The sequence below is a fragment of the Phyllostomus discolor genome, chromosome 6 (genome assembly GCF_004126475.2).
Source record: "Phyllostomus discolor isolate MPI-MPIP mPhyDis1 chromosome 6, mPhyDis1.pri.v3, whole genome shotgun sequence".
Taxonomy (NCBI): Eukaryota; Metazoa; Chordata; class Mammalia; order Chiroptera; family Phyllostomidae; genus Phyllostomus; species Phyllostomus discolor.
The window spans coordinates 27537324-27607766 of NC_040908.2; the positions used below are offsets into that span (position 1 = coordinate 27537324).

Sequence of the window (70443 nt, forward strand, 5' to 3'; positions counted from 1 at the left end):
ATGTGGCTGCTCTCCATTCTTTCTCATTAGATGGGTTTTCTCATTGACAGAGCCACTGAAGCTCACAGTCAATTTAGGAGGGGACAGCAAAAGGGCCATTCAGCCCACAGTGGCTGATGGCCTTGCAGCCAGTAGCTGGAGTTAAAACAACCTTCTGAGGGGTCCCACCGGGGTGTTCCCCAGGGACCCCTGCAGTGCTTGGGCCCCTGCACCGTGCTGGGTACTCTTGGAGCTTCAGTTTCTCCTCTGTAAAGTAAGAGCGGTGATACCCACCTTGTGGGTTGTTATGGGGATTATATAACAAAGCAAAACACTGAGCAAGTTCATGACACTTAGTAGGTGATCCATAAGTAATAATTATTATGGTTTTATAGCTATTCCTTTGTCTTGTCTATGATTATCCTCCGGCACTTTCCCCCTGGGGAGCACCTTGGGGGCTCTGGGCCTCAGCTCTAATTTTCTGTTTCTAACACCTGGCATGTCTGCATCCATGTGGGTTTTTCCCTCATCCTTTGTAGCAAGCCGGCTTCCCCTGTTACCTGCCCCAGTTGGTGGCACACGATCCCCAGAGTGCGGGGCCACCCCCAGACCGCCTCACCCAGCACACCCCGTGTGCTGCCCTCCTCTGAGCCCCACTGACCCTCTCCGGGAAGAATCAGTCACTCACTCACCTGCCCCTGGAGTGTCTTTACAGAAGTCCAGGACAGCATTCATCACACCGGCTGTAATTTGTGTTGAGGAGTTCCTCTCTCCCATACGAAAGGCCTGAGGGTCCGGTTCTCTGTTTCTTTTTAAGGCAGGTTTCAGGGCTGGCTGGTGGGATGGGGAGGAAGCTGTGGGAAAGCACCCGCCTCCATCTACCAGGATATGTTGATCTTAGACCCAGAAAGGATGGGTGTCTTGCCTAAGGACACAAAAGGATTACAGCATCTGAATACAAGCCATTGGGATGTTGACATTGTCAGTCTCTCCCAGTTTTTAAACAAAGCTTCTGCGTGTTTCTTTGGAACCCCAAAGAGCGGTGGGTTGAGAAAGGTGGTGACGCAGAGGCATGGGGGCTGCACTCAAAGCCACGGGGTTGGGAGACATGTCCCGACACACACAGGCAAGGGGAACCACCACCACAACAAAAAACCCAAAGCAAGACCCAGACAATTTCTGGCGAAGGAATATGCTGGGAAGATTTGAACCATTCTGGGAAGATTTGCTGTGGGAAACTGCCTCCTTCCTCCAACCGTGCATGATCCCCTCCACTCGGGTACCTGTCAGCAGCCACTGGGCCCCTGTGTCCTTCAGAGAGGCCACAGTTGGGCGCTCTCTCGCATAGTTGGAGCCCCCAGTGAGCAGTTCACAAGTGCACAGAACTGGGCACCGCAGGGCGGGAGAGTCAGGAGGAGTGAGCAAGCTGGGTTAAGGAGGAAGAAGAGGGAAAGGTGTGGCCATGCAGAAATGACCAGGGTCAGCAAGGGAGTGGAGAGGGGTGATGGCCCTCAGCCACTGGAACCGGGGTGAGTATGAAATGCCATGGTAGGTGGTGCTTACGAAGCACCCAGTGCATGCCAACAGCCATGCAAGATAGACATTACCTCCACTTCACAGATGAAGGGACTGAGGTCCAGGGGTGTCAGGTAAACCCCCCAAACTCACAGTGGCAGAATCAGCATGGAACTCAAGTCTCCATGGCTCCAGACCCCAGTGCCACATAGAGAAGAACTTTGGGTGTGGACTTGGGGGCCATGGTGATAGGACCTGCTAGCCTCGAGGAGGGATAGAGAAAGATTTCACGGCAGGCATATGGACTGACCTCTACTTGCACACCCCACACACTCAAGCCCATTCCTTCAACTGGCTGGCAAGTGCAGGATTTGGGGCCAAGAGATCAGCCTCCTCTCCCCCAGTTGTTGAGTTGAGTGGCCTCCCTGTCTCTGCACTCTACAATATGTGAAGGGGGACTCAAAAAAACCCCAAAATTACCTTCTGGAGGGTGAACCCCTTTGTAGTACAGGCTTCCTCCACCAGCTGAGTGTTCTAGGAACCCATCTGTATCAGTGCACCAGCTGGCATTGTTGTGAGATGTTGCATTCAGCTACAGTGAATCATTTTTAGAGACTCTTTCAACGTGTTTGCCCATCTCATGATGGGTGATCTACAAGCTCACCTGCCCACATTGTGCTGAGTGTCCAGCAGCTGTTGATGAAAAACGGCATGACCCCCATGCTCCACACTCCCTATTCACGTAATCTCTCCCCGAGTAACTTTTTTTTTTGTTTCCCGGGGTAAAAAAAGTCCTCAGAGGGAAACGTTTTGCCTATGTGGAAGAGGTGAAACAAACAAACAAACAAACAAACAAACAAAAACAGAAGTACTAAAAGCCATCAAAATCAATGAGTCCAAAAACTGTTTGGAGCTGTGGAAAAAACATAGGTGTCTTGCATCAAATGGAGAGTACTTTGAAGGTGACTAAAATTAAAACAGGTAAGAAAAAATACCAACATTTTAATCATTATTTTTTAAAGATTTTATTTATTTACTATTTTTTAGAGAGGGGGAAGGGAGGAAGAAAGAGAGAGAGAAACATCCGTGTGCGAGAGACACATGGATTGGTTGAGTCTCACTCTCTCCCATCTGGGAACCTGGCTAAAACCCAGGCATGTGCACTGACTGGGAATCAAACCCGCGATCTGTAGGTTCACAGGCTGGCGCTCAATCCACTGAGCCACACCAGCCAGGGCTAAATACAAACTTTTTAATAAATAAACTCCAGTGTTTTGGGGTTCCTCCTCATATGCCACCATCATATAACCCAAAGAAAGTGTATTGCACACATACGTCCTTAATAAAGCTTATGGCTTTATTGTACGCTGTAATAATGATAATGATAGAAGTTAACAGTGTTATAAATGTTTGCATTATTGCTACTGTTATCACTGCTCCTCCAGAAGTGAGCTGGTGGTGTTTTTGGAGGTCTGATCTAACCATCACCTGAGCAGTGCGGTCTGGACTGGACTTTTCCAGCTCTCCATTCAGAACCAGGGTGACCGCACCTGGCCTGCTCCCTGTCTCCAGGCCACCTCCCTGGTTGCCCCCTCCCTGCCAGTCCAAGTACTACTATCACGCCTTTCAAATGTTCCCTGTGAAGGAAGCTCTGAGTTCTTCTTGCGGGTTAATTACACAGCCTAAGAACATGGATTTTACTGTTTTTTGTGTTCTGAGCCCCGCCTCTCTTCCTCCTCCTTCCTGGGTAGCCTGAATACATTTTTAAAATGCATAAAAGAAAATACAGAGGACCTCAAAGGAAACCAGTCATTTTGAAATACAGTTATCAAAATATTTTTAAAAGTAGTGATATAGTAATATCTGTACTTCTTCATTAATGGATTAAATAATAAGATCTACAGGTAGGACTAATAACCATTGGCGCTTTGAAGCAGTGATGCGCAGATGATATTTGCAGACACCAGCTACAGCTGCGGTGGGATTTGAAAAGGCCCGCGATCACTGCTAATACTACTGCAGTTGATTGCCTCCTGTCATAATTTCAGAAGAAGCTAAATGTCAGTTAGGAGTTAGTGAAGATAGAGACGTCAGTATTTTCCCCCAAAGTCAAGGACCCTTTTGAGTTCCATCCATTAATCCCTTAGCAGGGAGGCACTCCAAGTTAGAAACACTTGTTTTGAAGCAGTGTTTTGTTTGTTTGTTTGTTTCATTTTTTTAACCTGGGGATCTATTAGAAATGTAACCCCCATCCCCATTCATTGAATCAAAAACTCCGGAGTGGGACCGCGCGATCTGCGGTCTGCGTGAGAACAAACCCCCAGGTGACTCCAGCTGGAGGAACCGCTGTCTTCGAGTCTCGGGGCAGAATGCGTGGCAAAGACGACTCCTTACCCCAAAGTCCGACAGAATGATGGTGACCCTCCATTTCCTCTCTCTGCCTCCCTCAGACTCGCCCTCCACCGGGGGCAGGCTGGTGGTGTGAAGTCCAAACACCCACGATTCTCGTTAAAGCTCAGGGAAGTGCTACAAAGCAGCAAGGGAAGATAAAATACAGCCGCAGGGACAGCCACTAAGGTTTCACTCTTTTATGTACATAAAAAATAACAGGGCTTCTAGTTATCTCCGTAAAAGTGAGAAAACTTGTCTGGCTTATTACTACCGTGGTTAGCACTAGGAAATAATTAGACACGCTTAATAGCTTGCTAGTGGTTCCGGGAGGAGGGAGCCATTTTCAAGGCATCATCAGCCTTCCACGATCACTGGGCCATTACGGAGCCTTTTCGGCCGGTGCACGCAGAACCGGGCACTTGCGCATTTATCAGTGCTGGTGTGGGCGCCCCCTCTCCACCAGCCCGTGCTCCTTCCCTCGGAGCTAGCAGCGTCCTCCCTGAAGGCTCTGGCTGGGGGCCCCGCCCCGTGGCGGGCTGGCGGAGAGGGCTGCCGCCGATTCGATTCGCAGCTAGGGCCGCCGCAGGAGACCTCATCTCTCCTCTGGCGCTTTTTAAGGGGCTCGAGCACGTTCGTCCTGTCCCGGTTTCCTTTGGGAAACACTGCGAAGTTTATAACATGCCGATTCACTGAGCCCAAAGCACAAGCTTTGGAAAGCTGAAGGCATATCGGTAGGCTGGACAGTGATCTCTCACCTGGTTGGAAGGAGGATCCTTGGCCGTTATTGGATGTCAGAGGGTTGAGCTTCAGGACTGAGTGTGAAAAGAAAAACAGAATCTGTAAGTGGAGAAAAATCGAACTTACATCTTTCCAGCAGGTGGCAGCATAACTTTACCTTCCGCACCAGGCAGTTCAGCGTTTGCAAACCTGGCTTGCGAGCCACCACCGGGGACTCCCCTTCTCAGTACTTAGGGCTTGATATCCCCTAGCAAACTTAACTCCAACTAACCTTCTCCATTCCACTCTCTTTCCAGTACCATCAATTTTTCTGACTCTTTATCTGAGCATCATAAACTTGTCAGAAATACTTAGTGATTGTCCTTCTAGACCTGGATCACTGAGAAAGAATTTGGGCAAGCCACAATTGTGCTATCACCCTAAAAGTCTGGGGCTTTTCCCAAACACCTTCAGCCTCCTCATAGAAGATCTGCTACCCAGAGCTAAAAGCTACTTGTATTTGGAACCTAGTAATGAGATCGCTTGCCTGGCTGATACACATATCTCAGGGGCTAAGGGAAGCAGCAAGGAGAACACGCTTCAGGATTTAACTCTGCACAGTCTTTGGAAAGATGAAATCCTAACCGGTAAGTCATACATGGGAGCATACACTTTTGCACATGGTTATGCTACAAGGAGCAGGATCACCTCTCTTCATACAGAATTTCAGAGTCAAATCACCTAATTTAGCTGCTCGCCTGGTGTAGGAATGCCTCTCGCAGTGTGACAACCAGAGGGAGACGGAGTCCCTTCCAGTTCGCAGACAGTATTCACAACTTTTAGTGCTCACTACAAGCTTGGAAGGCACGCAGGTGACGTGACTCGCCCAAGGGCTCACAGTTGCTAGTACGGCCTGGCTTCAAGCAGCGGTCTCATGACAGCACAGCTGCCTCCCAGGCACCCTTGGCTGTTTGTCCAGCCCTGACCGAAAACTGCCCACGAGACAGTCTGTGCCACTCTTCGGTAGCTCTGATTTTGAGAAACACTTTCCCTACTGTCTAGTTACGTTCTGCTGCATAACAACTACCCCCCAAATTTAGCAATTTAAAACAGCAACCATGTTCTCACATCTCATGGTTCTATGTGTCAGGAATTCAGGGAACGCTTGCCTGGCTGATTATTCTGTTCTATGTGGCATCGACAGAGGCCATGTGGTGGCATTTAGTTGGCTGATGAGCTAGCTGGTCTGAAGAGTCCAGGGCAGCTCCTCTTACATGTCTGGCTCCTTGTCATGGATGCTGGAAGGCTGGGCTGGGCCTGTCAACCGGAGCTCCTCCATGGGGACTCTCCCGCACGCAGGCCTCAGGGAAATGGGGCTTCTTACGGGACGGCCCGGAGCTCCAGAAGCGAGTGTTCCAGTGATCAAGGAGGAAGCTGCATGGCCTTTCATGACCTAACCTTGGAAGTCGTATGTGCCCCTCCCACTGTTTCCTATTTGTCAAAGTAGTTGAGAACCTGGCCCACCCAGGTTCTAGGGGAGGGGAGGTAAATTTTGCAGTTTTATTATAAACCTAAAACTGCTCTTCAAAATAGTCTATTAAAATATTTTTTTAATGGGAAAGCAGGCACTTGTTCAGCTCCTGGTAACACTTCATCTCCCACATTGTAAGGTAAAAAATAATGATATATTAATCATATTAGATAAGGTGAGATTAAAAAACAATAAAAATTGTCAAGGGTAGTTGAAATATGGATTTGTATCTACTATTGTTATTGATGTCTTATTAAAAATAAGGTATCGGCCCTGCCTGGTGTGACTCAGTAGATTGAGTGCCGGCCTGTGAACCACAGGGTTACTGGTTCAATTCCCAGTCAAGTCACATGCCTGGGCTGTGGGCTAGGTCTCCAGTAGGCGGAGTGCTAGAGGCAACCACACATTGATCTTTTTCTGTCTCCCTTCCCTTCTCCTTAGAAGTAAATAAATTAAATTAAAAAAATAAGATATTAAAAATGTTATAGCTAATTTTATACCTTATTCAAATTTATTTTTATATTTTAAAATGTATATAACATAATATACAATGTCTTTATTTTTTATGTTGTATAGTCAATTTTATTTATATTAACTTTTATTTTTCAATGTATTTTACTGATTATGCTATTACAGTTGTCCCATTTTTTCTTCTCTTTATTCCCTTCCACCCTGTACCCCCTCCACCATCATTCCCCCACCTTAGTATATGTCCATGGGTCATATACATAAGTTCTTTGGCTTCTTCATTTCCCATATGATTCTTCTTTTTTTTTTTAAGATTTTATTTATTTATGTTTAGAGAGAGGGGAAGGGAAGGAGAAAGAGAGGGAGAGGAACATCAATGTGTGGTTGCTCTCACATGCCCCCAACTGGGGACCTGGCCTGCAACCTATGCATGTGCCCTGACTGGGAATTGAACCAGTGACCCTTTGGTTTGCAGGACTGCCCTCCATCCACTGAGCTACACCAGCCAGGGCTCCGATGTGATTCTTAACCTCCTCCTTCCTATTTTGTATCTACCATTGATGCTTCTTATTTCTTGTACCTTTTCCCCCATTCTTCCCCCCTTCCCACTAATAACCCTCTATGTGATATCTATTTCTGTAAATCTGTTCCTGTTTTAGTTGTTTGCTTAGTTCGTTTTTGTTTTTTAGGTTCAGTTGTTGATAGCTGTGAGTTTGTTGTCATTTTACTGTTCATATTTTTTATCTTCTTTTTCTTAGATAAGTCCCTTTAACATTTTCTATAATAAGGGCTTGGTGATGATGAATTCCTTTAACTTGACCTTATCTGGAAAGCACTTTATCTGCCCTTCCATTCTAAATGAGAGCTTTGCTGGATAGAGTAATATTGGATGTAGGTCCTTGTCTTTCATGAGTTCAAATATTTCTTTCCAGCCCCTGCTTGCCTGTAAGGTTTCTTTTGAGAAAGCTGATAGTCTTATGGGAACTCATTTGTAGGTAACTGTCTCCTTTTCTCTTGCTGCTGTTAAGATTCTCTCCCTATCTTTATCTTGGGTAATATAATTATGATGTACCTTGGTGTGTGCTTCCTTGGGTCCAACTTCTTTGGGACTCTCTGAGCTTCCTGGACTTCCTGGAAGTCTATTTCCTTTGCCAGATTAGGGAAGTTCTCCTCCATTATGTTTTCAAATAAGTTTTCAATTCCTTGCTCTTCCTCTTCTCCTTCTGGCACCCCTATGATTCAGATGTTGTAACGTTTGAAGTTGTCCCAGAGGTTCCTAAGCTTCTCCTCATTTTTAAAATTTCGTGTTCTTCATTCTGTTCTGGTCAAAAGTTTATTTCTTTCTTCTGCTCCAAACTGTTTATTAGAGTCCTGGTTTCCTTCCTGTCACTGTTGCTTACCTGTACATTTTGCTTTATTTCACTTTTCATAACCTTCGCTTTTTCCTCTATTTTGTGACCATACTCAACCATTTCTGTGAACATGCTGATTACCAGTGTTTCAGACTCTGCATCTGATAGGTTGTCTATCTCTTTGTCCCTTAGTTGTATTTTTTCTGGTGCTTTGATCTATTCTTTCATTAGGGCCATATTTGTTTTTGTCTTGATACACCTGTTATGTGTGAGGGGTGGAGGCTTGGGTATTCACCAGGGCAGGGTAACCTATGTGAATGTGTTGTGATGCTATATGTGGGAGAGGGATCCAAGAGAGAATAATTCTGCTTGTTAGCCCTCCATCAACTTTCAGTCACTTCCCTTGCTGCCCACAAGTAAATTGGGACCTTCTAGTGCTGATTCCCAGGTGGGTGGGTTTGTGTACATTCTAGGACCCTTGAGTCTCTCCAACAAACTCTCCTGTGAGACTGGGGGTTTCAACCCCCACAGGTTTTTTCAATCAGAGTTTTGAGGCTTTATTTCCCACACTGGAGCCCTGGGTTGCTTAGTATGTCTCACTCCCCAGTTGTTCCTCCCGGTTTATATGCACACAAATGTGGGACTGCCTGCTCTGCCAGCTGCCACTTTGCTCGTTCCGGTCCTCCAGCCGCCATTTTATCGTGCATCCTCTCCACCCTGGCTGCCCGACTCCACCCCTCCTACTGGTCTGCATGAATGTGTGTTCTTTAACTCCTTGGATGTCAGACTTCCATAAAGTTCAATTTTCTGGCAGCTCTGGAGGGTTTTTTGCTTTTAAATTTGTTGTTGTCCTTCTTTTGGCTGTGTGAGGAGGCAAAATGTATCTACCTACGCCTCCATCTTGGTGGGAATTGTATACAATGTCTTTAAAATACACATATGGAGCATGCTCAAAAGTTTTTCTGATGCATCATATGAATAAAAAAGTTTGGAGACCAATGAAATGTATCCCCGTCTTTCCATTAATTTACAAGCAATTATTGAGCATGCACTATATGCACATATTATACTACATATTTTTAAAGATTTTATTTTATTTTTAGAGAAAGGGGAAGGGAGGGAGAAAGATGGAGAGAAACATCAAGTGGTTGCCTCTCACAAGCCCCCAACTGGGGACCTGGCCCACAACTCAGGCATGTGCCTGGACTGGGAATAGAACCTGGGATCTTTCAGTTTCCAAGCTGATGCTCAATCCACTGAGCTACACCAGCCAGGGCTATACTAAATATTAAAGACACAAAATAAGTCAGGTCTTTGTTTTCATGCATTTCGGAAAGAAAAAATAAATTTTAGAAAAGGTAGTTTGAATCAGCCAGGGCTTCACAGAGGGGACAGAGAATCCTGTGGTAAGTGTGAAACCCTTACCTCTGAATCAGTGCATGGTGGCAGGCACTTGCTCTCTTGCTCTACTTTTTCTTTGGACCTTCTGCAGATCTGGTGTGACTTCTGGATGCAGTGATCAGTTGTGTACACAATGTCCCAGAAAGCAGGGAAGGAGACTGTTTCCAACCACTTTCCTGGTGACACTTGGAGCTAGACCACACACCCTGTGAAGGCAGGACCCACAGCTTGCACACTGTTACGTGCAAACTGATCCTGGGTATGATGTCTGGCACATCACAGACTCTAGATTAGTGTTGTGTATCTGAACTGCATTGAACTTCTTGACTGCACCAGCTCACTGGTTAATGTTTTGGGGCAAGTTGTTAACAGTAATTCCTGTGCCTGCAATTAGCAAGCAATTTTTGAGCATGTACTATATGCACATATTATATTAAATATATTTTTAAAGATTTTGGTTCTCCTTTCCAAGTGCACAAATTTAGGTTATTATTCACCTGTAGTCTGTTATTCACTTGTCTCAGTTTACCTGCCCCTTATCTGCCAACTAGTGTCCGTTTATGAGTTCTTCCTGAATTCGTTCTCATCCTTTTTGCTCTTCACTCCACAGAGGAGCACAGTGTCACCTTCAGATATAAAGATTTCACCAGGATCCACCAGGTCATTTATAAAAACGAGGTAAAATAGTTCTGATCCTCCAGGCTAGAAAGGGGATAAAGTCAACTATCTTTGACCTTTAATAGCTCATCAGCTCCCATAGCTGTGAAGGAACAGCTGTGGATTTTAGATCTCTCCTCCTGCTTCTGGACTCTTCCCGAGAATGCTGGCCTGAGAAAAGCCTGAACTGAAGGTGGGAACATCTCTGGTACCCTCCTGAGCCTAGACAAATTTTCCAGTGATCTGAGGAGGTTGAGCACTTTCTTCATTCAGGTGCCCGGACTCTGCTGTAACTTACCTTTTCATAGTTGCCTCTGGTGGCGACAGCATGCCCTGGGGGACCAGGGGTTACAACTTCCCAGCTGACCCACTTCATTGCCTTAGCAGCACTTTGAACTGAGTTACCTAAGTTCTCTGTACCTCAGTGAAATAGGAATAGTCAGACTTAATATACACCCCAGAGAGATACTGAGAGAATAAATGCAAATTATACATCGACAAGGGCCATAGGATTTCAGGAAGCAAGATTATAGTCTTTGTATTTGGAACGGTGGTGTTTTGGGGTTTTTTAAAGTAAGAGTTAGATACAATTGCACATGCCAGAAAACCTAAGGGATTAATAAATAGCTTAAATAAAATAGGGGTTTATTTTTCATTTACATAAGTGAAGTCTGGAGTGGGAAGTCATCAGATCCGGGCTCCTTCTGCCTGGCTGCTCCACCAGCTCCGGCAGGCGGCCCCGTGGGCCAAAATGGCTGTGCTGGCTCCAACAGTCACCTCTGTATTTCTGTAAGCTGGAAGGAGGAAGGGAAATGGATCTTTTCCTTAAAAAACACTTCCAGAAACTTCTATACAAAACTTATAGTCATTGACCAAAACTGAGTTACGTAGTACATCTAGCTGCAAGTAAGACTGGGAAATGTAGTCTTTGTTCTGGGAAGACATCCATCTAGTTATTCATTGCTGGCTCTATTATTAAGAAAGATGTGGAGCCCTGGCTGGTATGGCTCTGTGGACTGAGCGCTGGCCTACAAACCAAAAGGTCACAGGCTGGATTCCCAGTCAGAGCACATGCCTGGGTTGTGGGCCAGTTTTCCCAGCTGGGGGCATGCGAGAGGCAACAGATGGATGGATGTATCTCTCACACATTGCTCTCTCTCTCTCTCTCTCTTTCTCTCTTCCCCTTTCTCTAAAAAGTAAATAAATAAAATCTTTAACAAAAAAAAAAGATAAAAGACTGAAGAAAGGAGACCAAAAGCAGTCTGTGCTGAGGCGGGAAGGTGCAGTCCATTACCAGGAAGAAAATGATACCGATAGCCTATCAAACACACACACACACACAAAGTACTAAGGAGTGCGGAAAATAATTCCTCGATTTTTTTTTCTTTGGCTCACCTGATTAGTCTCTACTGGGCTCACCTTAGAAGGGCACCAGGAGCTGTATGAGTCAGGGTTCTCCAGAGAAACAGAGCCACAGCGAGGCCTTATAACCAGTAGAGTTACTAAAAGGAATTGACTCACGATTACGGAGGCTGAAAAGTCCCGCAGTCTGCCACTTCCAAGCCAAAGACTCGGCAAAGCCAGGGGAGCAGTTCCCATCCAAGCCTGCAGGTCGGGAGTGCTGGTGGTGAGTCTCCATACAAAGGCGGGAGAAGACCGACGTCCCAGCTCATGCGGTGAGTTAGAGTGAGAGAGAGCCTTCTCTCTTCATCTGCCTTTTTGTCCTATTCAGGCCCTGAGTGGATTGAATAATGCTCACCCACACTGGGGAGGGCAATCTGCTTCATTCAGTCAACCGATTCAAATGCTGATCTCCAGGAATATGCACACAGACACACCCAGAAATAATGCTTAATCTAAGACATCTGGGCACTCTGCAGCCCAGTCAAGTGGGCACATAAAATAAAAAAGTCCACCCCCTGTCCACTTGGCATATGCGTCTTCTTAAGCCATATTTAATCTATAAATAAAGACAATAAGAGTCATCATTCCAGACATGACTATCTAGCGTACCACAGAAAAGGCCCCAACCCTTTCCACCAGAACAGGAGGTCAAGTCCTTGAGTGACGTTTACTCTTCTCCTTGATATTCAATGATTTAAATACTATGATGTAAAATCGACAATACTTAATAGTATGATATAAAGTCAATACATCCAATATCACTTGATACAGGAATAGGAAGGAAAAAACCCAAAGATATTTGCTTAATACACATAACTATTCATAACAAAATAAAGATGAAATACTCATGACAATTAAGAGTTCTCATTTCTGTCACTGGTCACATAATTGCAGCTGGCATCTGTAACCATCTCCTTCCACTGCCTGTACTGGAGTCCCTTTGCCTTCCACAGCACCTCAGCCAGTCATTGTTCTTTACCTGGTGGGGTGATTCCTGCATGGTCCGGGCCATTACAGTCTTGCCTGGGTTGGGTTATTGCAGTTTTCCACTCACGTTATCTCAGGGCGTGGCAATAATAAGGAATGGCTTACAGGATCTCCTATATCCCAGACAGACTCTTCCTTACCCCACTGTGGAGCAGCAGTCCGATTTCCCCTTAGCACTCAGGGCGCATCACCGCAGCCAGCACAGTGGCTTCCTTCTCTGCCTGTTGATGCAGGGGCATGAGAAGCCCACGGTGGGCAGATGGCAGTCTTAACTTCCAGTTTAGTGGAGTCATTCTTGTGTCTCTCGGTGGGAGCACTTATCCCTCTGAAACTAAACCCCTGAGCCAGCAGAGCATGAGGTTGCAGGAATAGGAAGTGAAACTGTTGCCAGTGGGTCACTAGGGGTGATAGTGAGTGGTGCCACTTCCCTTTCTACCCCTTGATTCCTGGACCCATGAATCCTGGCTTAGGAGAAAGCCATTCTACCTTCATTTCAAGCCTCAGGATGGTGGGAAGCAAATAAGGCCATTGAGTTCCATGAGTGTGGGCTCATTGCTGTACTTCTTTTGCTGTGGGGTGAGTTTCTTGGCCAGAAGCAATGCCATGTGGAATGCATGACGATGGATAAAGCATTCTGTAAGTTCACAGATAGTAGTTTTGACAGAAGCATTGTGTGCAGAGAAGGCAAATCTGCATATAGAGTGTCTATCCCAGTAAGAATAAACACTGCCCCTTCTATGATAGGCCGTGTTTGTTCCAGGGTAATCAACCTGCTACCAGCTGGCTGGTGGATAACCTGGGCAAATGGTGTCAGATGAGCGACTCAGTGTTGGTGTCTGGCTGGGCACTCAGGGGTGGCTGTAGCAAGGTTGGCTTTGGTGAGTGGAAGTCCATGTTCCTGAGCCCGTGCATAGCCTCCGCCCCTGCCACCATGGCCACTTTGTTCATAAGCCCATTGTCATTGGGCAAAGACCGGGGTAGCTGGAGAAAGAGGCTGACTGGTATGCAAAAAATGGGTCATTCTAGCCACTTGATTACTCAAATCCTCCTCTGCTGAGGTCACCCTTTGGAGAGCATTCACATATGGCACAAGTACCTTCCTGTATTTTTGCCCATTCAGAAAAGCCTATCCACACACCACTCCCCCAAATTTCCTTGTCACCAATTCTCCAATAATGTTCTTCCAAGTCCCTGGTCATCAGCCAAACCATTATCCATAGCCCATGAATTGGTATGTAACTGCGTGCCTGGCCATTTCTCCTTCCAGGCAAAGTGGAGAACTAGGTGCATTGCTTGATACTCTACACACAGAGGGGATTTCCCCTCACTGCTATCCTTCAGGGATGTCCCAGAAAAGGGCCTTAGTGTTGCAGCTGTCCATTTTCAGGTGGTGCCTGCATATCATGTAAACTGGGCCCAAGTCTTCTCTTCCCCTGTCACCTGGACATAGGGAGCTCCCCATGAGGCCATACGTGCCAGCTGGGAGAGAGAAGGCAGTACAGCAGCAGTGGGGCCTGTGGGCATCTGGGCCACTTCTTCCTGTAACTCACTTGTGCTGTCAGGGCCTACTGGGCCTGATCACGTGTACACAACTTCCACGTGACAATGGAATACTGCTGTACACACCCAGTTTTATGGCTCAGTGGGTCAGATAACACCCACCAGCTCAGGTCACAAAGCAACGTGACGACCCATGGTTAAGTGTTCAGTCTCTTCTAAGGCCCAGTAGCAAACCAAGAGCTATTTCTTAAAAGGAGAGTAGCTACCTGCAGAGGATGGCAGGGCTTTGCTCCAAAATCCTAAGGGCCTGAGCTGTGATTCACCTACAGGGGCTTGCCAGAATTTCCAAACAGAATCCCTGCCCACTGCTGACACTTCAACCACCATTGGATCTGCCGGCTCGATGGCCACTGTCTAGACACAGCAGTCTAGACCTGTTGGAAAGCATTCCTTTGCTCTAGGCCTCACTCAAAACTAGCAGCTTTTCAGGTCACTTGCTGGACTAGAGTAACACACCCAAAAGAAGAATATGTTGCTTCCAGAACCCGGAGAGGCTCACCTGGTGTTGTGCCTCTGTTTTGGTTGTAGTAGAGACTAGATGCAACAGCTTATTGTTCACCTTAGAGGGGCTATTTCTCCTCTCTGATCTTTTATTTGTTTCCCTCCCCAGCACCATGGACCCCTCCAACTCTTTACCCCACCTCCTTCCCTTGAAGTCCTAAGTCTTTCTCAGCTTAGCTTCGAGATGCAGCTGTCAGTGATCACACCGCCATAGAAGATGAAGGGACACTGCCCTTCCCACAGCTCTCTGGACCGTAATTTTCTCCAACGAAAAAAAATTGTGTGGTGGTTCATACTGAAGAGTAGTGAATGCTAAGTGGTAGCTCAGGAGGATGAGCACACTGAGGCCCATTGCCTTTTTACACCCCGGTAGGAGAGTCATGGTTTCATAAAACATTTCTTTGCAAAACAGAGACTTCTTCTTCTATCCCGCCATCACCTGGGGCCATGAGATCGAGGTTGAGCACAGAGGAGCAACAAAGGAGGAGGAACTTAACTTCGCACCAATCCTGGATTGCCTGCCTAGACTTTAGTGTGTGAAAGAAATACTTTTTTATTACACTAAATCCACGCTTCCATGTTTTTCTTCATCCCTTCCAGCCGAACCTGACCTTAATTAATACACTATGCATTAGATGAGGAAACTGAGGGCCAGAGAAGCAAGGTGATTTTTAATCTATAACGTAGGAGTGGCATCTCCATATGTATTCCTCTCCACAGAACATTGAGCAACAAACAAAAACAAAGCTGCAGCCCATAATAGTAAAAACAACAATAAGAAAGACAGGTGCATAGAAAAAAAAACATCTGCAGAACACAGATCTCTCTGTTGTAAATCACAGAGGACTGACTAATCTTTCTCTGAAGCTCAGTAAATCCCTTCCCTGGGATTTCTTTCTGGTGACACTGGTAGCTCTGCTTCCTAGTTTCCCTTGCAGATGAGTTGGTCATGTGGCTAAGCTCCATCCAGTGGGTGAGTGGAAGTGATGAAGTGATCTGAGCCCCTTCCAAACCTGCTCTGTGCTCCTTACCTATCCAGCAACTGACCGAAAAGGACTCTAAGGTACTAGGTAAGGGTGGGGCCGCCTGATGATGGAGCCTGGGTCCTAGAATCACCCTGCAGGAAGCCACCTGCTGCCCAGAAGCACCCCTTTGGAACTGTTATGTGGGTGGGAAATAGGCTCTTATTTTGGAACTTACTTGTTTCAGCCCTGTTTAATACAGTCTCATTTCCTGACCTTTGCGTCAGCTGCTTCTGGGTTAGAAGCTGGCCCGTGCTGAGGCAGACTTTTGTTGACACAGTTACCAGGTATGGTGGGATTTTCATCCTTTCCTGGTTTCCAGTTTGGTGCCCAACTCACCCCAGCTGCCTGTGGGTGAGGTGGCACTACCTGTTTGTGGGTCCCGGGCCCCTTCTGGTTCCTGGTTCCAGGGAGGGTGGCGCTGCCCACTGACCTGCCTACGCGCTGAGACTGGGTCTTGGCTCCAGCCATTCTGGACTTTCAATCTTTTCTCTAAAGTCTTGTCTTTACTCGTACCTTGCCCCTAACCCTGCTCCCCATTTCTTCCTATTTGATATTCTTTGCCTTCAGGGTGACCGCTTAGCCTATTCCTTCAGAAAATAAGTAAATGAGAAAGTGAGTTTTGTCTTTTTTATTTACATCTGCGAACTGACACCAGGGTCTAGTCTTTCAGAGAAAACAGAAGTCTTAAATTTCTTTCCATATTCTCCAATTGAAAAACTTCCAGTCTTGGCCCTGGCTGGGTAGCTCAGTTGGTTAGAGCATCACCCCCATCAACCAAGGTTTCGGGTTTGATCCCTGGTCAGAGCACGTACACAAATCAACCAATGAGCCAGTGTAGCTGAGTGGATTGGGTGTGGGCTGCAAACTGAAGGGTCGTTGGTTTAATTCCTAGTCAGGGCACATGTCTGGGTTGTGGGCCAGGTCCCCAGTAGGGGGTGTGCGAGAGGCAACCACACATTGATGTTCCTCTCCCCCTCTTTCTCCTTCCCTTCCTCTCTTTCTAAAAATAAATAAATAAAATCTTTTTAAAAATCAACCAATGAATGCATAAATTAGTGGAACAACAAAATCAATGTTACTCTCCATCTCTCTCAAATCAATAAATAAAAATTAAAGAAAAAGCCCTATAACCCTTTGGGGACCACCACAAAATTCTTATTCACCTTCTGAGGAAACTTCTATCTTCCAACTCATTTGCTGGGACCTTAATGGACAGATTCCAAGCCCAATAAAAAAGCAAAGTTCTGGTTCTCAGCTCTGTCCACTTCCCCTGATTTCCTTCGCATGGAAGTGGCCGGTCGGCAGAGGGGCCTGTTTCAGGCATTCCTTTTACTGATGATTTCAGAGGTAGGCTGTTCTGGTTTTGAGGCACCTTTAAACCTCTGTAGCAGCAGCTAGGTCTCCGTGATGGCTGCCATCTCTCCGCACCTCCCCCCAACTTCAGGGGAACCGTCTTTCCTCTTGGGGCTGATTTGGCATCTGTTATTTCCCCCAAGCTCACCAAGTCACTTCAACAGTAGAGTGTAGAGGAAACAGCTTCCATGAATTCTGAGACCCCAGGAAAGTCGCATCCAACAACATCCAGAGCCTCACACCCACATCTGTCAAATGGGGCACCGGTTACTTTCTTGCCTGCCCTAACAGTGACTATTAAATGATAGGTTTGTGAGGCCACTGCACTCTGCAGAGCACCACATAAATGCTAGGAGTGACTTAGTTCATTATTTTGCTTTTAGAAATTATCCAGCCTCACCTTTCCTGTTTCTAATTCCCTCTGGCCCCCTGCCCCCTCCCTCATGGGGCTGGGAGCAGAAGGGAGGAGAAGGGCGGAGTGACTCCCACTTCCCGGTCAGCCCCCTCGACTCAGCTCCCTTCAGTGTCTGCCCACCCACTCTCTTGTCCTTGCGCTTGGACCAGTGACCTCCCTTGTGAGTCCAGGTGCCTCAGAACAGCTCACTGGGGTCACCAATGGCTCTGCCTCAGGACAAGAGGGCATTTCACATACCTCATCTTGAAACTGGCAGAATCACCTAGCTCAGGTGAAATCGAAGTTCTTATACCACCACCATCTCCGTGGGCAGGTAAACAGATGGGCTTCTATTGGGGCCTACCTGGGGTGTGGAGGAAGTGGGGGCCGAGGTGAGCCCAGTTTGTTCTGGTCCTTGAAGAGCAAGGTCTCAGTCCTCCCTGCCTTCCCAGCTCCTCCATCCCCAGCCACAAACCTTGTTCATGGAATGGCGCTTTCACATATTGCCCGCCTCCCCCCATGCCCCTGACTGGCCAGCACAGGGTTAATGGGGGAGGTGGACAGAGAGCACACACAAAGGAGAGAGCCTCCCACTAAGTACTCATCTCAGCTCTTGGAGTCCTGGCAACAGCCTCATCTTCCCGAGCAGGATGGCCAAGACAGGGCCAGAATAGCAGGAGGAGGTGGAGGAGGGAGACAGCAGCCGGCTGACCCCGGGGTGCCAAGGCTTCCTCTTTACCCCAGAGTACCTGGCACTGGTCGCAACCCCGGGCACTGCAGTGCCCGAGGGTGCATCCTGTCATCCTAGCAGAGGGCGAGTGAGGAGACTGGGGAGTGACCCCAGCCCATCAGGAGATCACCTGTCTCACCCGACTTAAGCGGGCTACTGAGGCGGGGAGCTCTGCTGGTGCCACCCAGTCCTTCGGCGAACTGGCGCCACCGTGAGCTGCCTGTGTCCCTCGAGGGAGTCATTTGCGCCTGCTCCTGCCACCCGGGACCAGGCAGCCCGCCAGTCCCGGCTCTGCGCTCCCAAGCAGCGAGAGTCGGGGAAGAACGTGCGCCGCAGGCTTGCAGAGCCCAGGTTCAAATGCCTGTCCTGCTGCTGCTGCTGCTGCTGCTGCAATGGCGTGACTCTGGGCCAGCTCCCGAATGAAATGAACGTGGCGTCTCAGTTTCATCTACCAGTAAGAATAGCTTCTTTGTGTGGTCGCTGTGAGAATTAAACAGACACCAGTTGTGTAAAGTGCCCGACGCGTAGTAAGCGTTCAAGAAACGGCAGTTATGACCTGTTACTCTGGGGAGCAAGAGGTCAGCATCGAGCTGCGTCTCTCGGCCCCAAGGTTATCAATTTACCCAGATAATTCTAGCAGCAACGAGCTTTTGAGCGAGTGAGAACGCTGGGCAGACCAGCACGGGTCCTTGGAAAAGCCCAGTAGGAGGGGAACCCAGGTCCCGGGGCGAGGTCCGCTCCCGCTGCTGCTCTTGCCTTCCCGTCTGACCCTTCCTTCTCTTTATGGGATCTCAGGCGACTCAAGTCGGGGCAACTGAGGCAGCGCGCTCCACTGTGGTTCTGCAGAATTCTGGGCGCCGGCCGTTGGGACTGGGTGCCGTGGAGCGCAGAGGCAGAATTCCCTGAGTCAGGGTGGCCATCAGGGGCAGTTGCTATGGCTCAGTCTCCTTCCGCCCTTCTAAAGCGTTCTGGATCTCAGGCTTCTGACTCAAAGGGCCCCAGGAAGGGGGTTGTCCAGGGCGCCTGCCCCCAGCTCTCCTGCCCCTAGGCCCCAGAGCTTCACGATACCGGGAACAACTCAGGCTATTCACCCTAGAGGGCGGGCAGCGCTGAGCCTGGCACCCAGTGCGCCGTAGGGACTGAGGAGGTTGCGGCCGCTGGGGGCAAGCGGAGCCGCGGGATTCTTCCCAGCAGCTCGCCAGAGTCCGCGCTGGTACCGCTGCTCTGTGAGAGAGAGTGCGCTTGGCACTCTAGAAGGCCTGGGTCCAGAGTAGGTCTTGATTCAGTGCTGGCAGGGGCTGGGGCTGCTAGGGTCCTAAAGAAGGCTACCTCTGCATGCCTACCCTGTGCCAGCCTCAGGTTTGTGAACCCCTCCATGAAAGTAGGGTGCAAGTACGGACGCCTGATGCCCTCGAAAGGCAGGCCTTTGGGCGCGTCCACACAGTGTTACTGAGACTCTCTGGATACCCGTGGTCGGCGGTACCTGAAAGCGGGTGGGGGGGGGGGGCAAGCCCTGCTGCTGAGATTGTGGTGCAACGGAAAAATTCATCCCCTTGGAGGGCACCCAATTTCACCCTCTCCACTCCGATTCCACTCTGCAGCCCCGAGGGTCATTTTTGAGCTCCAGCCGCACAGGGACGCGCGGAGTTCCGGGAAGAGAATCCTGGGAAGCAGCACGCGAGGCCTTAACCCTGACACCAGGACTCCGGGTCTTTCAGACCCAGACGCAGCTCTGTTACGCCACGTCCCCGCAGCCGCGACCCAGAGATCCTCCTTCCCTTCTCGCTCAATGGCCCGGGTCAGCAGAGGCCCCAGGAATCAGGATCCACTGGCGCCGGGTTGCGTTCTGGCTGCGCAAGAGGAAAGGCTGGTCCTCCTCCAGCCCCAGGCGCCTCTGCTTTCGAGCAGCGCTCAGGCGTGGCCCGACTTTTCCGGCTCCCAGCGTGCCCTGGGCGCGCACTGGCTCAGCCGCTCACCTTGTACTTCCAAGGCGAAGGACCTTCCCATCTACGCACACCAGAGCGTTTTCTCACCCTACGGCCCACACAGGGTCTCTCATGCCGTACCACGGTACAACCTCACACACCGGTGCGCCCTGGTTGGCGTCCCCTTCCAGTGTCCCTAGGCGGCTTTGAGTGTCCAGGGGACAGAAGGCGTGGCACTGGGATGGGGACCACAAAAAAAAAAAAAAAAAGAAAAACGGAGGCACTTAGTCTCAAGCCCAAGTCCCTCTCGGCCCTTCTCCATTCGCCATTCAACACAGAAACGCAGATCTCTCCCTTCTGGGTCCCGGCAGCACGCTAGCGAGACAGGGATGCTGCCGGGGTCACCGAGGCTGAATTCCCTGCCCCAGACTCCGGCGCCCCCACTCAGCTGGGCTTTGCCCAAATGGTGTTTCCTACAAGGACTGGGGGAAATTGAAGACTGAGTAGCCTGATGTCTCTCTGTAATCTCACCAGCTCCATTTAACCTTTGTACGTGTGGCACACCATCACTGCCTGCTCCCGGGGCGGACACCCCTCTCCCCCACGCCTACAGAGATGTGCTTTGGGTTGGGACACTAAGTTCCTGGCTTGAGCCGAGTCCTGGTGAGGGTTGCTTAGTGTGGGTCCTGGCAGGTACCAGAGCCAGGTGGGGGTGAGGTGGGGGGGAATTTAGGAGGAAGTAGGGGCACCCCCATACTCCCCTCTGCTCTCAGTAGCCCCTGGCTTTCATGGCCCCAAGCAGCTGAGTTGGCCAGCTGTCCCCAAGTGCTGGGTTCTAACTTCTTCATTCTGTGTCACCTTCAAGGTTTTCGTGGGAATGGGACCTGAGGACAAATGAAAGGTGAACACGGTCACAGGAGCAGAGAAGGAAACTTGAACTTCCAGTCGCTGTGTCCCTTCGGTTGCCGGGGCAAAACTCCCGGTCTCTGTGCTGCTGCAGGGAGAGAGGGGCAAAGAGAGAGGAACTCTTTTTGGTGGACTCTGATGGGGAGTGGTTGTGTTCACCTGGCTACACCTGTGCAAAAGTTACCTCCTGAAAGACTGGCTTGTATTGATTTATGTAATGGGCGAGTAGCTATTCGGGTTTATTTCCAGAACTTCTGCATAGTTTACCTGTTTAAATAAATGCTTTCGGGGTTGGCTTTCCAAGGGGGAATGCAAGAGTTGCAGCAAATAGTGTGGGGTCTACGCTGGGGTTCGGTTTATGAAATAATACTGGTGGAGAGGCATGTCGCCCCCTACTGGCCAGTGAGCGATAGGGAAACTCCAGCGATCCCACCTAGGCCGCTGGAAAGAGCGTGCCCACGCACAGGTGGGATCCCTAACTGCCTGGGGCTAGAGCCATCCGTATCTCTAGGACTCGGTGGCCTGATGCTGAGCCCTGCCCAAAAGCTGCGCTGCAAGGCTGGGCCCTGGCCCCAGCAGGTGGCTGGGCTGGACTGGCTGCTGGCAGGGGCACCAGTGTGAGTGTGGATTTGTGTGCTTCTGGGAGATGTCTTTGTGTTTGTATGGGTGAGCACATGTATTTGGGAGGAGCTCATCTGTGTGTGTAGCTCCCAAATATCGGGTGGAGAGTGTTTATTTTGCCTGAGGACATGTTAGTGTTTTTGTGAAAATGGGCTGTGTGGGTTTGTGCGTGTTTGTTTCTCTGTGTGTATGTGTACATGTGAACATGTGTGACAGTCTGTGTATTTCCCTATGTGGCCATCACATGTCAGGGGGTGAGTGCTTTCCGTGTCATCCACAGTGCCCGACACACACAAGCTCTCAATCCTAGTGAATCGAATTATAAAAGCATGCGCTGTGCCCTGGTGAGGATCAGCTCACAGCCTGTTTGCCTGTGTGTCTGGGAAGCAGGGGGCAGGTCGGGTTGACGTGGGCTCCAGGGGCTACTGTGCTTTCCCCTTCCCAGAAGCAAGCCAGGGTCTGTCCGCTGGCCTTGGGGGACACAAGGAGGCTTCCTGTGAGCCTCTCCCCCTGTGTCCTCAGGCAGCAGCCGACACTTCACCCAGACAGTCGTCGGAGGTCGGACCACTTAGGCCCCATAAACACAGACCAGGTCCATGGAGGACCTGCGTTGTCCTCCCAGAGAGAGGCTGCGAGAGCTGCCAGGGCTGGAATTCCTCCAGGAGTGCCAGGGTGTGGGGGTACTTGGTGAGGCCCCAGGGGGAGCAGTCTTAGCCGGCTGAGGATTCATTTTCTTGACTCCCGGGCCCTGCACAGAGCGAAAGCCCAGACACGGTCCCTGCGCCAAGCTAGCTCACTCAGTGTGCCGTGTCTGCAAGAGTCTGGACTGGGAAGGGACCCTTAACACTCAGAAAGTTCGCGCCAAAGCGTTTTCCGTGAGCGCAGACTGCACCAGAGAGGAAAGGCCCGAGGAGTTCCCGCTCCAGGATCACCTTGCCGGAAGAACGCGCGGCATCCCGTCCTTCCCTTCCCGTCTAGTCCGGACGGGCAGGTTTGGTCCCCAACACCCTGGTCGCGGAGGTGGGATGTGTCCGTCACCGACAGTCGACCGTGACCTGAAAAGCCTCGACTTCCTCCTGGAGGAGACCCGCCCCTTCGCCTGGACCAGCTAGACTTGTCGCTTAATAAGAGTGGGGGGTGGGGGGGGCTCAGTCCCCTGAGGGGAAGTGTTGCTGCAGGTTAAGCTACAGCCACAGAGGCACCTAGGGGCAGGACGCGCGGAGGTGCCCCCTCGGCTCGCCAGCCAAGCCCCGGCAGCACGGCTTTGCTTCCACTTAGAACGCGCGCCCGAGCAGCCGGCCTCCCCGAGTCTCCTCCGACTTCTCTCGTCCCCACCCTTTCATCTCCACTGCAAAACTGCAGATTTGTGAGCGTGGAGACCTTCGCTCCATGGCCACACTCACAGGACTTGGGCTTCGAGACCAGAGGAGCGCGTGAGCAGTGGCCCCTGGGGCCAGCGAATCTGCCCCGTGTGTCGCACCCTGACTTGGGGACTGCGATCGTCCCCGAGTGCGCCCTTTCAGGAAATCTGCACCGCGAGATTTGTTCCCCAGCCGTGGTGCCTCCCAACGCAGGTACCCATGCTCCACGCACAGCTTCCCATTCCCCCCCCCCCCCCCGCGTCCAGGAATCCTCAAGGTAAAGAGGTGGTGCGGGCACCGCTTGGCTGGTGGGCGAGGAGGGGTGACCAAGAGGAGCAGCCTTCCCCTCCCCGCTTCTACACGGAGCTGCTGGGACAAGAAAAGGGACAGAGGACTTTGGAGGAGGCCCCCGAATTTCCAGTCCCTTCGCTCCACTTTTCGACTCAGACACGTTGTGTATGTGGGAAGGGGTCTCCGGGTTTTGGACTCCTGGGGCATCGTTGCCCAGAACCGGGTGGCGAGTCCCTGCAGGGAAATCAGACACTGCTTCACTGAAGGCTCGAGGGCCTCATGGTATGTGTCCATATATATATATATTTATCATTTCTAATTTTATTATAAAATAAAAGCAGAAATATTTCTCGAAGAACATTCACATGAGGGCATAACAGGGAGACGGCAAGTCCGCGGCTCGGGAGGCACGCTCCGCCGGGAGCACTGCAGCCGCAGTGCCGGGAGGAAGAGGAGAGCGCAGCGCAGAGCCGCAGGCAGAGCCAGCGGGCGGCGGCAGGGGGTCCTTCAGGGCGTCTCGCTGCCACCCTTCTCTTTCACTTAAGTTACTAGGGCAAAGCGGACACCTGCAGCCCCAATGACCGCCTCCCCACCTGCTTAGGGCCTCTGGAGATGGCCTAGGTTCAAAGGCCCTGTCTTTCGTTTGCTTTTCCTCCTCCCACTTCCCATCCCAGAAAAGGGAGGGACGAGGAGGGACAGAAGGCCATGCAGGAGGAAAAATATTGAGGGGTATAGACCCAGGGGCCAGGATACACAAGGCGAGCCGAGAGAAGAGGGACAGAAACAGAGAGACAGATAAACAGAAATCTAATGAGAGGTGACAAGCCAGAAATATAGAGGGAAACGGACAGGGTCAAGAAGGGGAGAGAAAAAGGAGAGAAGGAAGGAAGGGAAAGGAAGAGCCAGGGAAGGGAAGAGAGAACGGAAGAGGAGAGAAGGTAGGGAGAGAGAGTGTAAGACCGGTGTATAATTTATTCTCTTCCCTGGTTCAAGACCCGGTCCCAGGCCTCCAAAGGCTCTCCAAAGCAACTTGTTGAAAGTAAAGCCCCAACAAAGACTACACCAGAAGGCCGTGGGCCCTGCCGGGGCCAGCGGTTCTGCTCGATCGCGTGCGGGTCTCTCAGTACCTGGCGGGGCCGCCGGCGCCGGAGGCCCTCCCAGCACGTGTCTCTCAGGTCCCCGGGGCCTAGCCGGGCGGCCAGCGCGCCGAGGCGGGCGGGGCTCTAGGAGCCCAGGTCCACGAGGTTGGCTGACATGGGGTTGAGAATGGAGTCCTGCAGGCCGTGGTGGTGCTGCAGCGGGTCCGCGCCGCCTCCGCCCGGCACGGGCACGGGCACTGCGCTGGGGCCCGGAGGGTGGCCCAGGCTGTGCAGGGACGGCAGCCCGGGGGGAGGCGGCGGCGGGCTGAGCAGCAGCGCGGGGCTAGACGACGAGTGGTCCGGCGTCCCCGACGGCGTCTTCTCGTCCTCCGAGCTGCCTAGCACCGACTTGCCGCTGCCGTTCAGCGACGCTGCCAGCGGATTGTTGGAGTTGGAGTTCTCGCTGTTCTCCCTGCAAGTGCAGGAGCAAAGCAGCCAGGTCAGTTGGGAGACCTGGGCTGCTCAGCGCCGCGACGCCCGGGGCCCGAGCCTGCGGTCCTCCTCGGAGCCCGAGCCGCCGCGGGCTGCCTGCGGGTGTTCGGTTTCTACCATGTTCTTTTGGCCTGGTCTGGGGCTCTCATTCTTTCTGCCAGTTCTCAATCTCTCAACACCGATTTCTTTCTTACCCTTCTCCCGGTATCATATCTTCTCACTTCTCACGCTCTCAATCTCATGAAAATCTTTCTTGCTTTCTGTAGGTTGTTCCCCCCATTCTTCACCACCGCCCCCTCTCCCCCCGGCTTTGCTAACATTTCTGTCCCAGAGCAGAGGGCTGGTGGGGGGGGGGGGGCTCCCTGGAGTTGCGTGTGTGGCCAGGATGGGGAGGAAGAGAGGACGTCTGGCTCCTCGGAACACTTTTCGCGTCTCCTCCCAGGACTTGCTGGGTAGGTGCGGGGCCAGGAGAGTAAGAGACCCTAGATAGGAGGCACAGAGCCCCACTTAAAGTTGGGGATCCCAGAGGCCTTCATCTCCTTTTGCTTTTCTGTGCTTAAGGGAAATATCTGGCTGCCCAGCAGATTCCTGGAGCTAAGAGTCCTTTCCCTCTGGCTTCATACTGGCAGGCCGGGGGAGGGCTCTCCTCGCTCGGCCTAGGTGCAAGGCCCTGTGGAGGCAGAACTCCCTCTCCCTGGCGGCACAGGGAAAACTTCAGCTGGGGGACTGGAAACTGGGAGCTTGGAGGGCTCATAGGGGAGTGGGGAAAGGGGAATGAAAGGGACTCCTAATCCTGCCTCAGACCTTCCCATCGCCCAGAAAACGAGCGACTCTGCAGCCGCTACCTGCGGCCTGGCCTGAGAACAAAGTTGTTTAGGAGTCTGGACTCGTGCCATTCTGGGTGGAAGGGGACCCCAGCAGGGAGAACCCACCTTCTGCCCTGCCTCTGACTGACAGCTCTGACAGATTTGGAGATTTGAACTTTTGGGTAGATTCTCTTCACTGGCTTCCTGAGGCTTTTTCTTTCTGTTTTCTTAGAGGGGAACTTGCCACAGGGCTGGTAGCTAAGAGTTTATCATTGTGGATGCTGTACCCTCATGGTCTCAGACGCTAGGGTCCACCAGAAGCTACCCCTCCCTCCAGAGATCCAGTTCCACTGTCAATCCTCCCTCAAACCCTGATCATTCAAACTCTGGGTCGCACACATCGTGTACCACCAACCCAGGGAGGAGGCTTGTCTTGCTGCTGCCCTCAGGCTGGATTCTGTCCCGTTTCCCCTCCAGATTTGGGTTTCTGAGGGGCAACAGTGCTGGCAGCCACAAGGGCCCACGGTCAATCGTTAGGCTAGTTCAAGAAGTCTTGGTTTCCCCGAGGACAAGCAACTAACAGCCTCTCTGCTGTCCCAGCTCACCCCAAACCTATGCACCTACCCACCAAAGAGGGTAAGACCAGAGGAGAGAGGGGTCCAGGGCCTGGCAGGCCAGGGAAGGGCTGCTGGGTCCGACAAGGCTGAAAAGGGGGCATGCACTTCTCTTCTTCTGCCCCAGAGCTGACACTTCCTCCCCAAGCTTTTTGCCTCTTGGTCCTTCCTATGCGGGATCAGATTCTCACTATCGGCTCCCATAACCAGACAAGGGAAATTCTTGCCCAGGCCCCTCCCTCCACATCCAGGTCACACCAGGGAAGTTCCCATCCCAGTCCTGACCCCTAATCACACTTTGGCCTAAAACCGAGTAAGGCAGACAGACAGTTCTGGGAAGTGCTAGGAAATTCGCACAGGCCGCGTGAAACCCGCAATCCCAACAGTCCTAGGCCAAACCCACTCGGCCCTTCGGAGGACTATTAGGTCCTGCCTGCTGTGCCCTGCTTGCAGGCCATCCGGGAGCATTGTCTTGCTTTCTCCCAGGAGCTCGCTGCCTCTCTATTTTTGTCCGTAAGCGACCAGGCAGTTAGTCCACAACTTCCCCAACAGCTTTGCCCGCTTTAGACAAATCCCTGCCCTCTGGCTCTCCCCAAAGACCTGAGCGCCATCCGCCGCCCAGGTCAGGCCTGGATCCACTTGGGCAGTGGCCGCGACTATGGGCCCACCTTGGGCCTCTCCTGGGGATAAAGCCGATGCCCCGTGACCTCCTCCCTGGAGCCCACGGGGAGCAGGCGCTGGAGCTCTACTTACTCGTACCTTTCCTTGGCTTCGGCTGCCCGGTCGCGCTGTCTCCGGTTCTTGAACCAGTTGCTGACCTGTGTGGTGGTGAGACCCGTGGCCTCAGCCAGCTCTCGCTTCTCACGGGGCGAGGGGTAGGGGTTGTGCGCGTACCACTCGCGCAACACGCTGCGACTCTTTTCCTTGAAGCAGTAGCTGGTCTCCTCGCCGTCCCAGATGGAGCGCGGCAGCGGAAACTTGCGGCGCACGCGGTACTTGCCCACGGCGCCCAAGGGCCGGCCGCGCAGCTTCTCGGCCTCGATGTAGTGCGCCTTGAGCCACAGTTGCTGCAGCTTGGCGTGGTTGTGCGGCGAGAACTGGTGGCTCTCCAGAATTTTGTAGAGCTCGCGGAAGTTGCCGCGGTGGAAGGCCACCACCGCTTTGGCCTTGAGCACACTTTCATTCTTGTGGAGGTGCTCGCAGGCGGGCAGCGACCACAGGAAGCGGCCCAGCCGCTCGATGTTGCCGCCCTGTTGCAGCACTTCGCACACGCACGCCACTTGCTCCTGCGTGAAGCCGAAGGTGGGCAGCATGGACATGATGCCGGCTGCGCCCCCGCCCGCGCGCGCCCTCACCGGGCTGCGCTGTCCGGCATGGGCGCCTCCCCGCCGGGCGGTCCGGGCCGAGGGGCGGGCCCCCTGGCCCGGCGCTGGCTCCCGGCGAAGTCCGAGTCACTGCAGTACGTCCCCGCGCCGGCCGCGGCTCCCAAACAGCTCCTCGTCCCCGTCGCCTGCGCGCCTCGCCTGCGCCCTCATCCAAGCCGGGGGGCCGCCCGGGGCGCCGCTCGGCATGCTCCGCGTCCGCCCGCCCGCCCGCCACTCCCTCGCTAGCTTCTCACTCGGTCTCCCTCCCGTCTAGCTCGCTCGCAGCTTTTTTAATAATATTATTCTAAGCGGGCATGAGGCGCGGCGGCCCGCACCCTGATTGGTCTGGTTATCTGACCCGGGGCCTGCCCGCGCCAGACAATAGTCGGAGTCAAATTATTCGCCATGGAGACGCTGTCAGTCACTGGTAACCCGAGCCCCCGCGGGCCTGGAGGCTCCCCCCGGCTGGCTCCGCTGACAGATCGCCCGGCTCCGCGCGAAGCGGAGGGCGGCCCGAGACGGGAGCCGGAGGCGCTCCCAGAACCTAGGAGGCGGAGAAGTCCGGGCAGGGGCCCGCGGCGGCGGTGATTGACGGGGCGGACGCCCAAAGAGCAGGGGAGGGGACGGACACGGGAGGGGGGCGGAGTGGAGACGCGCGGGGAAGAAAAGGGGAGGACCGGGGCGGGGAGGGAAGAAGAGAGAAGGGAAGGCGGAGGACTGTTTAAGGGGGTGCCGGGAGGAAGGGAAGAGAGGGGTGGAGGAAGCTTCGAGGGGGAAGAAACTTTGGGCAGCCGTAAGCAGACTCCGCAGGGTGCCCCCGCCGCACTCCGGGTCACCCCAGCCTTCCTGGGGCCACTGTCTGCGGGTATAGATTCTGCCCGGGAGCCGGCCTGTGAGATGGGAAAGTTGGAGTTGCTCCGACGCCCCTCAAAGATTTGGCTTTTCCTGCTGACTGCGCCCCACCCCCATCCTAGGAACTCCGGACCAGAACAGTCCTCGAGGGAATGGGGGAGGGAGTAGGCGAGAGAAGTGGGGAAGATTTGGCAGTGACCGTAGGCGGACGCCTGAGAATCTACTTCTTGGAGGATCCCGCCTTTCCCGCCCTCTCCTAACCCAGCGGCTGCCCTGCAGGCGGTCCCACCCCGGCTCGGAGCTCTCTGTCCTTGCCGGGCGGGGACTCAGACTTAACCCCACGGGTCCCACGCGTCGCGCGGCTCTAGACGCGCCCAGCACTTCCGTGTGGCTTCCACAGAAGTTGACTCCGGTCTGTAGCTCCCGCAGTCTGCCCAAGGGCAGGCTAGGGCCTGGAGACTAGGACGGCCGGCGCTCCTCCCGTGGCTAGTTCCGGGGGACTGAGTGGAGACCCCCCCACCCCCACCCCAATCTGCGCCTCACCTCCCGCCACTTCCAGCTCAGGAACCTGGTCGCTGAGCTCAGGAATTAGGGGCTTGAAAAGGGGGCCCTGTTTTTTTGCTTCTTTGTCAGGACGGTGTGGAAACACGTGTTACTGGTTCTCTGGGAGAAGGGCTGCTGATGTTATCTGCTTTTTTGAAAAGCCAGGGGCTGAGTTTCTTCCCGCACTGGTCCTTTCCATTTCGTTTTCCCTCTTGGCTATGAGTTGTTGCAGGCCTGAGCCGATCTGGCTTCTGGAGCCAGGATCCAAGCCAACACAAAGCCCCGGCTCTGCCCACAGTTTAAGACTGGAACCTGTGTCTAGGCAACGTTTCTTCATTACCACCCTTTAAGCTTTCTGGGAGGTTTGTGCTAGGAGCACTGGAATGGGAATCCAGAGCTCTGGGTTCAAGTTGCAACTTTGCTTGTTGTCTATGAACAAGACTACTATTCCTCTAAGTGTCTTTTTTCCCCTCAAGAGTTGCCCTCCTGCTCAAGCATTCTAGAAGTCTTGGGGGTGGTTGGGTGGGTGTTTGCATGCTCGAAAAAATGGAACCCTGGGACTGTTCCCAAGACTTTTTCTTCTGGGGCCTACCCTGGTGTGTTGAGACCACAGTGCTGTCAGAGTATTTTCTGAACCAGCCAGGGGCAGCTCCCTGCAGAAATCCAGGCGGCATCTTCAGAGTCTGTGTGTGGGCCACATCCAGGCCATTCTATCCAGAGCTCTACCTGCCACTAAACAGGGTTCACTCCAGGCTTGGCTTTTGAGGATTCTGGGAGACATGGGGAAGAATTTACTTCCCCCTGCACACACTGAGTGTCAGAGCCTACCTTCTGGCCCTTGAGAAGGGGCAACCTATGCTTTTCAAGACCTCTACTTCAGCCACATGCTTAACTACTGGCAGGCTGGTTCCAACTCTGGCCATGGCCATTTTACACCCTGGAGATGTCAGGCCAAGGCTGTGGGGGAGCACCCCATCTGGGACAGGTGAGTGGGACTGGGCAGTCAGTCCCTGACATGCAACTTTGCGCCAGTTTGTGATCTGTTCCACCTCATTCCCTGCCCCGATTAGACGATTAGATGAGGCCTGAGTGATCTTCCAGGTCCTTGCTGGTGCTGGGTTGGGGTGAGCCTGTGAATAGACACCTTGAGAAAGCAGGCAGTCTTTGCAACCTCAGCCATAACTTCCACCGTGAAGTGCCCCTCCCTGGACCCCTGGAGTTTCAAGAGTGACCTTCCACCAGGACTGGGCCCTGCTTGTATTCAGCTAAAGCAGATTTTCTGGAACTTTTCTGGAGCTTCAGATCCATCATCCTTCCAGCATTGCGCTCTTTGTGACCCCTGGACACTAGGCGCCAAGAGTCAGACCTGCCAGGAGAACAGACAGAGGACCCGCCACCTTGGATAATATAGTGTGTGCCGAATGAAGTCATTACAGAACAAGTACAGAAAATCTGCAGCTCCATTTGCCCAACGTATGGGTGTGTGTCCATATGCCCTAGTTCTCCCCTCCCCTCATATTTGCAGGAAACCAACCGGTTCTAGCAGGTCTGGGCTAGAACCTCTTGCCAGTAGCAGCAGCTGAGTGCCTGCTAACCTAAAAAGGTTACAAGCTCAGCTAGTGTTTCTTTGCTGTGAGTGAAGCCCCCTCCCTGACAGTCTTTGCCATAGGACGGAGGACCTGCGAGATGGCTGGGTGGGGATTTGATAGACGCCAGCCTGACTCTAAGGCAACCTCAGCCCCTAGTTCTAGTGCTCAGAGCAGCTGCTGGAGGGGCCTGTGGGTGCCAGGCGCCTTGGACTTAACCCCACCCCAATCTACAGAATCTCTTCCTCCTTCTTTCCCTAAGGCATGCTTGAGAGGCCTGCACTTACTATTTCATCAAGCACAAATAGGAGAAGCTCCATGGCTGGGGATGAAAAAGCTTTTGTAAACCCGTGGAAATCTGGGCTTCATTTAAGTGTCTCCTTTCACCTCCAACGTGTGCTGGAAGGCCCTGGGACCCGACTTTCTGGAAGGGGGCAGCAGGGGCAGATGGATGGGTGTGTGAACACCGCCTTTGCTCCTGACTCTTGGTCAGGGACGGCCTGGGACCTTTGTGTCTGGAACCGGGCCGGAAGCTCCCCAGAGCAAGGCTGGAGGGCCCCCACGGGTGGCACCCCACTATCTGGCTCTGGGTGGGCACATTGCCCACTTGAGGAACTTTTGGAGAAAGGGGGAAAGCATCCGCACCGGCCTCCCAACATTTCCCCTGACTTTGGGTTGGGGCCATTTTGGAGAGCAAGGGACCATCTAAAAGGAAGAGTTCCTTGCCAGCTATTGCAGAAATCCCCTGGGCAGACTCTGGCCCGCCCCGCACCGCAGTTCCGCACTCCGGGCTGTGCGCTCTGGGTTGTCCTGGGGGTGGGGGGGGGGTGGGGATAGCGGGGTGGGGGGTGGGGCGTCCGCCCTCCCGGAGCCCAGGCGTGGGCCCGCCGCGGTCCTGGAGCCTTTTGCTCCCACCGGGCCTCACGCTTGGGCCTCCGAGGTGCGTTTCGTTGAAAGCGGGCAAGCAGCGTAGGGTGGGTATATACCGAGGCTCCAGGCGCCTGCCCACTGCCTCCGCCTGTCCCCCCTTGCACCCGCCAGTTCTGTTGCGGACGGGTGGATATAGCGAGTTATTTGCAACCTCCCGAACCCTGTGTTGCCCAACGTTTGGGACAGGTGAAGGCGCGGGAATTCCACTCCCGCAAATTCTCCGTTTCAGACAATGGTCCGTGGGCGCCCGGAGCCCGGGGCTAGGTGGCAGGACACTGGGCTCCGAGTGGCTGCCCTCCTGAAACGGGGCGTCGTCCGCGCCGCGGCTGGCAAGGTCACAAGCGCCCGAGGGTCAGAGCAGCAGGGTCCCCCGTGGCCAACGCTCTCCCTCCGCCCTTCGGACCTTTTGCTTCCGACCCACGCGATGACCTGGAGGGTCCTCACGGGAAACGGTTTGGAGGCGGCGGGCTCACCGGGGCTCTCGTTCAAACGAAAAGAACGAGAACTAGGGCCCGGGTCCCGCGTGGAGGCGGCGCAAGGACCGAACGGGGCTCCAGGCGTGTACCCAGGCCCAAGGCGCTGCCGCCTTCCTGCGACGCTTGTCCGGGCTGGTGGCCTTCCGTCCCCGCGCGGTCACCGCGCAGCCCTGGAGTGCCTCCCTCCCCGTGCGGCACCCCCTGCCGGGCGGGCACGGGAAGCCTGGCCCCCTTCGCCCCGGGTTGGACAGGGGCGCGGGCGCGGTGGGCCGGGCATCCGGGCGAGGGGCCAGGCGCTCCGCTCTGGGTCCGAGAAGCCACATTCTGTCGGTGTGAGTTCACTGGAGCACACCCCACCACCGCCGCTGCTGCCTTCTAGAAAGTCTGCAGCCGGCTTTTTTCCGCGGGACGGTAGAGGGCCTGTGCGTTCCGGACCTGCCTCCGCCTGCCGCTGCCCGCGAGCGCCCCCACGCGGTAGGTCCCAGAGTCCGGATCGGTGGGTCGGTTCACTGCCCGCCACCCCAGGGCTCCTGCGAAGGAGGGAGGGGGTGGGGGTGGCAGGCCCGCCGGTTCCCTCCTCCTCACCCCCCTCCCTGCACTAACCGGCCGCGTGCACTGGCAGAGGGGGCACCAGAACTGGGGCGCATCCGTGGAGCCTGGAGGCCATTAGGTTGCCGAGGTCTGATCCGCCCACCGTTGGAGGACAGACACCGGCTTTTCACTTTCGCATATGCTCTCTGGAGAGTCTGGATCTGCCTCGCACACACTGGGTGCCCTGGAAATGTCTGAATGACCAGAGTGACTTGACTGACAGCAACAACTGGGAAGTACTAGGCCCATAGGAGAATGGCCCTCTTCCTCCTCATACCTCCTGTTCTTCCCTCCCAGTTCCCTTTCCGCCCTCCTCTTCTTTGTGGGGGAAGGCTCAGAAAGCTGTGATGGCTTCCTCCAACCATAAGTAGAGTCTCCATAGGGCTGCATAGGAACGACACTCTGAATGCACTGCTCTCAGAAATTCCAGGTCTAACTGCCTACAGCACTGCCGAGTTCCTCGTGTTGCAGGAAATAAACCTTTTTAAGCAGAGTTATTCTAATTTTTGTGGGGTTGCTGTTTTGAGTTGCATTGCCTTAGTTATTTTACAAAAATTCTCTGTAGACAACGTGTAGATCAGATTTCCTATAACAAGTGACTTTTTTCCCCCCTTTTTTTCCATTACCTGTGAGAAATTCTATCTGGGAGTAGGGATTCCTGGCTTGGCACTTCTCTCTCCTGCAGTATCTATTTTTATTACCATTAATTACAATGCATCGGCCCCACTCATCAGTGACACCCCCTCCCCTTGGCTCTCTCTGCATTTGGGTCACGCCTGGGCAAGAGGGCACTCCCGCCCAGCCATTTGAAGGCAGCCACATGGAGGTTTTTCCACCAAGTTCTGCCTTTTTAAAGGAAACCTGGAAACAGCCAGGGCCGTTCTTAACTCGGAAATCCAGTGCTTTATTTTGTTGTCTCTGAGAATTAAGGCTAAAGTCCAGAGGCTGTTTCTTACAGAAGAATGTGTGCTAATTAATTTATGTACAGTGCTGTGAGAACGCTTTAATCAAGTAGGTAGAAACAAGATACAGCACTGCTGGGGAGGGCACGCGGCTCGGGGAACATGGGCCTGAGGCTGCTGCAGAGGGACCAGGTCACTTTCAGCCTCAAATAAATGTCCTCTGGTAGTACTGTGGCATTCTGGCTTGTGATAACAGGTGTGGCTGGCCCTCGGGCAATTACCACCTTTGTTCTAATCATTCTCGTATAGTTGCACTGTTAGTAAGCGTGCACCTATGGGGAAGGTTGGGGCGGGGGCAGAGCAGAGGATGTGGTTTTTGGCAGCAAATAGACCTTGGTCCTCGGTCCAGATCCACCACTCTAGTAAGTTACTCAATGTTGGAGCCTTATTTTGCTCACTTGTAAACTGAGGACAATAACCTAGTGCTTGGCACACAATAAACATTCAGCAGTTGGCTATTGAATTAAATACAGTTGCACTGGAGATAAAGTTTATGAAACATCTGGTCCACGATAGGTGTCCGATAATTATAGCTATTTTTGTCATCAGACTCTGATGGGATAGTGTGTTTACATAATTGCATATAATTAGTGTTATTTCAGAAAGCACCTGACTTGAGCGTCAAAAGGCTGATTTAGTTTCCAGGTGACAGATATTATTGAGCTTCTATTGTGTGTTCAGGCCTGGGCTAGGCACTGTGGGAAATGCTCAGATAGGTGAGCAGAGGAGGTGCAGGAGCAGTTGGAAAGACAGGACTTGTACATACAAGGCCACCTTGGTCTCCGAGGCTCGCCATCCTCAGCAGCCTTGGAGAGAGTGTGGGTGTTGGAGGCAGGCTATCTGGGTTAAATCCTGCCTCTGCCACTTAGCAACAGTGTGACCAAGGGCAAGCCACTTAATCACTTAATCTTATGGAATCAGTTTCCCAGTCTAGTGAGAATAAAAAGCTGGTGTAACAAACACCTTGCTCCCAGGTGTTTGGGAAGAGAAAATAAGCTAATGTATGTGGGAAGGCCAGGTCCCTGCTTGGAGAGGAACAGGAGGACTTAAGCTGCCATAATGTTTTGCCTTATGGTGTTTTAAGTAATATGTTTTGTAGCCTCAGGAACACTTTAATTTAGGGTCCTTGTTCAAAGTGCCTGTGGAGGAACACACATATACACAGTCAAATAGGAATGTATGCGTATATACATAGAAATAATTTGTATATATAAGCAATAATTTGTGTATATACACATGTGTATGCACAAAACACATATATACTGATATTCATAGGAAATTATGGATACACCCATTCATACTCACTTGAGGAAATAATTCCGGAAGTCATGGGAATCATTTCACCCTCAATGCACCGTATATGCCTGGGTCACCCCATAACCAGTCTTCCATGAGAGTTTAGTCACAGTTTGGGGGTTTTGAGGGGAAAGAGACTTAGGTAGTAAGAGGGGTGAAATTGAAACTAGAAAATGTAAATACCTTCAGTTACTGAGTTTTTCCCCTTCTGAATAGCAAGCATTCTTGTTCTTTTTTTAAAAATTAGTATAGAGGTCTTTTATTTTTCTCCCACTTATCATGCCCTGAACTCCTAGGGAATGGGTTCCAACCGCTCAGGCTCCTTCCCAGTGGTTCTCACACGGTGCGCTTCTCTGGGTGGAGCAGGCTGACGCTTCAGCTAAACCCAGGCACCTTTCTCTTTGGCTTCCTTCTTTTTCTGATCATTCCCCTTCACATGTTTCAGGAAGCTATGTCAACTCTTAGAATCGAGCTTAACGTGCTCAATCTGTACAGTAATTCTCTTGGCAAGAATCTTGCCCTTAACCTGTTTGTTTACAGCAATGCCCACCGCATGCCGGGTGACCCTGTAGACTCGCCCAGTTTTGCCAGGGAGCATCTGTGGGCATCCTTTCTGAGCAGGGCCCATCCCTTTGATGTCTACAATACCACCTTTCTTGTAGATTCGCATGCAAGTAGCCAAAGGAACAACTCCATGTTTTCTAGAAAATCTAGAGAACATGTAATGGGTACCTCTCCTCTTTCCCTTTGTGCTACTTATTTTGGCGAGTTACTGGAAGATGGCCTGGAGAGCAAGCATTCTCAACTGGAAATGTCTATATGTTCAATGTGTTCAACTTTGTGGCTACTGGGCCATGGCTGGGTATAAGGGCATTCTTGAGGAATCTATAGTTTCTACTCTCTCTCTTTTTTCCCTAGCTCATATTTAATCTGAGAAGTTCCTAGAAGGTCCATTGTCACTGACATCAATACTGACAATGCCCACCAGCAAGTCAATTGAATCTCATTTTATTCTGGTCAGTGAAACAAAGATACTTATTTTCCTAAAGGATCAGTCTAAGGAGTGTTCAAAGTGCTTCTCCTCTGTATCCAACTCTGCTGGGCTCTGTCGGGGGGAGCAGGGAGGAAGACACCATTATGCCTTCTAGCAATTTATAGGCTAGTTGGGCAACAGAACCAACCTGGGTGCGGCAGAAGACAGTAAATCCACTCACCGCTACCTGTCACCATGACTGGAGTACAGAGGTCGAGAGGAAGGAAATATTGTGTGCCTGGGTGGGCAGGGAAGTCTTTTTGGAAAAGGTGGCCTTGATCTGGGCCTTGAACAAGAGGGAGAATGAGGAGAGAGGGAGAGGCCCGCGTGGGACCAACGGAAGTCAGAAGTCCGGATGAGAGCGGGCCTGAGTGCTGCCTCCCCGACCCGCCTTCGCTGCACTTGAGAAGGGCTCCTAGGGTTTGTGGTCATCACTTATTTCCCTCTAGCTCTCAGAAAGGAGAGGGCGAGATTGCTGAGAAAAGTCAAAATATGTAGAAGTACGCAGACTCCACCACTGCACATTTATTCGGACCCTATCAGGGGACGGCCCTGGATGGTAAACGCAGCCCCGTGGCAGAGGAAGGTCCGGGGCTCACCGTGTAGTCTGAGAACCGTGCACGGTGGATGGAGCTAATCTGAAGAGCAGTGTTTCTTATGGGGTCAGAGAACCCATTGGAAACGTGAGGAAAGTCCTCTCCCCAAGAAAACGCTTGTAGGTGCGTATGAACAAAAGGCATTCAATGGCAGGGGTTTGCAGATCCGGCCCCCAAGCCCAAGCTCATCCCTGGGTCTGTGGTGTATACAGGTGCAAGCTGGGAGGGCTGTGGAGGTGCAGCAGGGTGCTGGAGACCATGTGCTCTCCGGAAGCCTCTAGCACCCCTTTGGGGCCAAAGACAGGGCTGTCGTCACCCTCCACAGCCACTAGCCTGACAAGCAAAAGAGTGGATGGAAGAATCTTTGCACTCACCTGCCCCATCCCACAGTACCAGGGGTCTCTCTCCCCATCAGGGGCAGGGACCTCTTCTACCCCTTGGTCAATATAGTCAGTTTCCTCAGACACCAAATATTTATTCTCTCCTCTAGCTGTTCAAAATTAACTGGACTGAATAATTTCTCCCTTGCAGCCCTTGACTGTCCTTGAACGTGAAAATGGCCCAGCACCCAGCATTGAGCCTTGTACCAGCAGGAGTTAAAAAAAAAAGGCTTTTGTTAATTTAAAAATAATAGCTAGTTTTTATTGATTGCTTACAACATGCAGACACTGAGCAAGGGCTTCAGAAGCAGGATTTCATGGACTCCCCTGACGCCTCTGTGAGGTGGGTACTAGTATTAGGCCCATTTTACAGAGGGTAAGTGGGAACGTGTAGTGCACAAGTTTATTTTATTGAGGTTATCAATAAATCAGTGAAGTGGCAGAGGACAGAGATAAACCAAGGTCTGCTCACAGAGCCTGGGCATATAACCGCTATCCTATACTTGCTACTCCAAGCAATCCAAATGTGCAGTTAACGTTGAAGACACAGACGGTGATTTTTGGCAGGAGCAAAAGAAAGAAAGGGGACACAAAGACCTGCCCAGACGCCAGGCAGGTTAATCGATGCCGGCACGACCGAACACTGCTGCGAGGCCGGGGCCTCTGCCCTCCCTCCAGGCAGGTCCCAGGGGCAAGCTGAGCTGGATGCAAGGACAAGCCAGTGCAACACCTTACTGGTATTTTATTTCAGCGATGGCCCAGGCAGCGATGGCCCAGGTTGAGGGAAACCACCTCACTGAAAAAACTGGCTCATTTTGGAATGGACATTCATTTCCGACTGCCCCCTCCCCTGTCTCCCGAGCTGGCGGGTGTCAGAGGGAGGATATTTTCTTAAGGATGAACTGTTCCTGAGCGTTTCCTGCCACCGCACAGGTCTCCCTTCAGCAGTCTCAGGGCCTGTTATCTAACACCTCCCCCTGCTTCCAAACATATTCCAATGAAAATAAAGTTCCTCTATGAAAAGCCCAGAGCTTTCGGGAACCAGCTGGTCTGAACTGGCCCTAGGAGCAGGCCTAGTGTGCCATCTCCATTCCCTGCTACGGTGGGAAGGCTGAGAAGTGTTTGGTTCTGTTCAGCGCACATTTTCTCAAGTGTCTGGAAGTGTGCCGGGCACTAAGTTTGGGGGTAGGAGGGTGTCAGCCCTTTGGCTAAGACCCCACCATTAAATAGTCATTTTGTGAGAATGCTTAGTTAGCATTCCAGTGGACAGGGTTCAAAGTGTCTATGAACTTGAATGGGACCAAAAATTGCATCTTTATTTTCACTGACCTCTAAGTGAAATTTAGCAGCTCCTTCAAGAATGTAGGCACAAACCATAGCAGCATTGGGTGATACTCTGCCTTCCTTACCAGCAGAAACCACAGATACTGTTACGTATGAGAGCTGATGCAGACATTGTGAAACACCGATGCTCATCACGACTTCGAAATTATCGTGCTTAGTAGACCTACTGCTACATCTTGCAATTTAAAATGTTAATAAAGAGGTGCATGTGTTACTATATCACTTTGAAACATTATTTTTATAGCTTCATTTCCACACAGTTCATTATTTTTCGCAATCACGAATACTTTATGCTATGCATTAGAAGATATTATTTGGAGAAGGATTCACCAGATGCCAAAGATACAAAAATTGGTTAAGAATCCCCGTGAAACTGACGCTCGTTTAGAGCTTCTCCCTTTAGTACAGGGTCGCCCTGTTTTGAAGGAGAATTAATTCCTCATCTTTCACCTGCTCAAACTGGCTCTGGCCAGACATGCGAGAGAAGGAGGAGCAACCTGGGGAACCCTAAGAGGTCTTGATCTGTTTAGGCCTCAGTTTTCCCACCTAAAAAATGGGGGTAGCCACGCCCATCAACAGGAGGTGCTCCTTCCCCATTCCTGGCTGGTTAGGGGGCTGGCAGAGCGGTTCAGGCATCAGGTGCCTGAACTGGACACAGCTGGGTGCTGAGCCGGGCTTGGTGGCTTCACCGAGCCAGCTGGACCCTCTGAGCTTCCCGCGTGCCAAGATGAAAACAACTATTTTTTTCATTTGGGATCCAAGATGCTGAGTCACGGACAGCTCAGAAGAGTAGATTTTATTGTAAAACCATCCAAGCGGCCCCTCCCAAATCCCTGCTCAGCAGGGTAGGTCTCAGCCCAGTTCTGATTCTGAGGGGGCGCCCGCAGGAAGCTCTGTGGCGGTGGGAAACCTGGGGCTCTATGAAGCAGGTTCTAGGGGGAAAGCCCACGTTTCAGAGTTCCCCAGGGAATGCCGGAGCCAGACCCTTGTTCTGGGGTATCTGGGGTCCTCTTCCATTGGCTTTGTCCTGAGTCTGTGTTATTCCTAAAGTCTCTGTTGATCATGCTCCAGCCGGTGGGGGCCCTGAAGGGAAAGAGTGTTCCTGTCCCCATTGACCTGACCCTTTGGCTGTGGGTGGGAGAGATCAGTCTGGCTCACCCGATATAGCACAGCTTCCCGGAGAGCTTCAGCTGCGCTGCAGGCAGGCCGGGAGGAGAGGCTTGGAGTGAGCAGGGGCTGCTGACTGGAGGGAGAGGGACTGAGCAAAGGGGCAGAGGGCACAGGGGAGGGCGTTCTAGGAAGGGGGTCAGCCTGATAGCAGGAGCTATAAGGGTTGTAGTAGCCAGGGTGGGGGGCAGGGAGGGGTTTTGGGGAGGGGGCAATGTAATGAGATCAACCAGGAGTGAAGTAAAAGGCAAACACTGGAGCAGCGTCGGCTGTGGGAGGTAGGGCATCAACTATGGAGGACTTCCAGGGAAGTTGTTTTGAGCAGGAGAATCAATGCTGGCTGTGTTGCAGCTTTGCAGGGAGGGGTAGGACTCCAGATTTCTGAGTCTAGGCCCTAACTTATTCCTGAGTTATTGCTCTCCTGTCTTTGTAAATGTAGCAACCACCCATCCATCTATTCACTTATTGTCCATCCGTCCATCCATTAACTACCCGTCCACCCACTGATCCACCCACTCTGCCTTCCTTCTCACACCTCTGCCTGGAAGCTCTGTCACCGGGCCAGAGGCTGTGTTCTTTGCTGTAGTCCTGGTTGCTACCATCGTTCCTGGAACAGAGTTGGCCCTCAATAAATATTTTTGAACAAATTCTTTCACTGAGATTCACCCAGCCATTCACACCGCACAGAATGCTTCTTCTGGAATACTGAGTCCATTTATCCCTGCTCATCGCTGGAGCCACCTCTGGTTATCTGGAGAGTCCAGCATGTGCCCTCACTACCCAACAGAGCCTCAGCATCTCTTTCCCCTGCAGTTTAGCTAAGCACCTGGTCCCAGATTTGCGGAGACAAGGTGTGTAGCCTTGGGTGCCGTGTGGTTTCTTTGGCAGAGAGGTGACAGCTTGGGCCAGCAGACCCCTGAGATTCTTTAGGCTCTGAGGGGCTCGGATTCTCTACCCTTAACTCGTTGCACTGCAGGGTGAGTAATGTTAAAAGCTGCTGGAATTCAAAGGGATGTTTCCCCGGACTCAGTGATTTAAAGTACATTTCTCAGCAATACAGAGTTGCCCTAGCTGAGCAGCTAATCATTCCTCAGCCCTAGGAAGCCATGCTCTTCTGAGAGTCCCATTATGGACGTATTACCCCCCGCCTCCCCACCTCATAATTGGGAGGATCCAGGAGTGCCCAGAAAAAGACTTAATTGCTCTGAGATTGCGTTACTCTCCTGATTAAGTCACTTAATAAATGACCACATCAAGTAGCCTGAAGCGAGGCATTTCCTAAGAGGGCCGAAATCACTTTTAATTTCCAGGGCTGTGTGTTTTCCTTCTGCAGCCCGGAGCTGCTGTGCCCAGCCTGCCATCTGAGAAACATTTCTTCAAGGTGTCAAAAGGACGTGTCATGCATTTGGAATGAGGGCTAAATTAAAAAGCCATACAACACATCGTTATATAAATAGTGAGATATTCCTGGCTGTTTCCAGTATAAACTACCCATTTGGCAGTCTTTCCTTGCACAGAAACAACATGTAGCGGGACACTTGCCTGACGTTTACACCTTCACAAACACATACATGCACACACATGTGTGTATATATATGTATGCACAAATACATGCGTCCAAGCACACACATGATGTGGGGAAGGGAAGTGTGGGGTTCCCTGAGGGGGACATACCAATCAGCCACGAGGATTTTGTTACTACAGAAAGGTGGGAAGGCTGTGACGGGTAACTTGGCACCCCCAGATTTATGTCTGTTCTGAGAATGCACCTGGGACTCTTGTCTCTTTGCGTCTTGAGAGAGAGACGTGAGCCCTGTAACAAACTCACATGACATGCTATACTTCTTAACTCTGAGGCGAGAGAAAACTTGGAGTGATTTTATCCAATTGCCTCAACTTTAACTCGAGGAAACCAGTGTCCAGAGAGGTCTGGGGACTTGCCCAAAGACACACAGCCAGGGAAAGCCAGAGCCAGCACAGGGGTCCAGGCTTTGGGGTTCTTTGTATACACAGCCCTGCGCTCTGAGGTTTAGAGGGTATCCCTGATACCAGCAAGCAGAGGAGCTGTCCTTGTCACTTCAGCTTCTGCCCTGCCTGGACGCTGGGCTGAAGGACAAACCCCTACCCCAACCCCCAGCTGTTGTTGTCCCACCCTAGTCCTGGCCACACAGCAAGGACGCTGTGGCTGCTAGTTCTCCCGAAATGTTCCCCCACGAACCTCGCCTCCCAGAATTCACACCCTTGTGGAGTCTCCGCAGCCCTGGATCTTGGCAGGCTCCTTCGATCATTACAGCACAGTGGAAGTAACACTGTCTGACTAGTGGGGCTAGGTCAAAGGCAGCTTTGCAGCTCTGTCGTAGAGTCTGGAAACACGTGCTCCAAGGAAATTTGCTCCGGTGGAAGAAGGCCACTACTGCGAGACCACCATGGAGCGAAGGCGCCCGAGCTGGCCGCATGGTGAGAATGTGTGGACGCTGTGCCCCAGCTGTTCCTCCCATCTGGGCCCGGGCGCCAGGCACATGCACCAAGTGGGGTGGATGCCCTGGGGAGTCAACGCTGCAGAGGACTCCAGCGCCTGCTGCCTTCTGAACGCCCCTGCCCGAGGGACCCGAAGGGAGCACTATCCAGCTGAGCCCAGTCAAACCCCCAGAAACCGTGAGGAAGGAAAGGGAATTGTTTTCATTTTCCTGTTTGAAGTCACTGCGTGTCAGTTGTGCAGCCACAGGTAGCGGGCACACACGTGTCGTGCGGTTTCCGCCAGCCCTGCCCTGCTGCTCCGGGGCCTGTGGCCCCGTCCCGTCTGTCCCCAGTGCCCCTCTCCCTCGCACGGAAGTTATCCCACCTCAGATGAGCCGTGGGCAGATCGCTGAGAGCAGACTGTCTGGGCTACTGACTTTGCCCCAAACAAGTGCCTCTTGCCAGCCAAGAAGTCCCAGCTGCTCACGGCATGTGTGAAGCTGTGGACCCTGGAGAAGCTGTTGGCATTACTCCACGTCAAGTATTTAAAAGACCGTTTCCAGTACCTGCCAGGAGCTTTCAGATATTCTGCTGTGCCTGTTTCTGCTCTTTACCTAGACTTGAGATGGGTTTTTGTTTTGGGGGTTTTTTTGCTTTTCATTAAAATGGTCACCTTTTATTCCAATTAAACTCTGACTGGGTGGGATAGCCCAAGGCCAGCCCTTCTAGGACAAATGAAGTAAAAGAGCTTCTGAGCTAAACTGAGCTCAGCCCCCAGCCCAGGAGTGAGCAAACTTCTGGGAAGGGAACCCAAGCCATCCTGGGTCCTTTTCCCAGATTCAGGGACATGTGACATCTATCTCTCCCTGGCTGTCTGGGGCTTAGGGGCCATCTAGGATGAATGGACCAGTAGTTGTCCTCCTGAAAACCTGGCGGGCAGGGTGAGAAGGCAGAACAGTTTTCCAGAAAACTAGACTTAAACCAAACAAAGGGTTTCTGGGTACGTACCACTGCCAGGTCCTGGGCCGGATGCTTTCTTGTTGCGTATTTCACTGCAACCTCTCTGAGGTCCAAGAGCTCCTGGCCCAGGATCTAGGTCAGGCTGAGCTCTGTTCTGGAATGTGGTGATCACTCATTATTCCCGTGGGGACCCAGCAGTATCTCTCTGCGGTGACATCCAGCCCTGGCCACAGAGGAGCAGAGGTTCGAGAGGCCACTCGGTGGCAGAGCCCCAGCACCCTGGGAAGTGCTTCCCCTGTTCCCATTCCTGTGTGACCGCAGGCTTTGCTAGATGTAGCCAATAAAAACCAGGACAGCCACTTACACTTGAATTTCAGATAAAAAACAAATATTTTCAAGTATAAGTGTGTCCCCTGCCGTATTCAGGATATTACCTATGTTAAAAAGTTATTCATTGTGTACTTGAAATTCAAGTTTAATTGTATATGCAATCTTTTATCTTGGAATCCTAACCTATAGGGCTCTGGGTGATCCCACGTTGGATTAAAGGGGCCTGCTTTTGGGGGAAAACGTTTGCAAGTTACTGAGTTAGGTACGCCCACTGATTAGAATATTTCCCAGGAAAACCCAGAGGAGGCAGTGCCTTTGCAGCTGCCCCAGGGAGGCTGTGCTGAGTGGGGACCGGAGCTCCCCTGAGTCAGGTCTCCGCTCCCATGTCACCATCTCAGTGAGACTGTCCCTGATCACCCATTAATACTGCACACCTCTCACCCCTGAGAGCCCTCCCTGTTTCATTTGTCTCCATACTCGATGCCTTATTTACTCATTTCTCTTATTGTCCCTCTCTGCCCACTAGAATGGAAGCTCCACGAGGGTAAGGATCTTAATGGTCTTGTTAACACCTGCGTCCCCGGAGCCTGAAACAATGCCTGGCCCTCCGCTGCCTGGCAGGAAACAGCTGTTGAGTGGATGACGACAAGCATCCGGGGCCCATGGCTCACAGTTGGCGGAGGCTCTTCTCCCCGCAGCCCTCCACTTCCCCTGTCATCCCTCTCCTCACTGCCTTACGCCTCCTTGGAGCCAGGGAATGTTTGCAACAGCTGCATTTGGAGGACTTGTGAGGACACGCAGGGGGAGGGTGGGCTCCGGGTGGGCTGCCCTTGAATCCCAACCGCTGCTGCTGCTGCCGTCCTGCTGGGTGTCGGCAGCTGCTGGTGTCAGGCAGGAGAGCGAAGGGACCTGCGCCCAGGAGGGAGCGTGCTGTGCCGAGTACTCAGAGCGGGGCTCTCTATGACGGTGAAGACTAGCTGACCGTTGTTGCTTTTACTTTACTTTTTTTTCTTAGTTCTCAACCAAGGACATACTTATTGATTTTAGAGAGAGGAGCAGGAAGGGAGAGAGAAAGAGGGATAAAAACATCAATGACTGAGAAAGAGAAACATCGATCGGTTGCTTCTCTTGGACGGAACCCCTGACCTAGGCATGTGCTCTGACTGGGAATCAAACCTAACCAACTGAACCACACTGGCCAGAGTCACAGTTGCTTTTTTTTTTTTTAACAGCACTGCCATCAGGTGTCCTGCTAAGAGATCTGGACTAGACTGGCCCAGGGTGGCAGAGTACCTCCATCCTCTCTGTCCGGCATCACCCACCAAGGTGGTGGGTGGATAGGGAACGGCCCTTTCCGTCTCGTGCGTGTGAGTCCCTGTTCCCCTGGCAGCCTCCCAAACGGGAGGCCCCCCCTCCCCGCCCACCTCCTCATCAGGACCCTGAGCATCACTCTGTGGTCTACCCCAGGGGACCACACTGAGCGCTGAACCTTGGTGAGGGGTCATGGGCGGGTCCGGGGAAGAAGCCTGCCCCAAACCACAGACATAGCAAAGCTTCAGTCCAACTGGAACTGATATTTCCTTCCCACCGAAGGAATGTCAAACACCTCTGTTGTGTCTTTGACTACGTAAAAATAACAAAATTAAAGATTCTGGCAGAGATAACACAGAATAACAAAATTGTATTCAACTGGGGAGCACGAGGGACCTTGAAGGGCCCCTGATCAGCTCCCATTTACTGATAAAGAAACTAAGGCTGGAGAAGCAGGCAAGGGCCTAGTTATTTAGTACTTGGGGGAGGTCGCAGGGGGTGGCCCCTAAGCTAGGGTTAGGTACCCCACCCCCACCGACCCCCATCTTGCCAGCTGCATACATTTGGAAGTTAACGTTGTTGGGTGACTCTGAAAAGGGGTCTCAGTGAGTCAGGTCTATTGTTTGGGGAGTTCAACAGCTTCTGAGGGTCTCAGGGTCTCCAAAACAGGGTATCTCAAGGAATTATGGTGAAGGCTTCCCCAGGTGGGGAGTGAAGGCAGAGCCTCGTCACAAAGGTGGCTGTGGGACTATGGGATTTACCTGCTTTTTTGCTGTGACCTTGGGCAGACCTTGTTAAATGGATGAAATCCTAGGCTTTCAGAAGCCTCCAGCCCTGAACTTGGTGGGCGTGAGTTCTTGGGTGAGCTCCCAGCACATATAAGGGAGTGAGAGGGAGGGGAGCTGACACCTTACTCCTTTCCAGCTGGAGAGGGAGCTTCACCCCTGGAAGGGGCTGGGGGGCCAGCGAGGGGAAGGGCTTGCCCAGACTTTCATACAGAGAGAGTGCCCTTCTCCCGCTTTGAGCCTCCCCTCCTGGGCTCAGCACACATGACACCAGTTACCTCTCTTTATGGAGTCCTGACTAACGCCAGCCAGAGTGCTCAGCACGTTCCATACGTGAGTTCCTGTACCATTCCAGCAGCAATGTGAGGTGGATACAATGGATTTCCATTTAACAAAGGAGAAAACAGAGACAGAGAGATCAAGCCTCTTGCCCAAGGTCCCCCAGGTCAGAAGCCACAGAGGAAGAATGAAGAATGCAGAGCCCTCACACCAAACTCTGCTGTCGTGGGAGGGACTTCGGCTCCGGGCAGCCGGAAGAACACCTCGTATTTTTTTTCTCTGCTGCTTAAGGACCCAGCTGTGTCTTTGTGTAGTCTCCCCAAACTCTAGCCTCGTTGACTTACCATGAAAACAGATGCCACCTCAGCTTAGCAGGCCAAAGGTCTTGATTTATTTTGTTAACGGTTCTTTTTATCAATAGCTTTATTAACATGTTCTCTGAGCGTCCAGATTAGAAAGTTTATGAAGAATTGAATTCTTAATTGAAACTTGTCAGATTACAGGTGACAGTCAGTTAATTTTTGTTCTGAATGGAAATCGACCTTAATTGTGAAATATTAATCCACACATTTTATGTATCACATAAAACCCCCATTTTTGACACAGAGAGCAAGGAAGGCAGGTCTGCGGTTACATAATTGTTTTTCATGTAAGTGCAGCAGTTAATTAATTCTTGAAAAAAAAACCCAAGGTTTTTCAGGAAACTTACAATTACAATCAATTTAAATGTATAGCTACATTAATATGGTGACAAGTCCAATAATAAAACTTAACTGATTGCCGGCAAGTGCTGAGCAGATGGGTGAATAGGCATGCAGGCTTGGGGTGAGCATCAGATCACACTGAAAAACAGGGCGGTTGGATCCCCCTCGCCTGGCCCAGCCTCTAGCCCCAGCACCCAGCACCCAGCATTTTGTCTCCTGCCCAGCCTCCAGCCCCAGCCCCTTTTGCATGATTGTGCAGCTGGGCCCCTGACACAGGCCACAGACAGATGTGTTCCGATTCACACACAGCATGCACATCTGGCACTGACATCCTCATTTTGTTTATTTCCTAGCTATCAAAGAGAGTTATTTCCCGGCACAATGAGAGTGGGCATGTATCAAACTGGTTAGAGGCCAAGACAGTCAGCGGGGCCCAAAGAACTCCCGGAGCAGAGAAGACACTGACTAGGAAAGGTCCAGGAGACTGCTGACCCTTGTCCTTCTCTCCTTGCTCCTTCTTGTCTCTGCTGCTGACACACCAACGTATCACCCAGGAGGTGCCAGGGAAGATAATGACCCCTGTACAGGGAGCTGGGAGTGCCTGTGACACCGCTGTTTTTCACTCAGCTGAGCGAGTTTGGGCAAGGCCATGTGACCTCCCTAAGCCTCAGTTTTTCCATCTGTCCAATAGAGAGTTGTGGCAGTTCTTAAATATGTTGGGAAATTTCTTTGATACTCCTGTCATTGAGAGGGAGGGGTTTATGTCTCTCGCCCCCAGAATCTGGGCCAATCTTAGCAACTCGCTTGTCACCAGGAGAGTGCATGACAATATGTGACTTCAGACAATACATCAGAAAAGGCTACACGGCTTTTGCCTGGTTCTTCTTGGACTCTCATGCAAGAACTTCAATTACCCCGAGGCTGCCATGCCGTGAGGAAGCTCAGGTCACACGGAGAAGGCACATGCTGCGGCCCACAGCCCCGGGTGAACCTCGGGGACAGCCAGCACTGACCAGCCTCCACCTGAGGACCCAGACACCACGAGGCAAAGTCAGAAGCATATTATCTTCATGTCCTAATTGGCAGGGTTGTTGCAAGGGGCAATGAGATAACACACAAAAAAGCCCTTTGAAAAGGCTACATAAGTATAGTTATTATTGTGGTTATCTTTATGCCCATGTTCAGGCCTATTACTAGGTTATACAAAGCAAATATAAGAAATCAAGAAAAGAAGGTCTCTGCTCTCAAAGAGACTATTTTTGTTGGCAGAGAGAAGACCAAGAAACAGAGGTGGATGGCTGAAAGTTCAGCAAATAGCAGAATGGGGCTAAAGCGGCAAGGTGTGAGGCAAGACTGTGGAGGGGAAGGGGCAGAGGGGAAGAGACTTCAGGGGCAAGAAAGGCCTCTTGAAGGTTGCAGGACTTGCCCAGAAGGATGGCGGAGACTTGGGTTGCTGGAGAGGAGGTGATGGACAGTGTGGGGAGACAGACTGAGCAAAAGCACTGACAAGGGAGTCTTGTCAAGGTGAGGAAGGGACTGGAGGCCGAGGAAACCTACCTGGTGTAGGATGGATGGGGTTAGACAGGGGTGACTTGGGAGGGCCCAGGTGCTGGCTGGGAGTCGGGGGAGATTTTCATGTTCTCTGAATCCCTTCATGGTCCCTCTTGGTCACCTCTCTGATGGGAGCATTGATCTGTTGGAAGCAGAGAAGCAGTTCCTGGCTCACAACGACCCTGATTCTCTAGGAATTTCTCACCCTTCCCCCTCCCCAGCATCCCGTGTGGGCTCCTGCCCCCACCTGCTGGCCAAAGCTGATGAGCCCAGCAGGTACACCTGGCCACACTGCACTGGTCTGGCTTCTTTTTCCTGGGAGTTCTGTAACTTTGAGCCACTGACTCGGAGAGTTGGCACCAAGTGCACTGGAGAGAATGGCCACAGACCCCACTGCTGGGACGCCCAGCTGCCCTGCTTTCCTCCTGCCCAGGGAGCAGCTCTCTGTCGGCGTCTGAGAGCGCTTCCAGAAATCTTCAGGAGCTGCTAACCCCACCCTTTACCCCTGCGTTTATTTAGCCAGCCACTGGCGTGTCTGGTACCGGTGACCACAGGGAACCTAACGGACACCAGTCGCTATGAAAGTGGCTTCGTGGTAAACAGGACAGCCTGCGTCTGCACCGCCTTCCCCACTCCCCAGCTGTGCGATTCCAGCACGTGGTGTCCTCTGAGTCCCCATGTCCTTATCAAAGTGAGGAAAATGAGGCCAAATATGCATCTATTGTGATGATTTTATGAGATACACTATGTGTAGCATACGTTATGTTCTGAAAACAAAACAAACCCGTGGGTTGCTGTTGTTACTACAACTTGAGCTCCAAGAGTTGGAATCATGGATTCCCACTCATCATGTGTCGTGTAGCGCATAGCTAACAAACACAGATGACAAAGGGTTTACACTGATCCTTAAGTGGCCTTTTGACATTCACTGGAAGGCACTTGACCCCTGACAACAAGTTAATTTCCAGAGCAAGGGCCCAGCGTTGGTGTCCAGTCATGATTATGTAGCTTTTATATCACACAGGGGGTCGCATGGGCTGGTTTGCTCTGGTGATTGGAGCCTCATCTGAGATGCAGAGGGCAACCTTGGAGCATAGAAGCCAGAAAAAGGGTTTTCCAGGCCAGAGGCTGCAAGCAGGGCCAGTATGTGCACTGGGTCACCCAGTGACTTGGGAGAGAGTGTGTGGCTCTGTCTAACCTGTCACCATTGCTGGCACCAACTGGGGTACCAGGGACTAGGGGATCTAGTGATCCCCTAGTGTGAGACTTGGAAACAGTGTGAGAGAGTCCTGCCTCTTAAAATGAAATGAAACTCCGAATGGGTTTAGCTCTGGAAGGAGATTCTTGAGGCGGGAGAAACATTTGGGACGCAGAAGCCCTGGTTTGTCAGCTTGGGTCCTCCCTGGGGGCTCTCCCGCCGTGACCTGATGCCCTGGCTCCTGCCTTGTTGGCCCCAAGGGCAGGGGCACCAGCCCTTTCTGTGAACTCCCCTTGGCTCAGCTGTGACAGCCGGAATTTCTCAAAAGGCTTCTGTAAATCTTAAGGAAGGGCAAAGGGGAAATGAACCCACAAAAAAGAGTTAAAAACCAGACTGGCTTCAAGAGAACAGGGACATTGAGCCCTGTTTCATGCCCAGGAGAGTCTCGAGGTGAGATTTCTTTCTTCCTTCTCACCCCAAGGGACGGGACACCTTGTGTGGCTTTCCTTCTTCGCACCAGCTCCCCACGGCCACACTGCAGGGCCCTGCACACATCCCCTGACTCTGGCCAAGCTCTCCAGGCCCCACCTCCGCAGGGGTGGGGCAAGGGGGCCTGGGGAGAGAGTGGGCCGCTCAGAGAGAGGCCCCATGGTGCCCAAACGGGAAGCCGCTGCAGCCCCACGCAGTCCCACTGTTGAGAAGCATCTTCACGACTGTCACCCACCGTCACGTCTGGAGGGGTGTTTTCCCACAAAAGTTTTCTCAGTACATGCGTAATGTCACAGGTGAGAAAACTAAAATTTCAACCAGGTTGCGTGACGTGCTCAGGCTCACTGATTCCTGCTAAGGTCGGGATTGCGTGAACGTCTCCCGATGTCAAGCTGCCTTCTCTTTATTCACACAGACTGCTCTGTTTTCCTTCTAGTTTGTCTGGTTTTTCAGTGACAGTTGACATCCAATATTATGTTAGTTTCAGGTATACAGCAGAGTGGTTAGACATTTACGTAACTTACGGAGTACCCACCTGGCACCATACATAGTCATTACAACATTATTGACTATATTCCCTATGCTGCATTTTACATCCTTGTGACTATTTTGTAACCACCAATTCGTACTTTGTAATTCCTTTACCTTTTTTACCCAACCTCCCAACCACCCCCCATATGGCAACCATCCGTTTATTCTCTTTATCTATGAGTTTGTTTCTGTTTTGTTTATATATTTTGTTTTTTTTAGATTTCTCATATAAGTGAAATCATATGGTCCTTGTCTTTCTCTGTCTGATATATTTCACTTAGCATATACCTGCCATATCCATCCATTTTGTTGCAAATGGTAAGATTTTTTTCTTTTTTATGGTCATGTCCCATTGTATATATGTACCAGTTCTTTACCTAATTGTCTTTCAATAGACACAAAGTTTGCTTCCATATCTTGGCTATTTTAAAAAAATGCTGCATTAAACATATGGACATATATAGGTTTTTGAATTAGTGTTTTGAATTTCTTCAGATAAATACCCAGAAGTGGGATTGCTGGGTAATATGATAGTTCTACTTTCAATTTTGTCAGGTAACTTCATGCTGTTTTCCAATATACAACCCCACCAACAATGAATGAGAGCTCCCTTTTCTCCACAACCTTTGCCAACACTTGTTTGCTGATTTTTTTGATGGCAGCCATCCTGACAGCTGTGAAGTGCTATCTCATTGTGGTTTTAATGTGCATTTCTCTGATGATTAGTGATGTTTTCATATATCTATTGGCCCTCAGTATGTCCTCTTTGGAGAAGTGTCTATTCAGGTCTTCTGCTAATTTTTTAATTGGATTGTTTGTTTTTTTTGGTGTTAGGTTGTATGTGTTCTTTATATATTTTAGAAATCAACCCCTTATTGGTTGTGTCATTGGTGAATATCTTCTTCCATTCAGTAGGTTGCCTTTTCATTTTGTTGATGGCTTCCTTTGCTGTGTAAAACCTTTTTAGTTTGATGTAGTCTCATTTGTTTATGTTTTCCTTTTGTTTCTCTTGTCCAAGAAGACATATACCAAAAAAATTTACTAAGATCAATATTAAAGAGTTTTCTTCTAGGAGTTTTATGGTTTGAGGTCTTTCATTTAAGTTGTTAATCCATTCGGAGTATATTCTTATATACGGTGTAAAAAAGTGGTCTAGTTTGAATGTATCTGTTCAGTTTTCCCCAACGCTATTTATTGAAGAGAGTATTTGTATCCCATTGTATATTCTTGCCTTGTCATAAATTAATTGACCACATACGGCTGTTCTTTTATTATTTCATGCCTTCCTTCCCACTCCTCTCTCCTCTCTGCCCCCAGAATTCACTGCCACACGGCCAGCGTTGCTGAAGTAGCTTTGATTTCCAGATGGAGGAAATGTTCGCAGAAAGCCAGTGGACACTCAATAAGTCTTGGTTGAATTACATTGACAGCAGGAGTTGTTGATAAGGGTGGTGATAATAATGAAACTAAACAATCCATTCTGAAGGGGGGAAAGCTTGCTGAAAGGAGATAAGCAGAGCAGTGACTTAAAGTGCCATAATTTAGCAGGGCCAGGGCCATTTTCCCCCGGGACTGCACTTTGGTTCCTGCATGTGCTTTTGCAGGGGGACGTACCTGTTTTGGAAGCGTGTGGGGAACAATATAACAATTAACATTAAACGTTTTTCTTCGATGGTTCTGCCATTGAATAACTAGAAACAGCAAAGGTTCAGTGTGAGAAGCCAGGGAAATATGGCCATAGGAATAATGTTCATATTTAATTCATTTAAATGACAGTCTTAAATACAATGTGATTTAAAAAATACAACAAACATGTGGCGGGGTTTAGACCATCTGGGTCTGTTTAAATTGCTCTTGTTTTTCAAGATCAAGGGTATTATTGATAAAAACAAAAATCTTTGTAATCACTAAACTTAATCCAACTAACGATGATGAGAAGACCGTTGTAAACATGAAACATAACTTGGGAACCAAATCTTACATATTTTCCTCATTGGGAAAGGCATGCATTCAGTCATTCACATTGGAGAAAATGGCAGAACCAGCCAGGCAGGGTTTGTGGATGAATCAGTTGCCAGGGAGAGCCCCCCACCAGCTGGTGCTTTGCGATGATGGGACTGTCAGCCATGGGGAAACTGAGTAGTGGCAGGGGACACCTCTGGTTTCACACAGCCCACAGGAGGGAGAGAAGCAAGCATGCATTGGATGAGGAAGACATTGAAAATCAGTAGAAGAAAAGATGTCCTCTAGGGAGGAAGTTTGCCTAAGAGCAAAGTAAAAATGCACCTGTCTATGCTTGGCTTAGCAATTCAAGATTTAGGTCTAGTTTTTAAGCCCTGGCTGGCATAGCTCAGTGGATTGAGCATGGGCTGTGAACCAAAGTGTCACAGGTTCGATTCCCAGTCAGGGTACATGCCTGGGTTGCAGGCCACGACCCCCAGCAACCGCACATTGATGTTCCTCTCTCTCTCTCTTTCTCCGTCCCTTCCCTCTCTAAAAATAAATAAATAAAATCTTAAAAAAAAGATTTAGGTCTAGTTTTAAATTCGTGTTCCTTCTCGATTTTGGGGGGATCTGCCCCATCAACATTTCGGTTTAACTAACAAACATTTACTGAGTGTGTGGCCCTGGGCACCACGAGGGTTAGAATGTGACTATGCTTCCTGCTTGTGTAAATGCTGATACGCTCACATGGGAATAGGGACCTCTCTGGAGCCATCTGAGGTGTCTTTTCCACCCTGGGCATCAGCATGGTGACAACTACAGTTGGTTGGACATCTCTATTCCTGCCTCACCCCTGCCTCTGAATTCACACATATATACTTGGCCTAGTTCAAGTATAACCTTTTAACAAAACTTGGGAGGATTCTTGGAACCTTATAAAGACAGCAAAGGATTAACTGAGAAGACCCAAACTCACACAGTGGAATAAATACACTTTATTAAACTGCTAACCCAAACACATTGATAGAAACAATAAATTAGATGTCACGGACATGCATGACAGCAGCTGAGCCTGATGGTTAACATTGCCCCCTCAAAGCCCAGTATTGGTGTAACCCCTGAGGAGGCGTGTCCGAGGCAGCATCGGTCCCAGTTTTCTGTCATCGTCCAGTCTGCTTCTGTGTCACAAGCTGGGGTTTGTGTTGAGCTGCTCCTTCCTTGAATCTGAGCTAATGTATCACTGTAAAACTTTCTCATTGTCGATGTCTCTACGGTTCATGTTCAGTCTCTTACACAGTATTAACTGTGTTTCTATTGCATGAGCTATCCACCCCGCCACCGTGAGGATCCATGAAGTACTCAGCTATTGGAGATGGCGTGGCTTTCTGGGTACTTCAGACAGGTTTGGAATGTGTCCTAGCACAGGCCTCCACATGCCTCTTTCAGAATGTTGTCTTCTTATGAGTAGGAAAAAAATCCATCAACTCATTAGAAAAATGGGAAAAGAACATTTATAGAAATTCACCAAAGAAAATAATATAAGGTAAATTCCAAATGTTCAAATCATATGAAAAGATTCTCAGGGCCTCCAATACTAAATAAGGCAAGCTAAAACAACGGTAGCTTTTAAAGTTTCCTACCAGAGTAGGAAAGATGACAACTGCTGCTCATACCCAGCTTGGCAAAGGCATGGGCAGAACAGAGGCTTCCGTGCTGGGGATGGAAGGGAGAGTTGGCACAACGTGTATAGAGAGCAATTGGCATCGTCTGTAGGAAGTCAGAATGTCTGTATCCTTTGAACATATGGGAATTTATCCTATGGAAAAACTATGTTGTGGAAGAAATAGATACCCTCACCACATTATTTATAAAGTTGGAAACCCCCTAACTGTCCATCAACAGGGAATTAGTTAAATAAACTATAGTAATCTGGTAATCCACGCAGGGGAATGCTGTGTGACTACTGAAAAAAGATGAAGGGGATCTATATGTACCAGTCTGGGGAAAGGTCCACAATACACTCAATTAAAAAAGCAGGTTTCCCATCAGTGTGCCTACTTTGATCTTTCTTTTTCTTGAAAGAGTTTTGTGTGTGTGTGTGTGTGTGTGTGTGTGTGTATATGTGTGTGTGTGCATGCATAAACCATTCTGGAAAAAAATGTATAGTGTTTACCTTTAGGGAGGGAGGATTTATAGCATATTTTCCCTTTTTACTCTATAGATTTTCACCTTATTTGAATCCTTAAAAAAACAAAGAAACGATTTCATTTATAAAATTAGAAAATCCAGAAATAATTTTTAAGTAAAAGTCTACTGGGGCTGCTATGAAATGAGTTTAGAGAACATATGCCTTTCGGTGGGAACAGTAGTGTTGAGACTATTACCATTATCCTCTCTCAGTGCTCAGGAGCTCTGTGTCTGGGCCTTGCCCTCTCCTCCCCATCATCCCATGTTGCTCGCACTCCCTGCTGCAAACTCCATGCTGCAGGATGAGGTTAATAGATACCTGATGGTCAGCCCCTGCAATTCAGTTGTTTGACCTGGTCTACCACTCAAGGGCCTTCTTGCATTTTTCCTCCTTCCTTCCCTGCTCCTTCCAACTCCATTTGCTCAAGTCTTTGTCAAATAACTGCCACTTCCCCCTTCTTTTCGTTCCCAACATTCCAACAGCTGATTCCTGGGCAGCAACTGGTTCTCTGGTCATCCTTCTCATTGAGATGCTCTCCTCTCCCCTGGTCCCTCTCTGCTCCACTTAACTCAGTTCACTCCCACGCCCCGCTGCCAGCTCCATGGCTCCTCCCACCCCTTTCACTTTCTCATCTTCCCTTCTGTCTGGTTCTTTCAGCCAGGTAGTATCCCCATTTTCTTCCTTGGTTTCACTTCTCTGGTGAAGTCTCCCTCCTCCACATTCCTAATCTGCCCTCTCTCCTTAATCCCAGAGCCACATTTCTGATTGTTCCATGGATGTCTCTTCTGTGATGTCCCCTGCTGGCTAGTGTCCCTTCAATACACCAAACACGGGACTCAACAACTTCTTGCCACTTCCCAATATAGGGGAGGACTAAGTTTTCCTTAATCTTCCTCAGGTCCCTGGCTGAGTCAGGATACCAAACTGACAAAGACAGATTAAAAGAGAAATTTCATTACATTGTATTGAATTTTTACATGCACACATGCATCTTCAAAAGAATGAAGACCCCCAGAAGTGACCAAGTATAAAAGCTTTGATACTTTTTAGACAAAGAAACAATACATTTACGACAAATTGTCAAGGCAGAGGGGTTTGGGCTGGAAGTAGTAAATAGTGAAGAAGTAACTGGAAAGATAAGGATAAGTTTAACAAGATTTGTTTTTTACAAATTTTTGGGCCACAAATTTCATGTCTCTGGTGATAAGAATGTCTTCCTTCCTGTTCCCCTGGGAGGGGACCTATCACATGGGAGTTTTATGACCTGTTTCAGGGAGGACAGACAAGGCAGTAGGTCAGAATGTTCTCCTTGCTTTTGCCATTTTTTCTACTTCCTTTAGTTTAAGATATTCAATATTCCAATGCCACACTTTGGGGTAGCGTGTCCTCAACCCCATGACCAACATCTTTCATATGTTCACAATGTCAACTGCAATCTCAGTATCATCCTCTTTCTTTCTCACCCCTCATATCCAATCAGCTGCCAAGCTCTGTGAGAGCATCCTCCATGCATTCTTTGCAATAGCCAAGACATGCAGACAGCCCAAATGTCCTTTGATGGATGTCTGCATAAAGAAGATGTACATATATGTATACAGTGGAATGCTATTCAGCCACAAAAAGATGAAATATCGCCATTTGCGACACCATGGAATAGATCTTGAGAGTATGGTACATAGCAAGTGAAATAAATCAGATGGAAAAGACAAGAGCCACATGATTTCATTCGCATGTGGGATATAAAACCAAAAGCAACAAGTTAACAAAGCAACCAACTGATCAACCAAACAAATAGGAGACAAACTCCTAGACATGGATAACAACATGGTGGTTACCGGAGGGAAAGGGGTGGGGGAAAGATGAAGAGGGTAAAGGGGCCGAATCCAAGGTGATGGAAGGAGACTAGATTTTGAGGTGGTGAGCACACAATATGGTAGACAGATGTTATATTATAAAGTTGTACACCTGAAATTTAGATTAGTAACTAATGTTACCCCAGTGAAGTTAGTTAAAAAATATGAAAAATGAGCAACTTGTTCTTACATCTCTCAGAAACCCCAGTCAAGGTGAGCAGCTTTTTGTGAACTCCATATCCTAATATAACAACTTTCAAAGCATTGTGATTCCTTCCCTGACACACACACATACCTGTTCTGCTGTGTATTGACTTAGTTCCACGCATTTTCCGCACCCTCCTGCACTATTTAGTCAAGGGCTTTCTCACTCACCTTTATATCTGCAAATCTTGCACAAGCCCTCTCAGTGGTAGGTGTTCCAATTACACGTTTGTTGGATCACTTGGTTCCCAAACCCCAAGTGCAGGACATTGACTTGAGTTGAACTGGCCCCTGCTACTGCCTGTGGTCTGGAGGCCCCTATCACTCCTGGCTCCCAGTCTCAGGTGAGGTCTAAGGAACAGGAAGGCACAGCTCAGGCTTTGGTGGTTGTAAGAAACAGAGACCTGCTCAAGTTACCTCAGGAGATAGGAAGATTTATCTGAAGGATGCTCACGGCTCAGATCAGAATGCGGTCTGGAACTGAGGGAGCTGGCGCAATATTCTCTCCCATGACTGGCCTGGTCACACTGTCTCACTCTGTCCCTGCATCTTTTTTTTTAAAGATTTTTATTTATTTGTTTTTAGAGAGTGGGGGGAGGGAGGGAGAAAGAGAGGGAGAGAAACATCGAGATCAGTTGCCTCTAGAGCACACCCTGACCAGGGATGGAACCCATAACCCAGCCATGTGCCCTGACTGGGAATCAAGCCGGGTAACCTTTTGTTTTGCAGGACAATACCCCACCAACTGAGCTAGCTGCAACAGGGTCAGGGCTATTCGTCTCCATCTTTTGGTGTCCCTTCTTCAGTCTTTGAGTCTGGCTTCTATTACTTATAACTTCTGTTGCCACCTAACTGGTTTATAACTACATTATCATGCCTTCTCTGGTTTCTTCTTAAGTCACAAACTTTAATTTGGCCTATTACCAATTACATCCTTCACTTGGCATACTTGGTTCAAATGCCTTAGAAAGAGAATCCGATGGGCATGGCTGATCTTGAATGGGTTGCCCGTAATCCAGGTGTCTACCCCTGGACCAATCAGCTCTCCCAGTGCTACAGAAGTGGGGATGCTGGGTCATTAGGCTCAGAATGGCAACTTAATGACTACCCATAACATGGGCATCTGTCAGAGTTAACACTGAGGGCATGGCAGGTCTGAGGCTGGGTCTGTCGCGTTTAGGAATGTCACCCAGCACTGTCCCTAACTGCTGCATTTGGAACCAGGACCCCGACTAAAGGTAGGGACGGTTAAAAGAAAGAACTTCCTAGTTGCCTGGAATCTCAGTCCTCTCACAATATCGCTTCCCCTTCCCCAAACACACCCTCTCGCCAGAGCACATTTCCTGACATGAAGTGAATAAGGGGGGATGAGCTAGAAGCAAATCAGCAAACAGAGCAGTTCTAATACCAACATGAGGAAATGCTGTGAATTTTACAAAGGAGAACATTGATCTTCACTAGGAAGATCACAAGAAGAGAAAAAGAAGATAGATTCCACAGAGAACTTGATACCCAGCCAATTCAGAGGATGAAATAAACCAGGCCCTCAGGATGCTGAAATGAGAATCTAATAAAACGGCAATTGATGTAATCAAGACTAACGGCAGGTTGAGATGTGGAAGTGAATTTAAAAGGATTGAGTATTGATTCTCCAATGCTAGTACAATGTTGACCAGCAAAGAGGATACATCCTAACTCCTCTCTCCACTTACAACATCAGGTAAATTTCATAAATTGCCAATAGATTTGTATTTTCTGCAAGGCAGGAATTTCTCTGGGTGGGTATATAAAGATTTTTTTAAGAACTTGGCTATAAATCAGTAGCTTCTAAATACAGTAGCTTTTGTATTTAGAAGCTACTATAAAATCTTTCCTCCCTCCTCCTCCCTTCCCTTCCTCCTTCCTCTCCTTTTTTCCAGCATATTTACCAACATCTCTTTTGTACAAGACATAATAGCACAAATAGAGTTTTTTTTTACTCAACAGCATAAGAAATATGAATATATACAATACAAAAAAGTCTATCATTTACCGAATACTTATTTATCAGGTACTATTTTAAGCTCTTTATACATATCAATTAATCCTCTCAACAACCTTAAAAGGTAGGTACCAATATTTTCCTTACAAAATGAAGAAACTGAGACACAGTGGTTCAATCACTTCCTCAAGATCACAATCAGAAGTTGGAAAACAAAGCGATTGGCCTCAATGCAAGTAGGACTACCCTGGCACCTCAAGTTCGGTCTAAGTTATCAAATGGGGCAGCTGCTGGGAAGAGCACTGGGGCAGAAGTCCTGAGTTTGAACCCTGCCTGACCTTGGACAAGTCTTTTGCCCTTTGTTTTTGTAGTTCTGATCAACTGGGGAGGCTTTTTTTTAACACTGTGAAGGGCCATTGCAGTATTTGATATGGAATGGCCACCGCTGGATGGGACAGGTTCTGGCACAGCTGACTTCTGTGGCAGCCGCGAGCCCCTGCTCTGTCTTCCATGCACAGGCTGGATCTGCAGCCCTCAGCCGAAACCTGTTCACTTGCATTGACCTGTCCCTTCAATGAAGCTGAGTCCCAAGGAGGATGTGGGGTCTGGAGGAGATGCCCTGAGGAATTTCCAGGGAAAGTAAGGTCAATGGCTTTTCCTGAAAGAATTTCTCCAAGACTTTTCTCCCTCCCTCCCTCCCTCCCTCCCTTTCTAAAGATTTTATTTATTTTTGTTTAGAGATATGGGAAGGGAGGGAAAGAGAGAGGGAGAGAAACATTGATGTGTGAGAGATATGTCGACTGGTTGCCTCTTCCATGACCCCAACTGGGGACCTGGCCCACAACCCAGGCACATGCCCTGACTGGGAATTGAACTGACGAGCCTTTGGTTCACAGGCCAGTGCTCAGTCCACTGAGCCACACCAGCCAGGGGTATCATCTTTCTTAGACTAGCAACTTCTACACCTTCATAAGAAGTTACCAAGACAAGTCTGCTTGTGGCAAGATAAAAGGGAGGAGAAGCTAGACATGAACAGTCACATATTGTATTCCATTTATGTCAAATGTCCCGAATAGGCAAATCCATAGAGACGTAGAGGGGTAGTGTTTGCCAGGGGCTGGCTGGGGGTGGGGGGCAGGGAGGATTGTGGAGTGACTGCTAATGGGTATAGGGTTCTTTTTGGGGTGATGAAAGTGTTCTGGAATTTGATAGTGGTGATAGTTGCACAATCTGTGAATTTACAATACTACAAACTACTGAATAGTACACTGAAAAGGGTGGATTTTATGATACATAAATTAAATCTCAATGTTAAAAAAGATAAAGTGAAGAGAGGAGGCTCCCAGCAAGGTCCCGTTGCTATGGAAGACTTCCTCATTGTGGAAGTCTCTTTGAGTGGAGGGGAAGCCATAAGGACTCAGAGCTTCAGAGAATGCAACTCTTTGAGGGCCTGCCTGGGCTGTTTGAGAAGCAGAGTCACAGAGGCTGGCCCCCAGCCCAAACAACCAGCACAGAGAGAGGCAGAGAGACCCACCCGGTCCCTTTCCTCACTGGGCAACAATCGGCAGAAAGTTAAAGCATTATCAGCTACCACAGAGGGGACCCAGGTGGAATTTCTCTCTTTGAAAGCACACCCCAGATGCTTCAAGACGGTCACTGGGAGAGGAAGCTACGACCCAGACATAGCAGTAGGCTGTGGTTTGGTGGGGTGTGGGGCATAGTGCTCCCCGTCAATGTCAGTCTGCAGCTGAAGAGTGGAAAGACTCCCTGACTCTTTGCACTTTCCCTTGTGGCTTACCTCAAGCACATGTACACACCCTCTTCCCTTTAGAGGAGGCCTTGAGAGGAGAATTTGTTCTTTTTAAATAAAGAAAATATAGTAAGTATTTGTCTTGGTCTACACACTCAGCCATTGCTGGATTTACCTACTACCCAGCCCCAGGCAGCCCCAGGATCTGGGTTTATGTGGTACCTGGGGAAGGGGAAGTGCCTCCAGCGCTTAGTCAACACCCAGGCCTCAGTGTCCCACTGAAGGCTGGCAGCACGGGCAGGGGTCTGGCATGGGGCCGGGGCTCTCTCAGTCTTCTTCCCTCCTGAGGTCTTTCCACCTCCCCAGGAAGCTGCCCGGTTACGTGGGGGTCCCTGCTCTTTAAGACCCAGCGTGGGTCTTGTTCATTAGATACTAAAGTACAAGAGCTTTTCAAAGGCTCAGAAAATGTCTGGTTATTGGAACTAAGTCCATGGGCTCCAAAGTATAAAAAAAGAGAATTGCAAAACTGAACTGAATACATGTTTGTGTTCACAAAATCTAATAGCCATCTTCATTCACTGTTAAAATTAATATGCACAAACTCTTCCATTTGAAAAGAGTTTGTTAGTTAGATTCTCTCGTTTCGCAAGAATTTCTGAGTATAATAATGTTTGCTAAGTCATCCTTGGTCAGAAAAAGCAAACACACAAACAACTAGTGGCACCCGGGTGCAACTCTGGAACAATGAAGGAGGGACTTTCACATCATGCCAGGTTCCCTAAAGCAGGGCTTCTCAAACGTTCATGTGCCTGTGAGTCACCTAGTGGTCTAGTTCAAATGCAGTTCTGATTCACATGAATGGGACTGAAGCTGGGTTTTTTAAAAAATCCTCCCAGATGGAGTACAGCTGATGCTGGTGGTCCCCGGGCCACAGTTTGTGTAGCTAAGCTCTAAAGCATGCTTTCATTTATTGCTTCTTGTTCCAGAACTGCCAGTGCCCTCAGCTGACCTCAGTGCTAAGGCCGGAGTTCTCCCTCTCCATCAGGTGTGGATACTTAGACACTGACCCCTCTCTCCAGCTGGGGTCCGACTGAGCTCTCTGTCCAGGAAATCCTTATTCCAGCTCTTAGGACTTTGCCTGAGCTGCTTCTGTGCCTGTAATGCACCCCGTTCTGGTCTCTGCCAAGTGAGATCCTGTATACCCTTCGGCGTCCAACTTAACTGCTGCTTCCTCCGTGAAATCTGCCCCAAACTTGCCAGCTAGTATTGCTTCCTTCCTTCCCTGAATTCAGTTGGTGTAGCCTTCAGTTTGGCTCTGATTATATCCTCTGTCATGTCATTAGCTGACTCTTTTGAAGATGTCTGTCTTATTTCTCTAAGTAGGCTTAAGGCCCAGGCGGACGCCGTTAGGGTTTCCCATTTTTTCTGTAGTCTAGACCTGGCTCTGCCATTAATTAACCACATCATCTTAGAAAAATCACTTTATTTCTCCGAGCCTTGGGTCCCTCATTTGTAAAATGAGGAGTTGAACTAACTCACAATCTGCTGAAAGCCTGCCTGCCTCCAAAATTCCTTGGTTCCATATGGTTCTGACTGCCCCACGTTGCCTGGGACATGGTTGACATCCAAGAGCACACCTAGTGGATTTAATTAAATTGAAATTTTAAGCAAGGAAAGGCTATATGTCCCCAGAGAGGTCGTGGATAAATGGCCCTGGGGCGAGGCAACAAATCACGGGCTGTAGGAGGGATTCCTTCTTCCTGTGCCTCCCCCACTTCTTGGAGGCCTCTCCTCTGCGTCTGGAATCTGCCATCTCCTCTTAGCGCTAGGTGCTTCCCTCCTTCCATTTTTTACCAAGACTACAGAGAAAATAAAAAAAACGAGGGAAATGCATGTCGAGGGGTGTGAGGGAGAAACAGGAAAGGCATGGGGTGGGAGAGAGGGGATGGGGGAGGAGGGAAAGGGGTGGAGGCGGAGAAGAGCAGAACATGAGGTCATAATCTGGAGGGACCAGACTTTGCAGAAATCATCTGTCACAGCAACCTAGCCACCAGAAGATGTAAATAAATTAAGATGGTAATTCCATCTCAGATTTGTGGTGTTGTGAACAGCTCTTCCAAGCTCGGCTCTCACGGTGTGTGATGTCACCCACATGCCTTGATGGAATTAGAGCCCTAATTTATTTATGGTTGGGGATATGCTATTCCTTATGGCATTGCAATTGTCTTTATTTTATAGGCTGCTTGAAGCAATTTAATATGGTTGGATCCCGCAGAGGATGCATACCAACAGAAACTCAACAAGTGAGCACTGGCTGGCTAGAGGCACCACGGCGTTCCCTCCGCACAGACAGCCAGCTGCCCACAGCCATGGAAGGCCTGCCAAAAACTGGGCCTTCAGACTTCTTCCTCTTCCTCAGGGGCATCTGTCTCAGGAAACAGGGACCTCTCTAGTGTGATAGCCAGGAGCCGTCACCACAGCAATCACCCTCACAGAGTCCTGGCCATGCAACTATGGAAATGAACCCCCAGCAGGATCAGATGGGGCCAGAGTTGGAGGATAACTGCTCCACGCTTGGAGCTGAAGCGGGACATTGTTCAAACGGCTCCACACCATGCATGGGGGGGGGGTGGGGGCCAGACCAACAAACAGTGTGAGAATTTGGAGGTAGAAGCCCTGTGTACAAGCTTTGGCTTGGCCACAGTGTGTTGTCCTGGGCATTTCATATCATGAAACTTCAGTCCTTACAGGTGAAATGGAAATAATATTTTCTACGTATTGAAATGACCAAATGCTGATGCAGCTAACATGCTTCGATCATCTCTGACTGCAGCTCCAAACTGGGGAGGCGACCTCACTTGTAGCACGAGTTCTCCTCTGGAAGCTCTTGAACTCCCAAGGGGACCAAACTTCAGGACAGTACAGCCACCCACTGATATCCCACATGCCCCGCCATTTGACCAGCCATCACCATGGAGACCGACTGAGTGCTCTCTTGTCGAATACCCGGACGTCAGACTTCCCCAGGCTACATGCCAGGGGTCCTTACTCCCTTGTGACCTTTCCTCTCATCCCTCTTCTGTAGCAGTAATACACATGCTTTGCTCACTCAGTAGTTTTATACATTGATTTATCTTTTCTGAGCATTGTAAGCACTCACTGTATCCTGGAGCAATGTTTTTCTTCTTTTTCAGTTTCAAGTTTCTAGAATGTTCTGGAGTCTTACTTGAGGAAGAAGCAGCTAGGTGCAGAAAGAAACTGTAGTTGAGCCCTGACTGGTGTGGCTCAGTTGCTTAGGTGTTTCCCTGTAAAACAAAAGGTTACTGGTCTGGTCCCCAGTTCAGTCTCCAGTCAGGGCACATGTGAGAGTTAACTGATCGATGTTTCTCTCATATACCAATATTTCTCTCCCTGTCTTTCTCCCTTCCTTCCCCTCTCTCTATAAAATAAATAAATAAAATATTTAAAAAAGGAACTGGAGTTGAGATTATATTACTTAACTATATCCTAATTTCTGTGAGACATAGCTATATGGATTTAAAGAAATAGTCAAATGATGAAAGAATGGAAGAAAATAAGAAAAAAAGAAAGAAAGAAATTTTATACAATTGTACATCTTAGCATATACTGCAGTTTTCTCACCTGTGAAATGAGGAGTCTTCACCAAATGTCTCTGGTAGTCACATCCAGTTGATAATATCCTGCAGATCTATAGTTTATGCCACCATTAGCAATGCATTACATAAGGTTCACTACTCATAGCAGATACCATTAATTAACCACAGCACTATTCTATGTGCTTCAAACAATGCCTTCCTAAGTCGTGTTACCACATGAGATATAGCCCATTTGCCTCCTGGGTTTACTCATTCAGCCATAAAACTATTGTTGAATAACCACTTTTTTCTACTTAAAAAAATGTATTTTTCTACCTTCTCTAACCCCTCAGCTACCTCAGAGACCAGTAACATGAGGGAAACTCTTTAAGAAAAATACAAAATGCAATGGATAAAATGGTGTTTAGATGAGGAGTGGCATGACGGAAGAAGCAACACTTGATATACTATTAAAACTACAAAAACTAATAACCAATCCATTTAGCAGAGGACCTGCTACATGACAGGTGTTGAGCTTTCCCTTGATCTTACCAATCTTAAGAAGAGTTCTTTGAGATACTTGTCATTTTTCTCATCTTACAGATAAGGAAACTGAGGCTCAGAGCAGCTAAGTAGTTTGCCAAGGGTCATGCAGCACATAAGCCTCAGAGCTGGGACTCACCACTGAAGGCCACAGTGGGTAGAATTTTCACAGGTAGAAACAGAGGAGAGGAGACAGAAGAGGCTCTGATTAGTAATCTCCCAAAATGAAATCTTTGGGTACAGATCCAACAAAATATACACAAGTTTATATGAGGAGCACTATGAAGCTCTGATGAAAGATATCCAACATGTCAGACCCTGATGAAAGGTACCTCCATCAAATAAATGAAGAGATATTCCATGTACATGGTTAGGAAGACTCAATATTGTCAAGATGTCAGTTCTTCCTAACTTCCTCTAAAGATCTGATACAACCCCAATCAAACTCATAGAAAGTCATTTATGGGTATTGACAAACTGACTCTAAAGTTTCTATGGGAGGGGGCAGAAGACCCAGAATAGCCAACACAATATTGACAGAGAATAACAAAGTCAGAGGACTGAAGCTACCAACTGCCAAGACCTACAATGAAGCTACAGTAATCAAGACAATGTAGTGCTGGCAAAAGAACAGACAAGTAGAATCAGTAGCACAGAACAGAAGACCCCAGTAACAGACCCACGTAGTTGTAGTCAGCTGATCGTTGGCAAAGGAGCAAAGGTAGTCTTTTTGACAAATGGTGCTGGAACAACTGGACATCCATAAGCAAAAAAATAATCTAGACACAGACCTTATACCCCTCATAGGCAGAACTAGAGGGGAGGAGATGGAAGAGGCCCTAGGAAAAGGAAATTGGATGACTGTTTTAAAACACATTGCAATTAGTATGCAAATTGCCCATGAATAGTCAGATTGATATAAGATGTGTACACAAGGAAAACTGGGCCATTGGAAGGCAGGTGGGTTCATCCCAGAGCAGACAAGCCACCTACGGTCATGGAGTGCTTACCTGGGCCAAGAGGAAGAAGCAATGAATCTGCTAGGAAATTCTTGTAGACTGGGGAGCCCTGTGCCTTATTCCTGCAATCTTGTAACAGAATGGGTCAGGCCTCAATGCTGGGCTTGTGTACTCTCTCCTTGGGAGGGCTTCGAGGATGGACAGTGACTGGGTGGGCAGGTTCCAGGGTGGGAACCTGGAAAATAATGTTGGTATTCTGCAAAATAATTTCTTGAGGCAGCTATGAACAATTGGTGGGGGTGGGGACAAATGGCAGCACAAGATTCTGAGTGGGAAATGACAGAACAGGACAACCCCTAAGATCCGCTTCCAATAACCTGAGCAGGTGGGGGGATGGTGCCATGAGGAGGGAATAAAGAATTTGGAGGCCAGCTCCAAACCTGATGTTAACAGAACTTCTGGGCTTTCTGGCTGAGGAGGCAGAGTGAGGGAAAGGCTCCTGAATAGCCAGCCCATTTCAGAATGGTTGCTGAAGTGATGGCTGGTGTCCTCTTCGGGGGCAGCTGAGGATTAATGGGCTTACTACTCAGCGAGAGACAACAGAGAGCACCCTCAGTGAGCGGGGGCTCCAGTCAGGGTGTCCTATCCATCACTCCAACTCCTGGGCCTCAGCTTCCTCTTCTTTTAAAAAAGATTTTATTTTATTATTTATTTTTAGACAGAGGGGAAGAGAGGGAGAGAAACATCAATGTGTGGTTGCTTCTCGCATGCCCTCTACTGGGCACTTGGCCTACAACCCAGGCATGTGCCCTGACTGGGAATCGAACCAGTGACCCTTTTATTCACAGACTGGTGCTCAATCCACTGAGCCATGCTAGCTGGAGCTTCCTCATTTTGAAATGAAACTCTTGGGTTAGGTGACTGCCCAATATGCCTCCCAACTATAAATTCTGTCCTTCATGAGAAGACACAGACAGCCCCTGTCTTCAAGAACCAGGAGTGGAAATAAGGAGGCTCAGACAGAGCACACCAGTGTGGAAATGCATTGCTCAGGCAGCAAATGTGGAGAGGAGGGGGTGAGCTGGGGCAGCTGGGCAATACTTGGGGAAGCTCAGAGCTGGGGCCTCGGGGACAGGGCTGAGTGGAACCAAAGTCTCCGTTGGGACACAGGCTGACTCTGGCTGTGGCGATGATGCCAGATCCATAGGTACCCAGGTGTCTCCCCATTCTCACAGTGGCACCGGGCGTCCTAGGTCGGGAGCTGCTGGGGCCTCAGAGACTTTGCTCCTTTTGAGCTTGGTGGCTCCCTGCCTCTTTGGGCCACCGAGACGCTAACCTGCGGGCCTCGAGAGAAGGCTCAGCCAGCATCTTGAACTCATTTTCCAGCATGAGGGGGTCTGGTTTTATGTCACAGTCCAAGGCACGTGTTTATTCAGCTTCTCTGCTCCCCAGCCCAAGGAAAGATAACTGAACTTGATGGATAACCACTAATTGGATCATTACCTTCATTTCGAAATGATTGCCCCTGGCCCCTGGGGGCATTAGTTCCGAGCTGGGGCCCCCAATCCAGCCCAAGGCAGGCTGCGGAGCGGAGGATGGTTCCATCAGTTCAGACCCCGGCAGCAATCGGACCCCATGAGGACTTGCAGCTGTGCTCCTGCCAAACTGTCCCCTCCACACAGCCCGCTCCCCACCCCTCCTGGACTCCACGCACTCAGCCAGTCAACGTGCACCTTGCTCCTGCTGGCACACCTTCTCAAGTGCCCTCTGGCCCTTGAGCCCGGGGCTCCCAGGGAACATCAGTTCGCACACCCTTCCTCTCTGCCTTTCTGAGGACCCCCTCCCTAGGTGCTCCACCTCCCCATTTCTTTTGTACACAGTTTATTTCCCCAGACAGAGAACAGGGTCCTGGAAGGCAGGCTCACCCTCCATTCCCTTGGCGCCCTGGCATTGCTGGCACTGGGCTGGGCACACTGTGGTGGCTTGTTGGTTGATTGATGCTATGGGGCAGGAGGCCCAGGGAGGAAGGGAGGGCAATTGATTCCAGCTGAGGAAGAAGCAGGCAGGCGCAGGCTGAGGGTGATGGATGCCGGGATGGTGGGGGCTGGAGGCTTAGTAGTGCTGAAGGAGCCCCCACACCTCTGCCCTCCGTGGCTCAGACCTGCGAGCCTGGGTTAAAAAAAGTAGTTTACAGGAGAACTCTCTCTGAGAGTGATTAAAGAAATGACCATAACCCCTGGGATAAAATATGACAGCCATTAAAAGTGCTTTGAAGAATGTTTAATGATGTAGGGGAAGTATTCATACCAAATGAGTGAAAAAAATGGTCACGAAAGATAACGTACAATATGATTCCATTAAAACATGTTAAAACACACAGATAGGAAATCGGTGGCTGGCAGGTACTGGGCCCTATGGCATGCCCTGCATTGTGCTATGTCATCTCAGGCAGTCTTCCCACCAATCTTAGGAGCTGGGTGCCACCTCATTTTACATAATCCCATTCTGTATATGTGGAACCGAGGCACGGAAATGAAGTACCTTCCCCAACTTTCTGTCTTGGAGCCATTAGAGCTCTGAGTTTATTCTGATGCCTGGAGAGCCCTCACACAGAAGAATCAGGTCAAAATTGTCTAAAGCCACGTTCTATGGAGAGATGTTGGAGGTCTGCTGTGTGGAAGAAGGGTCGGCTGTGCTCGGTGTCTCCCCAGGTTGGGGGTGGGGAGGCCGACTGTGGCTGACTAGGAGGAAGAGCAACTTTCTGACTGCTGCTGGGCAGGGAGGGAGCCTGCATCCCTGGATGTGAGCGAGAATGAGCTGGGGAGGGGATTTCACATTGGGATGACCTCTGAGGACTTCTAATCCTCATAGCTTAGGAGAAGTGCCAACCTGGGAATGAAATCCAGGGCGTTCCTTGGCCAGGAACCTGGGCACAGAATCCAGGGACTCAGGAGCTGTTCTTTTACCTCTATTACGGGCTGAATGTTTGGGTCTCCTCAATACATAGGTTGAAAACCTACCCCGCAATGTGATAGTATTAGAAGGTGGGGCCTCTGTTAGATGATTTGTATTAGCTGAGGGCATGAGGGTGGGGACCTCATGGACGGGATTAGTGCCCTTATAAGAGTCAGGAGAGAGTTTGCTTCTTCTGTCACCCTCTTAGCCTTGTGAGGACACAAGAAAACAGCCATCTGCATGGCAGAAGAGGGCCATTACCAGAACACCACTGTGCTGGCATCCTCATCTTATACTTCCAGCCTCCAAATGGTGAGAAGTAAATTTCTGTTGTTTAAGCCCCATAGTCTCTGCTACTTTGTTATAGCAGCCCAAGCTGCCTAAAGAGCACCCTCTTGGCGATGGGTGCCTTACCCAGACACTCCTTCAGATTTCCTTGAGAGAGTACAGACCACGGACACTTCTAGTCCTCTCTGTCTCTCAAACACACATGTGCTCCACGAGCTAAACACTCTGGAGCCCAAGATCAAGTGTTATAACATTTCCTACGTTGGGGCACCCAGGGCAAGCCTGGGCCATGAAACTGAACATTTTAGAGAAGGGTGGTGCTAACCTGATAACAATGTTATCCTGCAGAAAGAGGCTTGGGATAGAGAGACTGAGTCTCTTCCTGCCTTCTGTGGCTTCCTGGGATGTTACATAAATGCAGCCAGTCTGGGCCTGGGCGGTCCCAGAGGTGTGTGTGTAGTGGAATGGGGGTGGGGCCGTGTCACCTGACTGAGATATGCAGAGTCCACTCACATTTCTCTGGGCAGTGTCCTGACCTTTAAAAAGGACACTGGGCTGAGAAATTCAAGCTGACATCATCCTGTTGTCTCACAGGTGTTGATGGTGGCGTTTGGTGATCAGTCAACCAGCATGTCTTTATTGCCTGGTAATTGTAGACCCAGCCTTGTATGTGCACGTGTGTACGCGGGCACATGTGCACATGTTTGTGTGTGTGTGTTTGAGTGTGTGTGTGTGTTTGAAGGGGATGGGGCATGAAGAGAAGGCACAACCCTGCTCTGGAAGTAAGATGGACCCAGGAGGAAACCGTTCACAGGAACCCAAAAGGCCGTACACTGTCTGCTATTAGCCGGGGAGAAAAGCATCGCTTGTCTGCCCGGAAGAGTTGAACATGAAGCAGCGTGTGCCTGCTGCCTGAAAAAGCCTCGGTGGCCCTATGACTCTTACACTTAGTAAAATGCCCGTTTACCCTGTGTTTTAAAAGTGGTCATTGGACGCTCTCCGATGGGGAAGGATCTGATGTGAAAACAGATGCAAGCTCAGACCCTGGCACATGGGTCAGCTCCTCAGGCTGAGTCTCTCCTTCTTCGCGCCCTCTCCTTCTCTGTACTTCTCTACCCCTCACTCCCCTTGAGTTAAACCCGTGGGGCAAATGCTCCTCTTATTCTGCCCCTTACACAGCATTGTTTTTCTTTCTGGTGGGGAGGGGGGTGATGTGTGCAGGTATCGAACACCTTGAATGAGAGAGCCTTGGTGCTAGGCCCCGTTCGGGGGTTGAAAGGTGAGCCAGGCTCAGTCTTTATCCTCGTGGGTGACAGCACAGAACCACGAGGAGAGGGGGGGTCAAGGATGGCACTGCGGCTTCATGCCTGCGTGGCATGGGTGCTGTGAGCAGAGGTAGGGGGTGTGAGGGACAGGGGATGGTTTGGGGGCTTGAAGGGCCCATGTTTGCCCAGCCTGACTTTGGGGAACTTTTGGTAGAACCAGGTGGCAATACAAAGCACTGTCCAAGCCTTGGAATGCTTGACCTTTCTCACTGACTCTGGCGCAGACTGACCAGGCGGAATGCAGCCTGACATCCGACCCATTCTCTGTTCTTCCTTGCCCTTCCTTCCCAGAAACCTGACTGCCTTCCCTGCCTTCTCTGGTTATTTACTCCTGGGCTCCGTGGGAAGCACCCGGAATGCCACCATATGCAGGGATGTCCACCCAGTCTGTGATGAAAATGGCGTGAGGCCCTTTGGCCTGACCTGGCAGTGGTCCTCTCTTTTCCCCTCTGAGATGTTGCCCCCCTCCCCAATGTGCAAGGAGGGCCCATCCAGAGTGCCCCCATCTGCCTGGGGCTGATTCTCAAGGCTCCTCTGACTGGTTTGATGTGGCCTGGTGCTGATCAGCTCCAGTTTCATCATCTTCCCCGACATGGTCTGTCCTTGGATCCCAGGTTTCTTCCCTTGTCTTGACCTTGCCCTCCTCCTCTCCTTAGGAGCCTCAGGCCCAGGAGAAGCTGTGGGCCCCACAGGCTTTGCCAGTGCTTCCTTTAAATTCACTGACCAGTTTCAGCTGGTGGAAACCAGTCAGTTCCAGATTGCACACTGTCCTTCAGGCAGCTCAGCCTCCCTATGTATTTATTTAATGTACGTTAACCCACTTACTATAGGCTAGCAATGTTTCAAATTGTGGAGCTCCTCCTGGTCGTTCAGGTCCTTCGGTCTTCTGATGGCAGACTTGCCTGTGATGGTGAAAGGGGCGTTGGAGGTCCGGGCACCACCAGCCACTGTTTTCTTGCAGGAACCACAGTGCCAGATCTGCACAGCCTGTCTCTTCATCTTGGGTTTGCCACAGAAGGAGCAAGTGTTCTTGGCGTGTGGGCTGATCTCAATTTTCTTCACCATTTTCCTGAGGGAGGCGC

The 70443-nt window shown here is 50.2% G+C and overlaps 2 protein-coding genes, 1 long non-coding RNA gene and 1 pseudogene across 4 annotated transcripts in view; all 4 read right to left on the reverse strand.

Moving 5' to 3' along the window:
* Window positions 1-3132: 3132 nt before the first annotated feature.
* Window positions 3133-16265, reverse strand: LOC118501079. The gene is made up of 3 exons (XR_004903653.1): window positions 13173-16265; window positions 9605-9609; window positions 3133-3143 (listed from the first exon to the last, which is right to left on the reverse strand). It is a non-coding gene; the product is annotated as an uncharacterized LOC118501079 (long non-coding RNA).
* Window positions 16266-23376: 7111 nt separating this feature from the next.
* SIX2 (SIX homeobox 2) lies at window positions 23377-27506 on the reverse strand. 2 transcript variants are annotated; one of them, XM_028516119.2, is made up of 2 exons: window positions 26820-27506; window positions 23377-24620 (listed from the first exon to the last, which is right to left on the reverse strand). In XM_028516119.2, the coding sequence occupies exons 1-2, from the start codon at window positions 27377-27379 to the stop codon at window positions 24293-24295; spliced, it is 888 nt and encodes a 295-aa protein (XP_028371920.1). In that variant the 5' UTR covers window positions 27380-27506; the 3' UTR covers window positions 23377-24292. The 2 variants fall into 2 exon arrangements, with proteins under 2 accessions (XP_028371920.1, XP_028371919.1); XM_028516118.2 differs by having other exon boundaries at window positions 26814-27506.
* Window positions 27507-34937: 7431 nt separating this feature from the next.
* LOC114500831 lies at window positions 34938-35420 on the reverse strand (annotated as a pseudogene).
* Window positions 35421-70192: 34772 nt separating this feature from the next.
* LOC114498719 (60S ribosomal protein L37a-like) overlaps window positions 70193-70443 on the reverse strand; it is a 5557-nt gene continuing 5306 nt past the window's right edge. The window contains exon 2 of the mRNA XM_028514805.1: window positions 70193-70443. This exon is cut by the window's right edge and continues 66 nt beyond it. Coding sequence (XP_028370606.1) covers window positions 70193-70443 — 251 coding nt within the window.

Excerpts from the sequence above, each read along its gene's own strand:
- SIX2 (XM_028516118.2), bottom strand. The coding sequence starts at position 27,379 with ATGTCCATGCTGCCCACCTTCGGCTTCACGCAGGAGCAAGTGGCGTGC. Across the intron at positions 24,621-26,813 it reads GAAGCCAAGGAAAGGTACGA|GGAGAACAGCGAGAACTCCA; the intron begins GTAAGTAGAGCT and ends CTGCACTTGCAG.